General features: G+C 42.8%; 2 protein-coding genes across 4 annotated transcripts; one reads left to right on the top strand and one right to left on the bottom strand.

Moving 5' to 3' along the window:
• Positions 1 to 13,917: 13,917 nt before the first annotated feature.
• EXOC5 (exocyst complex component 5) lies at positions 13,918 to 40,189 on the bottom strand (the record flags this gene model as incomplete). 3 transcript variants are annotated; one of them, XM_082283158.1, is made up of 19 exons in its annotated part: positions 13,918 to 16,149; positions 16,297 to 16,512; positions 17,494 to 17,602; positions 19,840 to 19,926; positions 20,341 to 20,461; positions 21,276 to 21,384; positions 23,476 to 23,623; positions 24,514 to 24,549; positions 24,798 to 25,007; positions 25,450 to 25,532; positions 26,625 to 26,765; positions 26,874 to 26,918; positions 27,401 to 27,510; positions 27,657 to 27,685; positions 28,128 to 28,192; positions 32,354 to 32,548; positions 32,936 to 33,083; positions 35,377 to 35,468; positions 40,043 to 40,189. In XM_082283158.1, the coding sequence occupies 19 exons, from the start codon at positions 40,067 to 40,069 to the stop codon at positions 15,961 to 15,963; spliced, it is 2,160 nt and encodes a 719-aa protein (XP_082139284.1). In that variant the 3' UTR covers positions 13,918 to 15,960. The 3 variants fall into 3 exon arrangements, with proteins under 3 accessions (XP_082139284.1, XP_082139285.1, XP_082139283.1); XM_082283159.1 differs by lacking the exon at positions 24,514 to 24,549; XM_082283157.1 differs by lacking the exon at positions 40,043 to 40,189 and having other exon boundaries at positions 35,377 to 35,540.
• An 80-nt stretch (positions 40,190 to 40,269) lies between these two features.
• On the top strand, positions 40,270 to 49,499 carry AP5M1 (adaptor related protein complex 5 subunit mu 1). The gene is made up of 8 exons (XM_082283944.1): positions 40,270 to 40,380; positions 44,127 to 44,772; positions 46,113 to 46,340; positions 46,785 to 46,924; positions 47,661 to 47,746; positions 47,847 to 47,962; positions 48,207 to 48,303; positions 49,329 to 49,499. The coding sequence occupies exons 1-8, from the start codon at positions 40,313 to 40,315 to the stop codon at positions 49,409 to 49,411; spliced, it is 1,464 nt and encodes a 487-aa protein (XP_082140070.1). The 5' UTR covers positions 40,270 to 40,312; the 3' UTR covers positions 49,412 to 49,499.
• The last annotated feature ends 22,301 nt before the right edge of the window (positions 49,500 to 71,800 follow it).

Here is a 71,800-nt window from a genome sequence, read left to right as displayed (position 1 = left end):
CTGCAAAGCTTTACATGCTTAAGTTACATCCAGGTTTTTTTTCCCCCCAGATGCTTCTTCTCTTTGCCATTTCCAACGTATCATGATCTATTACTACTTTTCTTTAAGCAAAATTGATTTAAAAGCTGCTGATCGCACGAGATAAGAAGTGTCAGCTCACCTTTACAAAAAACAAACCCTGGGCAAATACTCATGAACTGTTTTGTCCTCTTCATTTTACATTCTCTTGCTGCAAACTTCAGCAAGAGGAGAAGCATTTCTGCTGGAGCTAAGATCAAGCGCATATGTTATAATAAAAACACAAAGCCAATAAACGATAGCTTTTCTATCACTATTAAATACACACATGTATTCTTATTTTACTATAGTTATCAAACTAGGATTAATATAATCTTGTATATTGCTTCCCTTCACAGTGAATTAAATTATGTAAAAAGTCTCCCACTAGTATTCTTACCCAGCAAGAAACATTTTAATTGTAAATTTGCCTTTTGGAGTCTTTAAATGACACACACACATGCATTAAAAAAGGCCACTACCATGGAAGCTGTGTATCCACTAATCTGTAAATAGACTCCCAGTCCAGGACTCATCTCTGAAATGTGGCATCAATTGCACAGGCTACCATTTAGTTTTAGTTGAATAAAGCCACACTAGATACGCAAATAACATCAAACTTGCCGGATTAGAAAGGGGCACCTCATACTCTAAATCATGATTGTCAATCATCACCCAGGATTAAGGGATATAGTTTAAAAACCTAAAAGCAAGCACTTCCTTTTAACTTCTGCCTACTGTGCATTTTGGATTATCGCCCAGAAGCAGCATTACTTGAAACAAGGCTGCCTCCTTTCTACCACATCCTGGAAGTGCATCTTTGCCATCTCCTCACCTCTGCTTGGGGAAAAAAACCTCTCAGCAAAGCATGCAATTTAGATTTGAGATCTACTGCTGACTGTGATTATATTTATAACTTGCTTTTCACAGAAAAATGGGGGGTTATTTTTGGCTTAATAAGTGCTTTCTGAACACAGTCCCCATTCTTACCACGAAGATGTAAGGCAGTTAAAAACCAGAGCAGCTGCTCTGTTCTTCCACAGACCTGGCAGCCTCCCTGAACCATCGACACCCTTGTGAAGGGTTTTGAGGGAATTTCCTGGAATGCATTTCATTGTGCTCCTAAAAGCAGAGCAGCATCCCTTGGATAACTCACCTGTTCTCCTGCACACTGGACAGTCAACATTCAGCCTTCTAGCTCTGTCCCCCACCTCTCCCTCTGTCACTTTTCCCACCTTCCCCTGGTTGAGCTACAAGATGGGCAAAGTAAGAGTTGCCACTTGGAAAGTCTCTCCTCTGCTGTCAGAGGAGACCATGGATAGGGAGATCTGGTCAGCATTAACATTGAATATGTCAGCTCATTGAGCTGAGCTCAGGATTAGGACATAAGCCAGGAATAATTTATGGGAATAGTTAAGAGAAGTGGCTGCTGTTTGGGTCCCAACTCATAATTAAGCACATGATTTTCCATGTTTGTGGTTTTCCTTCTCTGATGTAAAATTCAGGTCATTCTTGGGCTTTTGGTTGTTTCTGTCCAACTGTGGTGCCAGCTGATGTACCTGGACATGCAGATTCTGTGGAGAGCTGGACATGGATGAGAGCTGTGGGACTGGACCCAGATAGAAGAGAAAGCACACAAGGAATGGGGCAGAGAGGGGACCTGTCCACACAAACAAGGACCTGTTTGCTCCATTTGAAGGCATTTCCAGCTGGTGTTCTGTGTTTCCATTCCTTTGGCTGCTACCACAGACAACACGCATCCCATCCTGTTCCATAAAGATGGGATTAAGTCATCTTCCACAGCTAATCAAAGCCTTTTCCAAAATCAGTATTTTTGGAACACCTTTATAACTGAGATGGTCACCAGAACCTGGGGACAAGGGTCATACCCTCACTGATGTAAATTCACAGCTGCACTGACTCCAGCTTCACTTCCCAAATCTAAAGGAGACGAAGATCTTGCCCCTAAGGGACAGTTTATGGCTGCAAACTGATTAAAGAAAATATACACTGGTTCTTTAAGCAAGAAGGGAAAAAAACTCAGCTAAGGCTAATCTTATCAACATATAACCTTTTAATCAGATTATTGAAACAACATGTTAATTTATGAAAAGTTCAGCATTCTATTAAATTGCAAACAACGTAGTGAATTGCAACCCAACCGGCTGCCTCATTGAATTCATGCAGCCACTCCTGGCAAAGGCATTCCAAATTTGAACTTAATTAATATTCCTACTCCTGGTTTCCATAGTTTCTTTTTAAACATGAGTACCAGCTGAAACTGGCAGTAACTTTACCCATATTCTCAATAATAACCCCCCTCTGGCTGTCAATATGTATGAAAGGAAAAATTTTTTGCATACCCCAAACAGCCTGTCATTTTCCTGTCTTTTCTCAAAAATACGTTGGCAACTTTTTCCCCCTCTGTTTTTTTGCTTACACAGCTTAAGATGCTTAACTGTTTCTCTGCTTGGGTTGTGAATAAGGCACCTTCCCTCCTTTGAGTATTGACCTCAAATGACAACCACATTGCAAAAAAAAAAAAATCCAAATTTCACAGAGGTATGGGGAGGAAAAGCGCTTTCCTTGGAGAATCAAGAACATAAATGCTTAAAATGCTTGGGGAAGAATTTAATATTTTGCATCCTTGCTTAGAACTTCAAAAATTACTTGTGTCCATCTTGGACCAAGGACTTATTGTTCTAAATGTGATTTAAAGCTATTTTTCTATTCCTATATGAACTTGCATGTCAGAAACACAGAAAAAGAAAGCCTCACTCGCCATGTGGACAGAAAGCAGGAGAGAAGCACAGCACTGAACCCCACTTGGGCATGGAAAAGGAGGAAAGAGACATTCCCACCATTACCCTTCTTCTACAGGAATCTTTCCAGAGGGCACAGCTTCTCTGCAGCTCCACAACACCTCCCTTTCTGCATGATGTGGTCCTCCAAACTGTCTTTCACTGTTCACCAAATGAACCCCTCATTCATGGTATCCTCTGATTTTAGGGAGTATTTGTATTTTGTGCTGGTAGAAGAGGAACATAAAGATCATTTGGGAGGGTACCCAGAGAGCAGAGGGCTCCCAGGAAGAATTTCAGGCAAAAATCTGCATAGCAAATCCACCCTGAGCCCTGTGCTGCTACAGGACACTGTAATAAAGATTAATCCCTCAAGCCTGGGGACCAGTGACTTCAGATTTATGCCTTTGGATTTCTGCACAGGAATAACCCTGGATTACTTTCCATGGGGAGCTCAGTGTCTCTGTCTCATCTGGCCAAAAAAATCCCAAGTATCTCAGACAGTGTCTGAGTGAACCTCTCTTAGAAGCAGAGTTGACCAGCTGAGCCTTAAACCAGGTTAGATGTCAGTGATGACAGGTAGAAAGTGACTTCATAATTCCCTAAACTAGGGACTAAACAGCTTTTTCCTAAACTGAAACCAGCAGGTAAACTCAGGGTCTTTCCATGGATATATCCAAACAGATTCTTCTCTCTGAATTTACTGGGAGGGTGGTGAGACACTGGAATAGGTTGCTCAGGGAGGTTGTGGCTGCCCCAAACCTGGCAGTGTTCCAGGCCAGGTTGGATGGGGCTTGGAGCAACCTGGGATAGTGGAAGGTGTCCCTGCCTATGGCAGGAGATTGGAATGAGATGGTCTTGAAGGTCCCTTCCAACTCAAACTATTTTAGGTTTCTATTAATTTCTCAGGACAGCACATAAGTTTAGTTTCAATCAAAAGCAACCAAGGCATAGATTAAAAAAAAAATTCCTATCATTTTTATGCCAAGAGTTCAATGCTAAGATCAGAAATACAAATCAGTGCATCACCAAACCGCAGAGTGAGCTCAGCAGCAGTTTGTTGTTTATCCCATCTGTTGACCAGTTGAAATGTGTGAACTGGTGTCCAGTTAGAACATATGTTAATATACAGGAGATGTGCCAGATGCTGCGTGTCTCACAAGGATCCACAGCACACACAGCCACTCATCCACCTGTGGGACAAGACACAGCACAAAGGGTGCTCCAGATGGATTTAAAGGAGTTCAGAATCACAGAATCATTTAGGGTGGCAAAGACCTCTCAGATCACTGAGCAGAGGGAGGAACCTGTTGGGCATCGTTCCCCAGGAAACCAGGCACGGTTTATTTCAGTGTTCAACACAAAAAAATTAACACCCTCCCTGACAAAATGGGGTTTAGATACACACAGTCAGTAAATCAGCTTCTGCACCTCTTTTAGGGCTGTTAAGTGCAGTGTTCTTTATGACCTGAATTTACTGCTGAACCTGCTTTAAAAGTGTGTGGGGGGGAGGATCAGGTGACTTCCTGAGGTGCCTTTCTGTCTGAATTATCCCATGTCTATCCCACATCTGGGAACACAAGCACTAAAGTACAGCCACAGGTGAATTTTCCACCTGCAAAGGCTGTACTAAAGAAAAATCGAAGTGAGTAAAGATTAAACTCACAGATTATAAACTGGCACAGTGAGTCTACATCACACCCTCAACAGGTACAGGAGCAGACAGTGATGCCAAAACCCAACTAATCAAACACTAAACACAACAAGGCAGCCTTGGGCTTGACATGACACCTATTTCATTCCATCAGGGCTGATGTCAACCACAATTTCCAGGATTTTGCAGGATAAGAAGCCTGCCTGCAGGGAACCACAGTGCAAAAAGGTGATGTCTCATCCTGTCATTCCAAATTCTGCTGTTACATTGAGTTCAATCATCGAGGCTCTGTTAGCTGTTGCCTCCTGTGTTGCCAGACAGGGAAGCTCAAAGCCACCTGCGAATCAGGAGGGGACAAGATGACGAGCAACTGTTTGACTGGTGAAGATCCTATTCTTGGAATAGTTCCTGCCTATCCTGCCAAAAATGCCTTGGCTGAGGAGTGTGTGGTGGCTTGGGAAGAGGGATGAAGAGAGGGGAGGGAGTGCTGAGGATCAGAACTGCCTCCAGGTAAGGTAGACCCAAGGCAGAGTTGAAAGAGAATGGCAGGTCAGATGGAAGCATCCTGGGAGAGACGGGCATCCAGGAGGATGTCCAGCCAAACACAGGATTTTCTTCAGAAGGAGATAAATAATTCCTCCTTGATGTTGGTGCTGGCCTTCAGCTTTAGAGATTCTCAAACTCAGGGAACTGGTTTAAAAAAAATAAACTGATCGGGAAGCCCAAGTGACCCTTTGATGGGGCAAAAAGATGTTTTGTGGTTCACGGTTCATAACACAGAGAAGGGCAAATAGGATGGCTGGAAATAACCTTCATTGCTGCACAGGGGAAAAAAAAATCTCTTAATTCTTCAGCTGCTCTGGGAAGGGCAACAGGCATTATTTCTGTTATGGCCTGATAAGCCTTAGCTAGAAATGGATCCTGGAAAACAAGAGGGTGAAAGCAGGGAGGGCATATGAGGGCAGGTCATAACCAGAGCCCTGCAGGAAGCAGGCAGACATGAGGTGCACCCCAACACACTGCCTGAGTAGCTCTGAAATACCAAAAAAAAGCCTGAGAAGCCACTCAGACCAGGCCCAGCACCGCAAAACGAAGGGAAGTTCTCTGTGGAAAAAGAATCAGGATAGAGACTTCCAAGGAGAAGAGAAGAAAGCCCATTCCTCCCAGAAGCTGGTGATGGAACAGATGGATGGCATCTGTAGATTGTCTAACTTGCAGCACAGCTCCTTGTGCAGCGTTAGACGAGTGCCCAGCCACGGGCAGAGCGAACGGTCAGACAGCAGCTGCCACTCAGGCGGGCAGAGCTGGGATCCAGGGCGAGCACAGGGAGAGGGGGCCTGTTCTGCTCTGCCAAGGACCAGCAGGTGTGCAAGGAGAGAGATGCCAAGCAGAAGGGAACCAAGCTAGAAGAAAACTCATTTTGTTTGAAGTTAGCCAGTGTCAGATTAAAGAAATCAAAGACTTGTTTAGAGTAAAGCAAAGAGAAATAAAGGAAGTGTTTTTCAGATTTCAGTCCAAGCCTTTTGTCCAGTTTAACCTCTTCTCTCTTGCTCCTCCATTTGCTTGTTTTCTTTATCAGTCACAACTGAATGGCTCCTCCAGAAGAGGCTCATCCCTAGGCTTTCTGATCACCAAAGAGACCAAGATCAAAGCAATTCAGGAAGCAGTTTCATGCCTGCATCACCCTAATGTGTTCCTTCACACAGCACTGCCACGGGAGATAAACCCCTGAGCAGCACTGTGCCACGGCAGCCAGAGGGGCTGTGCAGCCGTCATAAAGACAAATCCTGCACACAGAAAGGAAGCATTTGCCTGCTATCAAATTCTCTGCTCTCCAGTCTACCACCAGACATAGCAGGGAAGCCAAATCATCTCTAGGTTCTTCCTGTTGACAGGAAAGATGAAGCCCAATGAGCCGTGCAAGCTGAATTCATTACAGTTTTCAGGGGTCAAAATAACAAGTAGCCATGGCTTTCTTGGCCTCTACAAGTAGATGAGGTTATGTAACTCATTAGGCATCTCATTTTAGCTGGTATAAACAAGTGGCTTGCATCCCTTGAGAAGTGATGAAGCAGCTGAGACTCTTCTAGGAAGCAAATCATCTGTCCCACTTTAGTTCCACACCAGGATGAATCAGACTTTGGAATAGATCCCTTCTCTCTTATTCCATGATACAGAGAGCCTGCACAATGAGCACAGTGCCCATTTAAACTCACAGAATGGGAATTGGGTGATCAGTCCCCCATGATGTTACCATGCCTGGGGAACTGCTCCACTTTTGCTTCTTTTGGCTCCAATTCTGTCTTGTGTGGCAGTGCAGAGTAGCTGTGTTGTCTTCTGCAATCTTGTTCCACCACAGAGCTGGCTCTGTTCCATTTCCCCTTGGAATCCACAAAGTCCAGCATCCAAAAAATAACTACCCACTGAATTAAAACAAAAACTTTCAAAATGTTATGTTTCTCTCCCATAGCTTCCTCAGCACATCTAGTTCTTTCTGGATCTATTTTATACAGGGAATGCTCAAGAAGGAGAGCTGTTCCTTGTCTTTTTTGGCATGAAGCAATTTTCTGGCACTGACAATTAGAAGCAAGTACACTCCAACTCAAAGCTGGAGACAAGTGTAAGAGTGTGTCTGACAGCACAGTTGACACTCATACCTTTTTTTTTTTTTTTAAACCAAGTTGACAGACTCTTAGGAGTTTCTAAGAGCAGTCATTTCCTGAGCCTGATTAGGACCTTACTGAGTCCTAGAAATAAAGCCCCAGGATGAACTCTCTTTTTTAGCTGACACTGATGTTGATTTCTGCCCTTGCCACCTGACTGAACAGTCGGGCACTCAGCGCTACCATTGAATCATAATTTCCTGCCTTCTCTTTTTCAGCTCAGCCTCTCACGTTGCTAAATGTACCATTTTTCCATGAAACAAAACAGAAAACTGCCCACCTTCCTGTTCCTTACCTCACACAGTGGGTCTGAATGGAAAACACCAACACAGAGGGAATTACACGTTGCACAAAGAACGGCTCCAGCTCTCTCGACAGAAACAAACCACGTTTTGGATCATATCAGTGCTGCACAAGGCATTGTCCCTCCAGTGGCCTGATCTGAGGGTACCTTCTGCAATAATGTCCTAGAGGGAAGCTGACAGCTCTTTCTTACCCTCCCCCTCCTCCCTTCACACAACCAGCAGCATTATTCTTACAGGACTGTTGTTTGTAAAGACCAAATAAAGCCATTTCCTTTAAAGCAAAGCACCTTCTTAGTGCAAAGGCTTCAAAGAAATCTTTGTCCATCTTTGCAGGGACGACTACAACCTCGAACCTATGTGGTTTTGTTTCCCTAAAGTCACTTTAACCTATTTTTCAATTTGCAGAAAAGAGGAGTCTTTTCTTGCTAACAGAAGCACCACCTTAGCACCCCTCTCATCAACAAATTAAGTGCTATCAGCTAAAGACGCTCCACTGTCTGCTCTGAGTTATACACCAGTCATGGTAGGTTTTAATTTGATTAGTGATTGGGCTAAAAGCAGCTAAATAAAAATTATAATGCCCAAGAGCCACTTAGACTTGTTCAGACACTTTAAATACCAAATCCCTTCAGCAATATAACATTATCTTTATAGACAAAACTGAGTTTAAAAGTACAAATCTAATTGATCTCAAGTGCATTGGAATTACTATATTTAGGCATTGGATTATGTACTACAGAAAGCCTCATGCTATGCAGGCAACAAAACTAATTGTGGGAAGACAAAGGTATGTGTCTAACGTGCTTATGGACTTCTAAAAATTCGTATTTCCATTGAAGCTGGCAAAGTTACAGCTGCTCACACCAGCAGTGAATTTGGCACTGCGCCCTATATGTTGAGCAGACATAAGCCAGCTATTTCTGGTCTCCTTCAGAAGACCTGGACTTCAAGCTCTGCCTCAAAATTACTATTTAAGGCTCTCACTGTTGCAGGAAGAAAAAAAGTAAATTAAAAAGCAGAAAGTTGACTGTCAATAGCTAAGCAAGACTTTCTTTTCTTTAGTCTCGACTGGGGGCTCAGTTCATGCAGACATTTATGGCAGATGCTCTCACACTGAAGAAAGATGTCTTTCCACAGTTAAAGAAGCTTTTCAAATGTAAGATGCTATTTCAGAATAAAGGAGTTGCCTAGACAAGAGGAAGGAGCACTCCATCCCCACAGCCACTTCTGAAATTAATATATATCAGCATATATACCAAAAAACCCCCATATATACAAAAAAAAAAAGGGTACACGAATGGAGAGATTCTCTAGCCCTGTTGAACTTGTGTCTGGCTGGTCAGAAACATTCTTTTAAAGTCTTCAGATGGATGCAGGGATTCTGGCTGCTTTGAACTGCTGCTGCTCACAATTTAGTTGCCTCCCTGCAGACAGATTTCCCCAGGAGGAAAAAAGCAGCAAAATCCATTTTTTTTCCCCAAATACAACCCCAGATCTGCATGTCAGAACAAAACAATTGTCAAGAAATACTGGCAGACAACATGATCCAACATTACAGAACTATTTTAGTTGGAAGGGACTTTAAAGCCTCTCTTATTCCACTCCCTGCCACAGGCAGGGACACTTTCCACTGTCCCAGGTTGCTCCAAGCCCTGTCCAACCTGGCCTGAACACTGCCAGGGATGGGGCAGCCACAGCTTCTGTGGGCACCCTGTGCCAGGGCCTCCCCACCCTCACAGTGAAGAATTTCTTCCTAGTATTGAACCTAACTCTGCCCTCTGAAAGTTTAAGATATTCCTCTAAAATTTAGTGGCTCATCCTGTGTAGCATTTCCTGCTTATCCCAGAATGTCTCCTCTTGATCTTTCTTTATAAAAGGAGATACATTCACTGGTTAAACAGACTGACTTTACCCACAGGGGCTTAAAAAATGCATTAAGAAGGGAAAACAACACAAACATAGCAGAAGACAAAATAGGTCTTAAAAAAAAAAAAACCTAAACACCTGATCTCCATATAACTCAGGAAAATCCACAGGAGGAATCCACCTATTACAAGGGACTGGGATGGGTCTTGGAGATCTTATCTCAAGCTTTTCCCTAACAGGCTGGAGGGAGGAGGAAAGGACTTGGATAAGAAATTCCATGGAAGAGAAAGGATCTTCCTAGGTCAAAAGGTGTAATATTTTTTTCTTAATGAGAAATTAAAAACACACATGCTGGGGAACAAAGTTAAGCTAAATCTAGCCCAGCTTTACACATTTTAACAATTCACTCTGCTGTCTGTAGAACACAGCAATATAAATATTGCTATCTCTGTTAAAATGAATTATTGACAATTTTAATACATGTTGCACAGTACATATTAATATAGAAAAATACATGTTATCAGCAGCACAATGTTGACCATGTACTAATCCATTCCACCTGCTCAAATATTAGTGCAAATAATTATATATTTGTAATGCATCATTGCTGTCTAGTTTGAATCTCTGCCTCCAGAATAAATGTCTCTTCTCTGAAGTTGTTTGCTATTATGAGTAAAATGTTATATATTCATACTCAAATTGACTTTGGGTGGATAAGTAAAATGAACAACCTTCAAAAATCCACTTGCCTAAGACTTAGCAAGTCATTTTAATGAATTGTTTACAGTAAAATGGATGTTATAAAAATGTTTCAAATGCAAGCTGGTGTTCACTGGCTTCTCCACAATGCTCAAACATCAGTGAAAGCAGTGGAGGGTTCACAACGACCATCTGCAACCCAGGTGAAGCTGAACCGTGCCTCCCAGCAGGAGCTGTTTATCCTGACACCTGGAGCTTGGAATTGGTTCTGGACACATCTTCTCTTCACAGTCTCTTTCTCTTGAAGCAAAGAGAGGCCCTTGATGAGGCTGAACTCCTGACAGCACAACAGCTCCTGTCCCCAAGAGATTGATGGCCACCATGGAAAAGCAGCTGTACATCCAAGACACTGCCAGGGCTCCTTTGTGCCAGGATATACCCTTGGGATGGGGCTGAGAAGGGCAAGGGCAGCCCTGGGAACAGATCAGGTGGGATTAAGGTGAAAACATTTCAAGGGAAGAGTGTGGTGCAAGCAGCCTCCTTTGGGGAGGAGAAACAGCCCCAAAACTTACAGAGCTCCACTGTGCATACAAAGGGGACAAATGAAAAGGGCCAGCACCTCTTAATCTGGTCTCTCCTCTATCCTTGCTAAATCCAGGTCTGAGAACAACAAAACACAGCGTGAGGAGCTTTCACTGCTGCTGCAATGCTGGCATCCCAAACCAGCACTTCTTCCTTCACTCTCCAGGTTCTGTAGCCTTGCAGATGATTTTGGGTTTCAGAGAAAGGAGAGGAGGTTTAACAGTTCAAGAAGAAAAATTTTAAAATATCAACTTTCAATGAATGTTGCACATTGGAAGATCAGCTGAACAAGCCAGCACTGACAGCTGTGGCTCTCTTGAGATGGTCACACATGCTCTAAAATTATGTTACTGGGGTGGAACAACTCTGACCCCACAAGGAGACTGGATATTAGGAACAGGTTTTCCACTGAAGGGGTGGTTGGTCAGGGCACGCAGAGAGTATGGGTGCTGCTCCCTCACAGCAGGGATGAGTTGCTCAGCTGTGACCAGGACAGGCTTTAGCATGGCAAGGGTGGGAATTGCTGCAGCCTGTGGCTCAGCCATGTTCCAAGCCTCAGCTCCAAGGCCTTCTCACTTCACAGAGGAAGAACAGCAGTGCAGATGAGCAGGATTTGGGACTGCTACAAGCAAGCCTGAGATTTTGTTTCATCCCGTATCAGGATGAAGTGAAGTTACAAATAAATAAGTTACTAAGAAAACTTCAATCAAGTATCAAAACAAGTGATTTTGATTTAAGCTGATCTCAAAGATACCCTTTAAAAATGGCTCAACTTTGCATTTCATGTTATTTTCCTGACACATTAACTAAAGGTTGAAGCTATCTGACACTTTTCCCCCCATGGTTGGCCCCTTATATGAAGTTTCAATATAATGTACAGGTCAGGAGAGAGGAGATGGAAACAGAGACCTGCAGAGAAGAGAGAATTTGGGGAAGGGAGAGAGATAAAGGGGAAGGGAGCTACACTTCTCCTGCCAGGCTTCACATGGATGAAGAACCACCAGATAATATGCAAAGGTCTCCCAGAAGCCACACTGCAAAGTTAAAGATTTTTCCCTCTCCGGCAGAGCGGTAACAGAGGGGAAGGGATAGTGCAGTCCTGAGATCTGAAAGGAAAATGGCACATAAAGATAATAGAATGAAAGTAGAAACCAAGGTTTCTACATACACTGAGGGCTGTATTGACACAGAGCAAGCAGTGCCCCACACAAGAGAAAAGACGACAGGCAAACACAGCTGCTTCCCCACTCCAAGATAAGCAGAAGATGTGGTATGGAAATCTCCTACCACCAAAAGAAATGAGAATGGAGGGGGAAAAAGACAAGCAGAGCAGTGAATGTAACTGGGCAGGAGATCTGCCTCCCTCCCCTCCTTAAAACAGGTGTAGAAACATCAGGAAAGAAAAAAAGTGTCTAAAACGTGCCAGCCTTGATGCAGAAGCAAACCAGAAATCTGTCTCCATTTACAGCTACCACAGAGGAGGTGGTGGGGAGGAAATAATGCCCAGAAGCCACTATTCAGTAGAACATGAGGACAGGAAGGGTGCTCCTATCTTTCTGTTGTCCTCTAGTAGAGAGCTGGTGGCTGGCTTGTCCTCCCTGCTGCTCCTGGGACAAGAAGGGCAAAGGATAAGGGCTGCTACCTGCATTTAAAGTTAGACAAGCAGTTGTTTGGATATCTGCAAATCATTGCCTCAAACTGGTTTCCCTGCCCATGAGGGGTTCAACTCAAGTGCTAATCTGAATTAAGACAGTTATTGCCATGAAAACTAAATCCAAAGAGCCACCTCCTGCTCTGGAGTTTGTCATGACATCCAGAAGTGAGAATGGTACGGTTTACTGCCATTGGATTGAGAAACCTGGAAGTATGTGCTTTGAAGGACAGGACAAGGTGAACCCAACCCAGGAAGGGACTCAAGGGGCCTCACCCTCACCAAGACACTTTGCAAGACACAGAATCTCCTACAGCAATGGAGCACTGAATTCAGGCAATGCTCCATCACACCACCATGATTTAAAATGACTTTGTGAAGAGGAAAATAGAACCAAACCCCAAATCCAGGGCAAGCCTTACCAATCCCAAGACAGCCTGACTTGCTCTCTGCCAACACCACACCACCCTCAAATCCAGCAGTCACTTACCATCCTCCAGCTCACTGTGGTCTTCAAAGAGAATCACAAGCTCAGCTCTGGCAAATTCTCCTTCCCTCCACTGAGGCTGCATCTTGCTGATGCATTTTCACTCCTTGCAGACTCACACATCACTACCTGTCCTTCACAGCAGACACACGCTGGAGTTTGGAGCCTCCTCCTGTTGAATCCAAGTCTCAAGATGAATGAACAGCTCCACAGAGAAGTATTTTAGCCAGCCCCCCTCCTCTGGAGGCTGATTTCATTTCAGGGTGGGATGTAGCTGTGGAGATTTAATGCCAATCCTGCTTATTTCCCAAGTTGATGTGGATGTCAGATTTCAATCCCTCCTATTTTAACCTCCTCCTTCATGTGCTTCTTCATTTAAAACCGCTCCTTCTCCATATCCTTTTAGTTCATGTCTTCTTCACTTCTTACCCTCAATATCTATAAATTTCCAAGCACTAGTTTCCCAATTTTTTTGCATTACTTGTGAAGCATTCTTACAGATCTCCTTCCTGCCCTCTGTGCACACGCCAACAGAACAAAATAGCAAATGACCTTAATAAATTACAGGACTTGGAAAAAACACAGCTTCTTTTCCAGACTACAACAGGTTACTGCAAAGCCATTTTCACCAACTGTAGACAACATAATTACACACACACACACACACTCTCCCCCTCCCAGGTTTGGCTGCCAGCCTGATAAATAAATGCCTGTGTTGTAGGAGGGAACATTAGACAGGCAATACTTTAACTCATTATATGAACATTCAAAGGCATATTTGTATTTTAGATACTATTTTATTCCATTCAGAAGCCACTGGAAATATTTTTCTAAATTACATGCTGTAAGAGCTCTAAACTTAAAAATGTGTGAAAATTATAGTTCCCCCACCCCATCCCAATCCAACTTGTATTATAAAATAAACTTACTGACAATGCAGCCTTCTCCAGAAATAGAAACTTTCAGTGTGTGCATGGGGAGATTTTTTAAAGGAAGGGGAAAGCTCACACCAGTGATAAATTTGGTCAGTAAAATCACTTTTATTCTTTTACTTTTTTTTTCTTTCCTTTTTTTTTTTTTTTTTATAGAAGGGCTTATACAATTGAGTATAAATATCTTTGAGGAACATGGAAATGAAATGAAAAAAGTATCTGGAAGGAATTATTTTTATTGAGGAAGAGTTTACATATCTAAGTATTCACCTACTTTTTGCTGCCTCCTGTTAACAGGCATAATGGAAATATTGCACTGAGCATATGCATGGAAAACACAGCTAATAAAGCAAGAAATATGGTAAATACATTTCATACAAACTTAAAAAAATTCAAACAGTCATACAACAAATTCTGAAGCACTTCTGTGATCTGCAATCCCAAGATGATGTTCACTGTTCTGAAGTGTTAGCAAATTGACACTTTTTTTTCTGTAGAAAGATTTTGTATTGGTTCATAAAACCACAGCCTTAAAATTGTTGGCTTTCAGTTACAGAGGTAACAGAGAGGTATCATCTGAATTCACATCAGAGCTTTTGAGACAAAAATGGCAGCACTACAAGCAGGTGCCTCCTCCAGTGTCCAAACCCCTTTGTGGCTTTGCCATGGCCGAGGAATAGAGCAGAGCAGCCCAGCAGAGCAGCCAGACTCCCTGGATACTGTGAGCCAGGCTGGCATCCATTCCCTTGTTTACTGACAGAATGCTCCCCTAAATCCAAAATGAAGCAGGAGAACCCCAGCTAAGCAAGAGAAGTTCCAACAAGTCTTGTCAATATTGACTACACCTGGGAATTCATTAACAGAAGAGGAAAATAAAATTATTTGACCAACCCATAAAGAGAATGGATAGAAATGCTGCTCTGGAGGTGGGAGACAAAGAAGTTTCCGTAATGTGCTGAGCCCAGAGTAAAAGGAACGTGTTAGAAAGGATTTGTTCCACTGCAGCTCCAATCTGGTTTCCACAAGAACCCACTCTGAAAAAAGGTCTATTTACAACAATTTCCGGCTGCTTGTGGAAAAGCCATCCCAGATGTTTCAAACACCAGTGTTGCTTCAGTTCACTGTATGCACCCTATGGGTCCATGTCAGGAGCACCTGCATAAACCCTGGAGCACAACACACACAGAGTAGCCTCTGTCCAATATTAAAGTTATGATCAGTGGAAGAGCAGCTTTCACACACTTCAACATTTTATATTGCTCAGGCACTGAGGATCAATTCTCTTCAGCACAAGGTTTTTGCTGGAGCCATTCCTGCCACATAGGAAAAACTGGGCTACATTTTATCCTTTCACTTCATTAGAATTTGAATTCATTTACATACAAAATGAGACAGGAGAAAAAGTTCTTTTACAGTAACCCAACAATGGGCACCTTCACTTGTAATAAGGATGCCTTAGGCAAGGCAGCTGCATTTACTTCAGGAGCATATATAAAATTCAGTGTGCTGGTATCAAACAGAAACAATAATGTCAGATCATACAATGCCAGTACATTCCAGTGGGCCCTCGACTATTAGGTTACAAAATAAACAAAGCCAAAGAACCAAAATTAAAATTAAAAAATCCAAAACTTTCCACCACTTTAGTTCTGTTTAGAATGCTACACAATGAATAAATTATGTCTTTCTGGGATGGTGTTTTACTCCTACATCTCAAAGAAATTCCAAGCTAATTAATTAGAGCAAGAAATTACATTGAGCAGGATAATGTTTTAAATGAAAGAAATGACTTAGAAACACCAATCAAAGATAATTTGATTATGATTAGCTGTGCTGAAGTCTAAGTCATTAAAATTGATGAAGAATGTTTTTACACTGGTCTATTCTATGTAATCCATTACCTATGCTATGCTCTGCGGTTCAAGTCTAACAAATGGTATCTGATAATTCAATATTGAAGACTAAGATACTTTCAATGCACCATTTGCTTTCCTACACTGACATGTCTCCAATTAAAAAAAAAAAAAATATCAGTAGCAAGTAGATTTGTGAAATTTTTCACTGGGAGAACTTGAGCTAACATGAAACATCATCCAGATTTTTACCTGCTCGCCTTCTACATGGTCAGGTTTAAATATGGCTGCTGCTTTATCCTGAACAGTCATTGTCCCACAAAAGTTACACCCATGGTTGGTAAGAAATAATTCCCTGTGCTTTCTAACAACTGAGGCTGCCCAAAGGTGCGAGGTTTCCTGCCAGGCTCTCAGCTGAAGTGGCGAGCAAGACGAGCAGATCTGTAGTCGACACGCAGCTGGACAAAGGAGTGAAGGATGTTCTTGTCCAGGTTAGCAAGTTGTTCTCCTGAGCAAACCTGCTTCAGATTATCTGGGGCTACAACCAGAAGGTTGCAAAGTGCATGCAGGGTATCAAAGAGCTGTAAGACCAGCGCAATCTGTGGGCAAGAGAAAACAAAGAAAAAAAGCCAGAAATAATTAGAGTTGCTTGAAGTCTTGTAACAGAATGTCCATCTACATCTTGAAAATGCTTCCTCCTGAGAGAGGATTTACAACCATGATTCTCTCCTCATGGACAGGCTCACCTTGAAGTCTTTGGCACACTTCCTATACTCAGCCACGTCACAAATGGCCAGCATTCCTCCCATGCAGCTGTAGGAATATTGCTGTAGGTGTTCATAGATGAGGCGGTGGAAACGAACCCCAAGCTCCATCAAAACTGTGTCCACATTCTTACCATCCATGGAATTCCTGATCTTTTCCACTTGTTTTCTAACATAGCCACAGACTTTAACACAAGCCTAGATTCAAAAATACAAAGAAGTAAATAAGAATTTGGTAATCTACTTTCTAGAACTCTGCTCTTCTCAAAGTGGCTTCTACATCGTAAGCCGAACATCAGTCACTCACTTTAAACTTTCAAAACACATCACTGAACTTAGTCATTCTCCAATTAAGAACTTTCCAAATTTCTTTTTATTTGCCACACAAAGATGCAAAAATGTGAGCAGAAAGACGGCTGCAAGACAAGATTCTATTAAGTTATGGTTCGTATCAGTTCAGAATACAACATTTTAACTTGGACTTTTAATTCAATGATCCAATGGGTGTGTGATTAAAAACCTCTTGTGAGTCACAATATAAATCCAAATTAACAGCTATACAGGGATTTTCACCCTTCCCACAGAGTACCAGACTCTACATCCTACTGCTGCACTTCTCCCATTCCCACCTGGCTGCAGGCATTCAGGGAATGCTCTCGCTTCCTCCCATTGAGTTTGTTCCCTACTCATCCCTGCCTTGTTCCCAAAAAAGAGCCTGATGTGAGCCACCCCAGCACCCCTAGGCTGGAATTCAGACACACTCAATGGGAAGGACAACACTGTGCAGCAAAATGTTTGTGCTGTACCTGTGATGCTCTGCCATGTTCCTGCCATTCAGAGAGGAAAAAGAATCCAGCAACTAGAGAGTACCTGATAATTGATTTTCTGAAACTGATAGCTTAAAGCTAATTTTCAGCTGAAAGCATTGTTCCAAATCTGGGCCTCTTGGGAGGGGGAAGAACGTGCCAGTTCCTCCAGCACCCACTGATTTGTGTCTGACACTAGATAAAAAACTACTCATGTTCCTTTTCAGCTTGAGAAAATAGTCCACAACAGGGTTTGGAGGTGCTTGGTGCCAAATGGAAGTAAATTAAGCAAATGCACATGTTGTCTAATGGGAGTGTGGTAAGGAACATCTTGTACCTGACAACACGCATGAGCTGGGACTTTGTTACTTACATTTGTGTATTGAATCAAAACATTGTTTTCATCTTCTGGTTTGAAATCCGTCTTCTTTTGCTCTGCAGCCAAGATGTGCTTCATCTGTCCAATCATACAATTCAGTGTCCTTTAAAGTTACAAATACAGACTGGGTTTTCAAGGGAACTTTTTTATTTCATTGATTTTCATATTTACATATACTGACATGATCCTGTATAAAACTAAGCAGCATAAGGCAACGAGGGAAAACCCCAGCAACCAACATTTTTCTATAGAGAAGATATACTTGATTTTATGTAAGCAGTTAGGAAAAGGAGCATCAGCCAAAAAAATCTCCCAAAAACTCTTTCCTCCAAGTTAGTGTCTTGAAGCACAGCACACAGCCTGCTGGCCTGCTACTTTTAAAGGGGACACACTAATTGTGAGGTAATCCATTCAAATCCAGCTCTTCAAAGAGACTGGATAGCATCCTTCAATGCAGAGAGAATCTGACAGAAGCATTCCAAGGAGGTCAGCAGAGTCAGATCACATTGCATATTAGTCAGAAGCAAGCATCAGAAAATACTTGGAAAATGAAGGAAGGGTGAGGGGGAAGAAAAAAGCTCTTCCTTTGCCAGAGCTTGGTACTTCTCTTGTTCCTAGAAATCTAATGGAGTTTTACAGCATCAATTATTTCTCCTTTATAGGATTTATCTGTTCAGAACATTATACAAGGTCAAGGCTCTGCTTTCTTTCGAGTCCAAAGCAAGGGTCAAACAAAAGCAGGTGACAGAGGCTGCAAACCTCTCCCAGTACCCACCTTGGCCAGGAACATCCCCCTGGCTCTCTTCTTTTCTACTCCCCTTCCTTCACCCCCCTCACCCCTCCATCCTTCCCAAAGAAAACTGTCAAGGACATTACAGGCATTGAAGGATTCAAGCTGGAGTGGGGCGGAAAAAAATACAGGTATCCAGAGAGGGGAAAAACTCCTTTTCTCCTATGCCCAGAGCTCAGGCTTTCACTTCAGGTGTACTTCATTCCACAATACATATAATTTAAAGAAAGTATATTTTGCATTCTCCTCAATTTCCATTTGGAATAGATACCCCCAGAAGACTGTTTACACAAAATATATATTGAGAGACGGCCAGGTGAACTAATTCTGTTTGGCTAATAAATCACTTTTACTGAGGTAGATAATTGCTGGGAATGGTTTACAAGAAGCTGCACTTGGACTTTTCCAGATTGGATAAAGCTGAATCCATCAACATTTCAAAAATTCACTTTATATTTTAAACTCATTCCTTTAAGCAAGACAATCAATTCTCAACAGCATCCGCAGCACCACAAAGCAGCATAAAACAGCCCCACAAACACATTTTATATGCAATGCTCATCTCAAAACAAATCTCTCTTTTTAATGTGCTGAAAACACAAATTTTTTTGAATTCTTCATCCACAAACCTCTGAATGTACTGTCTTCTGACAAGAACTTGTTCTCCTAAGTCTTTAAGAGATTAATTATTTAACTCAAACAGATACAAACCATTGGAATATGGATGCATGACCTGTATGCATCTAGATCCAAGCTTATGGCCTCGGTGCTTCAAGTATTTCCAACTTTGTGTTTAAACTTCTAAGGTCACTTAGCAGGAGCAGCTAAAATCTCAATTGCCACTTACATCCCCTCTTTCCACCTTTCTCTTTGCACTTGCATAAAAATAATACACCAAATCATAAGTAGGGCATCACACAACAGCTCCATTTCCTAATATTAAGCTCGTTAGTTTATTTTTTTCCTCTGCTGCAAAACAGCTGTGATTTTAATTTGCAATTTTTATAGCTATCCCCTCATTTTTATTCTGAGAAATAAAAAAAAGATTAAATGAGTCACAACCTCAAAGCAAGTCAATGTCAGAATCAAAATTATTCCAGGTCTCCAGACTTCCACGACTCGGTCTAATCCGCAGCACTGCACAGATCCCAGCAAATCATTTAACCTATTTTTGTCAAACCTTGCTCCTAATGGAAATCCTGCAAGTGTTTAACCTATTTCAATCAATGATTTCTCTCTCTTTCAAAGTAGAAAAAAACCAGTTTGAGACAATAAGGTAATACTGAATTATTGCACTCTTTCGACATAACCAAAATCCTTTAACATCCTTCCAGAAGCATATATGGGTCAGAATTCTGCCACAGAAAACATGACCCTCTACTCACACAAAATCTAAATTTCCTATGCACAGTAATGTATGTTTATCTGTTTAAAAAAAAATTAAAATATCCATTTTGAGTTCAGGAATAATTCATGTTTAAAAGGACAGTTAACATGTATCACAAAGGTGTGGTTCAAAAGATTAAGAGAAAGTATAAATTTCTACTTGCCTATCAATGCCCATATCCAGCTTCACTTCCATTTGTTCTATGATGTCCTTTTTCTTCTGAAGGCATTCAGATAATTTAGGAGAGGAACTGTAACAGTATAGAAGATGTGTGACAGTGTTAAAATATCAAAACAAATTTGTCTGCTGGGTTTGCTGCTTCCAAAAGGATCTAGCAAAGATTTCCCACCCCATCAGGAAAAGGGCACAGCCACAAATCCCCTTTAGTCCCACCTGGAATACAGCAGCAAAGTCTCCAAGGAGCAACACGTCTCTCCTTCCTATCAATACTCCTGGAGCTTGCCCTCTGCCATTTGTTTCCAAAGGAACCAATTTGTTTAAACTTCCCTTCTTCCCCCTCCCATGACAGTATTTTATCTTCCACAATATCAAGCCGAACAACTCCAAGCAAAAACTCCTCTTAATAGAGATGAGAAATGAAAAAGAATTGCTTCCTTCACCAAAAAAAACCGACTAGAAGAAATGTTAATCAAAACAAAGGTACCTGATCAATGGCATCAGATGATCATTGAACTGCTTGTCAAATAAATGGAAAATAGTATTGGCCTGGTGGACAACATCCAAGAAATAAAGATTTGCATTCTTTGAATCAGAACAGGGAATGCCTAAAGCAAAGAAAGTTTCATTAGAATTGTAACGATATGCAGTTCTTATAATTAGCATGATGACTTTTTAAATATGCAGAATTTTTCCATGAATGCTTCAATCACAGGCTTAGAGTTTCAAAAATTTACCATGGTGCCATATATAGAACTCTTCTCGTAGCTATATTAGTAACAAGCATAAGAAGCACAGAAATACCTTACTGGTAACATTTCTGAAAGCAAAACAGAGCAGTCAATTTAAAAACTCCTTCAGAACATGAGTTTGATGCTGTCTTGTAAGAAAGATGGGTTCTCACTGTGAGATTTTAACTTCTTTAAACAAGAAGTTTTCTTATTTACTGTCACTCCAAACACATGAATATACAAACAAGCACAGAATTCCTATCAACAAACACTATTAATATTTTTATATAAATATATTTTATATTATAAATTATATATTATTTTTATATATAATATTATATATTAATATTATATTAATATTATAGTAGTGTTATATGTTATATGTAATATTATATTTATATTAATATAAAAATATTCTCCTATTACGACACAGAATACAGAGAGAGGGAATGCTGATGTCCCAATTTCTGTGATAAAAAAGTTTTTGAAGACAGAAGTACATTTCCATCCGTGCATCAATTCTCCAAATGAAAGTTACACTTTAGAAGCCATTAAATGTCGACCCCCAAACACACTAAACAAATTTCATTTAACCAACACATCCTCAATAAGGCCAATCAATAAGGCACAGCAAAGATCACCTGCACAGAAAGGCCAAGGAGATGAAATGCTCAGGAAATACTGTACTCACCAGCAAGGCCTGTTTCTAATGCATAATCGATGTGTTCAGTACATAAGAACTCTACAAGCATAGAAAAAATTCTGAAAGCGTTCTTGGGTAAGTCAGAGGGATCAGAGAGCTTTAAAGAAAAAGAAAAAAAATATCCTAAAGGTCAGTTCTACATAGATTTGAAAGTTTACTGGATATTGCATAGGGGATAAGCTTAAAATGTAACAAGTATTCCAGCTAAATTGGAATTTTATTCTAAATGAAAAATATCCATACAGAGAATTATTCAGGAACGGCCTATAATATCAATAAATCCTTCAGCATTTACAGGTAAACTGAAGCTGCTACAGGATGCTACAATAAGCAAAAGCATAAACAGTGTCTAATAATAAGAGTAATAATAAAAGAGGATATAAATTAATAGTCCTTACAGCAGTTTTCCAGATGCAGTCTCAGGAATTACCTAACCTGTATGCCACTAGATGCTGGGAAAATGCATACAGAAGAGATTACTCTATCCATACCTTGCATTTTTATTCTTTTAATACTCTCCTGGCACTGCCCACAGTGAGAAGCAGGACCCTGGGTTAGCTGGACCTCCAGTTTGTGTTCTTTTATCACTGGAGCAAAAATAATGCAGCTGAACCTCAGCTACGTTTAGCACAGTTCAGCTGGAGTCAATGGAGCATGAACACTTTTATTAAGTGCAGCAATGCCCACATTTACACTCAGCATCTGGACTTTGATGAGCTGTAAGCAACGTGGGATTTCGGACAGCAACCTGTCAGTAAATCCTTTTTCTAAAGAAAAACGTGACAGGGCTTTTGTACCTAGGGAATACAGCTTTGGTTCTTAAGGAATTAGGTGAAGAACTTTTATGAAGCTTCAAGGAAGAAAGATTACTACTGCAACTCGAGGTAATTTACACAACACTCTCAAATATTTCTGCTGTATTTCCCCCAAAAAAACTCAAAAACCCAACACCAGAGACTCCCAAACAGCAAAACATTTAAATATATGGCTACAGCAGAATTACCAACTTACTCTTCCTAAAGCAATCCCAGATGGCAGAGCCAGGGTATCTGCACAGCTCTGCTATGTGACATAAATACCACAATTAGTTAGCCAGGGACTAACTCATCTTTTGCACAGTGAGTTGCCTTGACCACACACCCCTAAATTCTAAAACCTTAATTCTGGAAATCTCCTTACATGCCAAGATCCACTGGGGTTTCCACCCTATGACAATTATTTTAAAATAATTTATATTGAATCTGATCCCAACAGGAAGGCAGAAAAAAAAAAAAGGGGCTATGCATATTTGGAAAAGGTTAGTTTATATCATGAATTTAACAATTGCTTCTAGCAACTATGATATTGAGAAAAATAATGATGTACCTGCTTGCCTTACAGTCACTGATTCTCACCCTGAGGAAGGTGGTGATCCCAAGGGTATGCAGGTAACAGTCCCGTGCCTGTACCCTGTTCTATCTTTGGCCCCACTAAGTTTATAAAATATTAAAACATCTAAATATGTGATGTGAAGTTTTTCTGTGCTAAGCTCTTTGAGAATGTTAAAGGAATGAAAATTTCCTAGAAATCAGTGTGTTCAGCTAATAAACAAATCTAACACTTAAGTCTGCAATTAAATTTCAAGGGTTTTCATTTACACCAAGTACCAGACAAATATGATTGACAGGCAGGAAAACCAGCAATTTAATCAGAAGTAAAATACCTTTTTCATGTTAGTCTAAAGCATTTAAAGAACTGCAGAGGGTTACTAATGTAAACAACGTTTAAGACTACTCCTCTCAGCATTCTATTGGTGATCATTCACTAGTGTAATAAGAAATTACATTTGAGACAGGAAAACAACTGTTGAACTATTCAGTGTATTTTTAAAGCAGGAAAAGAAAACCACATTAAAGGTTTCTCAGATGTGGGGTCTAATTTAGTAAGAAAAGCAATGTAGCCAGTAGGTTTAACCATCCCCACTTCTTCCAAAAATAGGCAGCATTAATACTCACAAAACACAACTAGATCCACATGGAAATGCAAACCCTCAGCTTCCACTGTGGCCCCATTTCCATAAAAAACACAAAGGAGAATTTGAGAGTGTCCTTTCTTCTTCCTATCACACCTCAACCAAAAACTTAAGCTCAAAGCTTGACTTCACACACAAAATTATACCACTAAGGGAGATCACAGGAAGCAAACTTACCCTGTGACATCTTTCAAAAGCTTGTTTGGTTTCTTGCAAAAGGTTAACCACCACTTCTTGTGACAGGAAAGTTTCCCCATGTGTGTCAATGCTTGGCCCCAGGGGTAGGTTTGTTCGTTGCCTTAGTCTCTCTTTGAGGTCTTGAATACTGGAACAAAGATTGACCCCAAGAACATTTCACTGGGTAGAAATTTTGGTCCTCAAACTCAACAACAATTTAGGATCTTTTAGTTGTTAACTCAAAAAACAGGACCCAAGACACAGTTTAGGATGTGCAAGCATTAAGACAAATCTTGCAAGCTTTAAAAACAAAAATTGCCAGTAAATGCAAAACTACCACCTCTGATTCCATGGTCAACTGTTTTTCTAGCATGGCATGTTCACACATGGGAGCAGCTACTCCCCTTTGTGGGATAAGGGTGATTTCACTGCAATCCTACAGCACTTACGCTCTGTGGACAAATTTAGCCTCCATCCACTCTGTCACACTGCACTTTCCAAACACTAATGAGAGCTTCCTATCTCATCCACACCCACAAATCCTCTCATCCTCATCCATTATCTCAGCAGTCCTTGATTTAGTCAAGCATGCTCCGACACATTTCCATGCATAAAACAACCCATACAGTTACACACTACAATAAATTTAATTTTCCCCAAGAAAATTAAATTGTCATCTTTGCTTTTTTTTTCATGACTTCACTGATGCTTTTTCCATATCATTCCTCATTCCTGACACGCTGAACCCAGCAGCTCTTTGAAAGGTGCAGTAGCCTTAGCACCTCTGCCTCATACAGGTTTTAATATGTCCTATCCCACTTCTCACTACTCCTTCATTAGTTTTTCTACCCTGAGGATAATGAAGTCTTGTTTTACCTTTCTCTAAGTCCATTGCATCTTCTGGGCTCACTAAGAGCTTTCTCACTGACATTGCTATGGTCTTTTCCCCTTCCTAGGTCTTGGGAGGGGACCACAAGACCTGGGCAGGTGAAAAAAAATGTATGCTTTTAGATAAACACATATACATGCTTTAGGTACCTTAGTTTTGCTTCAGTCCTTTTGTGGATCTGGATCCTAAGTTGAAACATAGGTTTAACTGGTATTTTTCATTTCCAGCATGTACAAATACCATACACTGAGTACATTTCACATGTACTGAGAGCAACACACTTTTGAGCAGAATATAAAGTAAAAGCAAATTATAAAAAGCTGTAGGTCTTTGGCAGTTCATCACTGTGCATCTGACATGGCAAATACAGCTTTTCACCCCTCACCACCTCCCTTCCACTTTAAAATTATGAAACTTCCCAGAAGGAACTTACCCTCCAGTGCCAATGGACCTCTTCTGGTGGTTTTTGGAATCATAATAGCGTTGCAGAATCATAGCACTCCTACTTTTCAAATAGCCAATTTCCACCTCAATGTAATTCTCCAAGTAGGAAATGAAAATGGCCTTGATAAGCTTAGACAAGAAAGTCTGCTTATCAGTACCCAAGTTAAATTCCATCAATTTGCTTGACAGATTAGTGGTTCTTTATGCAAAAGAAACAAAGAAGGGAAGGGGAGGAAAAGGTTGATTGTGGATGAATTACAGCATTACATGCTTGTAAAGTACACAGCACAACAGAACCCTGATGGTGATTAAGACTTGGAGCAGTTTTACATTTAAGTAAAGGATTTCACATAATTCATGTTTAATTACACACAGCACCACTGCAATCAAGTTGCCAGTGAGATGGGGAGGACTGGCTTTTGCACAGTTTTAAAATTACTCTTGAAGAATCACAATAATTCCCATTGAAAATAAGAATGGCCATTTTAAACTTTCCTTAGGAAACCCTTCACTGTAAAGGTTAATAGACATAACAATTTTTCAGCTTTTATGAGTAGTTTTTTGCTTCTTTTTCTTGACAATAAATCCACTTATTTTCCAGTAATTTCAATCCAATAATTTCATCATTGATATATAAATACCTTGTATATAGATCATAGAGATTCTTAAGATACTGTTCTGCATCTGATTTCCTGTGTTCTTCCAGCTGGTCCTTCACATAACTCTGTAAAATTTGGTACACCTGTTAGAAGATCAACTGGAAACCACAGGTCATGCTCACTACTTCCTAATTACATGGAATTTCCTGCAAAGTATAGATCTTACTAAATGCAATTCACCTCTCCTTTGTTTTTTAAATCTCTAATTCACACTTCCTGCATTATCCACAGAGAGAGTTAAACACACTTGTAGAAGAAAATGATTTAATACTACAAAACAGTAATGTGTGAAGCAAAGACAAAAGAAAGATGGCTTTGAAAATATGTCTGACCAACTAAAACAAAATCCCCTCATTTTAAGAATCAAAAGCACCAGAGGCCTCAGGGCATTTCTGCAGTTGAGAGTGGGGAAAGGAGATGGTTACGTATTTGCTTATCATAATACATACATAAAGCAGATGAAAGCTTAGAGCCCTCTTATCGTCAAATATTTGGACAAAAATCTTATTTATCATAAAATACTAGTTCAAAACTGATACACAAAATTGGGGTTGTAACACAAGCTCAATCTCTATACTATAAGAGCAGCATCTCCAGGGAAATTGCTTTTTGCAAGGAAAGTCATGCTGCTGACTTTAAGCACTTAAGTGAGTGTATTTGCAGGATGAAAAATTTAGTATTTTCAATTACTCTAGATTTTCATATAAATATTACATTAGCTGCAAGACAGTATTCACAACATAAACTATTTTCATTTATTCAATGCAAACCTCACACATGACACCCAAATCCAAGAAGAAGCAAATTAAAGATGTGAAATGTGGAAGTTCTTTTCCTGACATATTCTTGGTAGGGGGCATAGAGAAGAAATCAAACTCGTGTATGACATCTCATGAATTACCCAATGAACACAGTAATTCCCTAATAATTTTACATATTGAGTTTGAGTATTTGCAGTCACCCTGTATGCAGAGCACAAGCAGATTTATTTGATATGGGCTTATCTGTCTGAATTGTTACAGAGCAATGAGTTATGATTCTACACCCTTATACAAAGATTACAAATACTGCAAATTCTCATTAATTGCTATTACTGGATAAATTTTTGTTATTAAGAGGTTTCTAAATGAACTTCAACATGTTAAAATTTGAAATACCTGAAGTTTAACTTCAAAGATATTTTGAATGAGTTTGGCTAGCACAGTCTCTGGATTGCTAAAGATTTCTCCAACTTGCTTGTTCACTCTCTGGCAGAGAACAGCTGCATCTTCAAAGACATCATTCCTCAGGAATGCACCCTAGGGTTTGAGAAGCACATCTTAGAATATATTTACAACAACCTATAGGACTAAATAAATCAACAATGTCATGTAAATAAAGGAATGATGTAAAACAAACTGCATTACCTCTTGACACTGTTTTATGTACACATCAACACAGTGGGAATATCCCTGTGGAAAGAGCAAAACAACTCAGTGTTAGAGCAGGTTGTTCATGCTTTCAGTAGAAAATGAAATCAAGGAAATACAACGCTTGTGAAAAAGTTACTGTAAAAAAATACAGACTCCTCCAGTGTGTAGACTTTTCCAAACCCATTTTTGTTACAGATCTAACATAACTCCACTTGCCACCACTCTACATGGATCTACACCTCAAGTTTCAACATTCTTGCTCAAGCATAAAAGTCAGTTCACACCCGTGTAAAAAGAGATTATCTTAGAAAGTTCTCCACTGATGCTGCCCCCAATCCTCTTCATCTGCCTCCTTTATTCCCCTGCATTTGATTTCAGATTGAACAGCCCAGTCCTTCTGAAGTTACACATTATCTGACATGGAGGTTGTGCCCACGCAAATACATTCACTCAAAACAGGCACTTATTGTATCGTGGGTTGGTTTTATCCACATATTTAAATTAAACCCCTCAGTTTTTACCTTAAAGTGAAGTAGAACTGCTGCTACTTCTCTCATTCTGGAGATTTCTCCTCTCCGCTGAGCACTGGTAAACTCTTGAATTAACTGGCACTCTAAATCGTGGTACTTACCTGGAGAGGAAAGGGGATAACAACAAAAACCCATCAGGCTACGTAATACAGGCAAAAACTGTAATACTGACAGTATTGCTTACTTCTTTAATCATCTTTAACAATTCAAATACAGCATTATGGATTGAACTGGATAGATAACTTACTTGCTATCTTTGATTTTACTTCAGAAAACCTGTTAACAACAACAAAAAAACAGCATGATTAAATTCAAATCCACATCACATGAGAAATCACAGGCATCCCGGATCACGAATAGCAGGCACTCTGCTTAAAAATGAAAACATGTAGCACAAAGACGACAGAAAAGTTACCCGCTTTATATCCCTAAAAACCTACAAGCATCTAATTCAAATCTAGCATTAAGTCAGCAAAGCAAAATTATCCCATTAAAACTCTGTTAAGCAGTTTAGGATGTGTATGTAAAGATGATCCTACAACATGAGTGCGTGAACACAAATTTGAGAATAGAGGAGAGAGAAATAAGCACACAATCCAGCTCAAAAGCTCCATGAATCACTAAGCACAGCACCAAAAAGGGAGACAAGAGAAGCATCAGAAAATCACAGCTATGCGAAGATTTACTTTCTTAAAAAGATGTTCAGATAGGTTTTTACCTGTCAAAAGGCAGTTCCTGTGCAATCAAATGCAGTTTCTGAATAATATCAGCTGCCTCTTTAATCTGGTGAGAGGAAAACATGACAGAATCATTAAAAAAGGCCTGATTTTGGGCTGTTCCTTTCCTCCCCCTGCGCTGTCCAATTTTCATACACAAAGTTCCTATTTCTAAAGCTGCTTGACATACCCATGGAAGAGATCAACCCCTTCAAGTTCCCATATGTACTTCTAAGATGCTTAAGGTATTTTTATTTAACATAAAGTTATATAGGTCAAAATATGGTGAAAAGTCTTGTTATATGTTCCCACTGGGGATGCTGGTGGAGGTGTGTGAGCTGCCTGGACAAACAGCTCAAAAAAACCCATGACCATGCTTGACATGGAGAGGGGAGAAAGGGGCAAAAGGGGATCAAAGCAAAGAATTCTCCCAAAGAAGGAGAAATGGAAGATGTATTAGAAATTATAAACTCTGAGGTCCAAAGCAAAAATCAAGATGGAAGTCAGGTAATTACAAAGCTACAAAATAAGAATAGATGTATGAATACAAAAGTTAATAAATAGATAACACAGCATGCAAATCTGTGCTCTGTTCTGGGCAGCAAAACCTTTTATCAATTATTCTTCTTCCATCAATCAGCACAGGAAGGGGATCTAAGTGGCGCTTAGTGACTGCTTCGACGGAAAACACAAATTTCAAAGTGTGGGGAAGGCAGCTGGTTGCAACTGAACTTCAGTGGATTTAAGCAGTGCTGACTGGGCCAAACCTGACACAGCTGCAGCACACATCTGATGAGGAGCAGCTGAGGGAGCTGGGGGGCTCAGCCTGGAGAAAAGGAGGCTCAGGGGGAACCCTCTCACTCTCCACAACTCCCTGACAGGAGCGTGCAGCCAGGTGGGGGTCAGGCTCTGCTCCCAGGGAACAAAGGACAGGACAAGAGGAAACAGCCTCAAGTTGTCCCTCCACGGGAGGTTTAGATTCATGTTAGGAAAAAATTCTTCAAGGAAAGGGTTGTCACTGGCACAGGATGCCCAGGGCAGCGGTGGAGTCCCCATCCCTGGAGGGATTTAAAAGCCATGTGGATGTGGCACTTGGGGACATGGGTTAGTGGTGGCCTTGGCAGTGCTGAGGGAATGGCTGGACTTGAAGGTCTCAGAAACCTCTTGCAACCGAATTATTTGATGATTAAAAGCTTTATAAGCTGACACAATGGAGAACATGGAGAATATGCAGTTTATCTTGTTCTTCCAATTAGTGATGATCCAGGGAACTGAAGTGAGAGGGAAGGAAGTAATGAAATCCTATTCTCCCACCACTTAGAGCAGGCTGGATTAAAACTTCTCAAAAATAGAAGCAGACACACAGGTAAGAATAGAGAGCACAGGCATCACACCAGGCTGGTTGTTCAGCAAAAATAGGGGCACTCAAAGTGCATCCATTCTGACTATTAAGAGCAGCTTATGTTTTGAACTGTCAAGTTACAATAGCCTCTTAAGGCAGAAGCTGCTACACTCCTCAAATAAATCCAATGAAAGAGCAGTTATTTCTATTAGCTTGTAGCATCCTTAATGCCTAACAACTGTGATCAACAGAATTGTCTATATATTAGCAGTTATTCACCAATGCTACAAAATCAAAACAAACAAACAAAAAAAACCCAACAAAAAATACCACAAACACAACATTTTCTTTGTTTCCTCTTCACACAATAGCTGTTAACTAACCTAGATTTTATTGAATTCAGGACCTTTTCTTATGCACAAGAGAAGCCACGACAAATCAATTCTCCACGGTTTCTGCTTAAACCTGGACATATTTAATTTTTTAATTAAATGAGGCTTCTGTAAACCACTAAAATCAAAATAAATATTGATTTTGTAAAATACAACTTAAAGGCTATAATGTATCTGGGAAAAAAACAACTGAAAAATCATGGAGGAATAATGGCAAGAGAGAATTTTAACACACAACACGCACAAGTGAAAAGGCATAATGAAATGATATTAAGTACAGACCATAAACAGAGAAATGGACATAAGAATAATAGTAAACATATTAAGCAGGACAATGTTATTGCATGATAAACAAGTGAGCTGCTGGTCATTTTGATAGTTTAATTGTGTTAACTGGAGTGATTTGCTCACATCAAGAATCTTCAGTACAGGAGAAAGACTGGTTAGCTGGCAGCACAAGGGAAATTATAAGGATTCAGAGGATGAAGACACAATACACAGAAAGGGACAAGACAGCAAGAAAAACCTTCACAGAGATAAGTCAGAAATTGCTCAGTATGGCTGGGAGAAAGTAAAGTGAGAAGCAACAAATGGAGTGTAGGGAAAGAAAGGAATCCAACAGATTTTAAGAACAGACACTATTGAGAAAGTATCAATTGGAACATAACTGTATTACATTCTTTTTTGTGCCTCTCCTTTCACAGTATCCCCTCAATGTCTCAAAGAAAAGTCCACACTTGTGAGGGCTGGCAGAGCACAAAAAAAAAAATCATAACATCGTCCATAACATTATCTAAAACCCCTATCAGTTTGAAGATCAGAAGACACTGACAAAGCACTAAGGTTTCACATTTAAGAATATTTGTTACCATCTCATACTTCAGAGGTATTTTTAGTTCAAAGATGCATTAAGATGTAACAGCTCCTGTCTGGGCAGGCTCTTTTACAAACACTTCTTCAAGTTAATGTTTAAACTAGGAGGAAAAACTTAAAGAATTCACCTGGCTGAAATTGGCCTCTATAAGATAACTTGTATCCTGAAATTCTTGTTTGTGTTCCCACACCCTTCCCCTGGCACAAGACTTAAGGCCTTTACATTTGCCTTCCTCCAGATTTGATGAGGATCTTATTATTCTTTGGGGTGTACAGAAATTCATTTGTTTACTGATTTCCAGGTTTACCTTGTTTATCTACCAAATTTTTCTGGTCCTCCAACAGGATGTATCATGAAAGTTTAATTTACAAATAAAGTGAAAGTTGAATTCTATGAGCCTCTTGAGCAGACAACACATCATTCTCTAACTTATGTTTTGCTATTCACCATGCTGCCATTAAATATTTGTAAAATGCATGTTTTATTACTCCTTAGGAAAAAAGAAAAAAATTATGCAGCTCTGGAAAAGGCTGTCCATAGAAGAACTTTCAGTATGCTGAAACCTTTGTTTCCCTTGGAAATCAGGGAAGTTTTTCTCTGCTCCCTTTTGAATTAGGACAAACTATCAACTGCTAATTACCATATATGCACAGACCACGAGTCAAAAGTCACTGTGCACTGACTTCTTGGGAATACAACTATATAAAATGGTTAGCTTTTCATTTCCCTGAGAGATACCTCCAGCTCAGACGGGAGGGGGTGACTATTAACCTGCTCTCAGGTCTTCTGTGAGCTGCATTTCAAGAACATCTTTTTTTGCCGAATGTGCAAATCAAGGTTTTGCTGTTTCCACATATTATAATTTTTTTCCTGACTACAACCATACCACTGCAGAGAATTTAAGGAGAGGGGGAAGATTCTTCAGAATATACCACACAAAAAAACCACCAACAAACCCAAATCAACAACTTTACTTAAAGTGCAGTGGGAAATCCAATGTGCCCTTTTGCTTAGGGCTGGACTCTTTTCCTTCAGTTTATTTCTGTTTGTCACACCACTCAGATTGTATTTGCTTCATGAACATACTATTGAAGCACAAGAAAAACAAAATGCTTGAACATTTCTTTGAAGTTTTCCTGCCTGGTTCCTCTAAATTCCAAGGGTGGAGACATAACCACAGGACTATACAAAGCCCAAAGGCATGCTGTGACAAAAAGGTATCCAAGGCCAGTGGACTGACCCAACAGAGCAAAGTTTCACAAAGAAGTTGCATTCAGAAACAGTCTGCTTTACAGGATGGATCTGAGGCAAGGGGTTCAAAGGAAAGAGGCAGATATTGTATTGCACTCCAAAGTTGCCCTCCCAGCGCTTCCCAAATCTCTGATAATTTCATAAAATGAAAAATGCCAACATTGCCACATTAAGCATCACTGAATACAAATGCTTTATCAGCAATCTGCAGCCCAGTGTTGTTAATTTACATTTCAGAACAATGAAACTTTAACAAGTCAGTCACTCAGTGGTTTGAAGTCTGACCATGGTAAGTCATGGTAGCAGCTTGTAATTAGGGCAGTCCTGCTTATTGCTTTGAACTGCTTTCATCCCGCTGACAGCTCTTACCTTTTCAGAGTTTGTAAAAACATCAGACTTCAGCTCTCCATCCAGAAACTCATTAAAGTATTTCATCAGCTTCTGAGCCTCCACAGCCCGTTGCCGTGGCGTGTTTACCCCCTCCAGCTGGTCACCAAGGTGACAGACCTTAGTTGCTACATAGCTGATGTGCTCATCCAGTTCTTGGAAATGTTGGAAGGCAACCTGGGAGAACACAGAGAGGGACACTAAACTCATGATTTCCATTTCATGTACTTCAGGAAACACAAGATTTCCTTCAGGAAGAAGCACAGTGAATGCAGATGCTGCATCTCAGAACCACAGAGCTACTCAGAACTGCTAATTAATTACAAACAACCCATTAAAGTTTAGTGTCTTCCTTTAAATTATTGTGAAAACTCCCCACTTCCAGCATTGCTAACACTCATTAATGAAACATGCAGATAATCCCCCTTTGACAGGAGAAACTGTCACCAAACCCTCTTTATTCTTATCTGAAACAGCAACACCCTGTATCAAGAAATGTTAAAGGAGCACAGGATGCTTTGAAAACTTGCACAGCTTCCCACTGACTCTACCCTTTGGATTTACCTGGTTGCTTTTCTGCAGCTCTTGTACTTTCTTGGCAAATTCCTTTGCTTCCTTCTGGCACTGTTGTTCAAGTTTCTCCACCTTCCTCTGAATCCTTTCATCCATTACTTGTAATTCTTGGATATGATTTACAAATTCTTCCAATAATCTGATTTAGAATAAAATATGGGAAAACAGGCTTTAGTTTGAAAGACACTGTCTTCTGCAGAGCTTAAAACCCCTCAGAAAAAGCAATTTGCCTACAAGGCTGATCTAACCATGTCCAACTTAGAAATGTTTCTAAATTGTAAATTTAAATAAATAAAATTTTTAAAAATAAATTTTGAATTTATTTAAAGTTTAGAAATTTTCTGTTTCTAAAATCTTGTTTTAAGCTACATCTCCCTGGTTGTGTAGCTCTCTATGCCAACATTAAAACTCTGTGTATGGTGGGCCAAAGGAGAGAGGAACAGCAAAATATCAATCACTCAACAATGCAGCTCTGCCACAGATAAAAAACCCCTACATCCCCATCTTCCCTAAGTAAGTCTCATATGGAAAAATAAAGCTTAGACCACTACATGCCTTCAGTGTAAGGGATACAACAGAAAAATATTTTCTACTGCACATGTTACTGTAAAGTTGTAAATCAGCATTACAATAAGTGATTATTAATAAGTAACTAATACAGTCATAATTTCACGTTGTTCTGGCTGACTTCACTTCTTCCTATATCCATTTTAGAGGGCTTTTCTGCCCTTTCCCATCATTGACTTTTCTTTCAGACACACATTTTACTCCTCCCAATCAAAGTACATCTGAATGCATTCTTGAATTTCCTCTGCTGTCTTCATTCTAGTCTCAACATCTCTCTCTTTCTCGTTCCTGTTTTTGTCCATTCTGTCCCATTTCAGTCATATTTTCAGCTCTTACTTTTCTAAATATCCCAGTCACTGGACAAGAAATGGATTATTCCCAGATCCTCCACAGCCATAAAACTCATGCTAATAACTGAAAACATCTGAAACATTTCAGAACTCCGCTGTCCAGGTTTAATGTCAGAAGAGGCTTTTAGCCCAGTCAGTTGCATGAAGACACAACTTCTTAGAGAAAACTGGATTGAGGCAGATGTTGGTGACTCCTCTCCTTCACTCCCTGCTTGCCAGAAGCCCAAGAGCAAGCACATTGCAGTAGATTCCACAGAAAACCACAAGGAACACATCTAAGTTTACAGAAGTATATTGAAAATCAAATTTAATCAACAGTGACACAAAGCATTCTTTCAAACAAAAGCCTAGAGAAATGCAGGCAGCCGCTATTAATTTTAACAAACTGATTCAGGCTGGGGTTTGTTTTTTAAACAGATCTTGTGTCAACTCAGCACTTATTCAACAACAGTGCTGAATATGTTGAGAAAGGAAAAAAAGCAGAAGAGGCAGCTGCTGGTCAGGTTTTCAGAAAAGAAATAAAAGACTCCAACACTCTTTCTAGCAAACAAAAGCAGCATCTTCTAAAAATGAAAAAAATAGACACCAAAAGATCTGTTTGTTTTTTAATATTAATTTTGGCTCCCAGCTCAATACTAGAAGATGCCACAAGAAAAATATTTACTGATGCAGGTTTCTCCTGATTGTCCTGAAAAATATGAAAGTGCCTCACAGAAGTTCACACAAGCAAACCAGCAGAAATGCAGAAGATCTGTTAAACTGAATTGGTACTGGTGCAAATCATGAACTACCCTAAAGTATATACTGGGCAAAAGCACAGAGAAAGAGCTCCAGGGAACAATGCTGTGTATTTCCAGGCTTCTTCCCACTTAAACCACATGCAAAGCTCTGCATAGGATACAGGCCCCAGACTGAATGTCAAGGGTCCAGCATCTTGCTAGAAATTCAACAATATCCTTTCTCTTCTCACACGCCTCCAAAGAGCCAGAGTGCTTCAAAAGAAATGTCCTTTGACTGTGTCAGGTTAATTTTCTGATATTTTAGTAAATCAGATTAGCTTATCATGAGATCTCATCCCCAGAGCTGCCTCTCTTGCCATTCTACTTTTCTGTGCCTTTTATTTGCAAACTATTGTGTCTTAAAACAAGGCAGCTCAGGAAACTAAAGTAAGAAACTCATTAAATTGGCTTAACTCTCATAGCAGTGAAGCCTCGTATTATGCTTGAATCCAGCAACTCCAGTACTTAGGAACATTCATGTCTGACAAGCACAAACAACATCAATTCTCCTTCATTCAAAAGGTCTCAATCAGAAAGTGACTTTCCCAACTCTTGTTACTGAGTAATTAGTTCTGAATAATTGGCTCATGGTCACAAATTTTAGCAATTCTCCCAAATGAAAACCTCCTTGGACACACAGCACCACTGCACACAGGCTTGTTGTTATATGTGGAATAAAACAGTACAATCAATTAGAGATACATCCCCTGTGACCATTGTGCATTTTGATTTTTACCTTTTCGGATCGAAAGCTTCTCCACCTCTGGAACCTCCCCCAGGTGTTCTCCATGCCAGGCGTTCAATGTATTCATCTGCCACAAAAGGCTCCTGGTCACAGAAGAAAAACTCTTTACAATGTGTCACAGCAGGTTGTTGCTTCAGCAGGTGCTCACACATCATTTTGGAAGTGTTTAGAAGCTTTACTATAATCAAAAGTACAGTGTTGACAATTATTCCATCACCTCTTGGGTTTACGTATTTATTGTTGAGAACAATGCTTTTAATATGGTGAGTTGGAACATCAAGTCTAGATATTATCAGACTACTTGCAAAGAATTTGCTGCAGGTCTGTGAAGAGTTGGCTCTAAATGACCTTATTTGCAGCTGAGCTTGTGGCTTGTCATTACAAAGTGCCTGAACCCTGCAGATGATTTGAGAGGTTACATCACCAGAGCCAACCATCAGCTGCACAGCAAAACACATCAGAGAATTCATCTGCCTACAAAAATTACGTGGCAAAATAAGGGGTTTTTACAGTTGTTCAACTCTCTGTCACACCATGGCATCACAGACAGAACTGATCAAGGCACTGCCCAAAAAACCCAGCACAAGATGATGCTGGACGGAACCCAACATCAAACTGCAGCTGCAGAAACAGAACAGATAAAAAGGAGGAAAAAAGGCATAAAAATAGGGGATGAATTTGATTTCCACAGGTAGAAAAAACAAGGCATGAGTGATACTAAAACTCAAGGTTACACAAGTTTCTTCCATAATGTTTGCTGGTTCTTCCATAAAAACACCGCTCAAGGGTAAAGAGGTACAATTACTTTTCCGCCCAACAAGGTTTTCTGAAGGCAGAGGCCTCACTTACAAACCCAAGACCTCCTAATACTTACACCAGCTCAAATGCTTCATCATGTAGTTAATACAAAATTACTCTAAACACAATCCAAGTTCTATCATTAAAAATAATGGTATTTATCACTTCAGCAGCATTGATTAGGTGCCAACATCAGCACATCTAAGACCAGTAAGAAAAGTGTTCTCATAACCAGCAGGACTTTATAGAAGGCTTTTAAATTACAAGCAGCAACAGTTCTAAAAGTGTGAAACAACCCAAAATAGAGCTGGGAGTGGCTCTGGCTAACAACGGTATTTAATGAAACAAGTGAACATGCCACCACTGCTTTTGATACAATTTAGTTGAAAAAAAATGAAAGTAGTAAAAAAACCCCAAACTAGACCTACACAGGCGTTACATTGATTACTGTATCAATGTGTCTGAAACTTTGTCACGAGTAATAAGGAGTGGAAAAACAGCATTACAGAGTTAGTTTCATAACTAAAACCAAGGGTTGAAAAGCAAATATTGCCCGTTCAAGGTCTCTTTCCTCAGAAACAAATGATGCCCTATCCAGTCAGGCCCAGCCACTAACCAGGAAGATAAAAGGTTTTTAAACATACTTTGTTACATGCTGAATCCTGATAGACAGGGCAGAAATTTTATCACTCAGTAACTCCTCATCCACAGGCTGACTCAAGTACTGTGTTGTGCTCAGCCTCCTTGGCTAAACTTCAAAAATAACTGGTTGATACCATATAAAAACAATTTCCCTACAAGTCACTCATCTCTTTAACTAAATCCTTCCTGATATACAATGTGAAGTTTCCTTCACATGAATCCTTTTCATCAAAAGTCACAATGTCACGTTTTCATGCCAAGTGTAAATTCTCTCTTTATGCCATCTTGATATCTAAAAGTTTGGGAACATTCTTTCAATTTTAATTATAGATTAAATGAGTCATTCAGTGCAGTAACATTCCCTTCAGGGGAGGCCTCCAGCTTCCCAATTACCTTAGGGCTCTTTGCAGGACTCCTCCTTTGTATGAAAATCCCCAATCTTTCCTCTGAAGATCCTGTAATTCAGCTGGAGCACTGCTGTGGTTACAAGGATACTAATGCCAAGTATGGAAGAACCCTGTATAAAGGGTTTACTGGTACTCTGTGTGTGCAGATAATGTTTTCTACCTTTCTCCCTTCCCCAGACGTTCACACTAAAAGATAATTCACCTATACACACATAATGACTTTGAATATTTTTTCCTTTTTGTAAAACAATATTTACAGAGTTTTTCTGCAAGCCTCTTCTCCTAAGGAAATCTGATGTAGATGCCCCAGAACCCCAAAAAAATATTACAATGCCAACCTTTCTCCACCCATCATGCCTCTATACCCCTCTAAATATTCCTTGAGTGCATGTGTACACAAACAACCTGCAGCTCTCTTCCTGGAAAATACCTGTTTATTCAAGAATACTTGCACAGGAGACCTGTCCTTCAGTTTTTTTTAACCATATAAATCCTGTTCTGTATTATTTAAGAAATATTAACTGCAGTGGATATTATGTGCACAATATTGATCAACAGAGAAATAAAATGAGCTTTTTCTTCCAAATTTCCACAGAGGATACCTAAAAATAATCTACCTGATTTATAAGGAATAAATGAAATTCAACAGTGTCTTTTTAAGACATGATTTCCCAGGTTCCACCGCAGATCCAAAAGTTTTTACTTTAGCCTGTATCTTCCATACACATTTGCTTTTTTAAATGCTATCTTGATAACAGGGTTACTCATAGCTGACAGCCTTATTCCTATTTTAAGTCTCCTATCCTGCTCTGCAGAAATTGCTGAAAATCAGCTATTACAAATGTCATTTGCAAGTCCTTTGCCTGTTATCAGATGAGCCCCAACAGTCAATTTCTTGAGCTTTGAACTTCCCTCTGGCTCCAGATGAATTGACGTGATCCCATCCATTCAGCCAATACTCCTGATTTAATAAGAGATATGCCTGAAGTGCATGATAACCTGGTTTGATCTGGTGTTTACAAATGAAACTAGGCCGGACCCAGCCAAATTAAAAACCAGTTTAGAAGTATCCATTGTTAAATTATGCTTTAAGTTATGTGAGGGAGAACTGAGTTCATGTTGTGTCAATTTTCGGCACAGATCCTACTATACAATTTCACATATCTCTACTGAAATTTACTTTAGAACACATGCTCATGAAAACATGGCAATCAAATTCCACCCTCAGAAGACAGCTAAGGGTTACTCCCATAACAAACTCATCTTTATGCTCTTATGTAAGGCAACAATTTCAAACTAACTGACTAGGCAACATTAAATCAGTGGACATCAACAAAAACTCTCTTGCCTTCAGAATGAAAGGGAAGTGAAAGCAGGAGAAACAAGCTGGATTCCACGGTGGGAAACACAAATTCCAGCCCCAATCTCCAGGCAAAAATCTCACCTAATTTGCAATTTCATCTTTTTTGCTATTGCAAAATGGAAAAAAGTTGTTGCATGACCGAAAGCAGCCAAAACAAACAGTTTTCTTTCCATATTCAAGTTACCTGACACTCAGCATCCCACAAAGAACAGAACTGCACTGTCATCGTGTTGAGAAATCAAGGGGGTCCTAGAGGGTGGAGGGAGGCTACCATACCTGGCATCCAGCTATGGGAACACAGTATTTTAGTCCTGCTATTTTTTAAAGCTGTGCAAACCAAAAGATGTGAGTCATAACACTCGTGTGCCATCACAGTGATTCATAATTTCAAGTGCACACAATGCATTTACACAAACCCCAGATATAGGATCTTCCAGAGAAACAGGAAGACCCTTTCCTGAAGGCTGGGCAGGCAAAGTGAGTCCCAGTGATAACCCACGAGATGAACAACCAGCTTTTGAGAGACTTGGAGAGCAAATACAGGACACCTGGTGATGACACCATGTCCCTGTGAAGAGGAAGTAGAGACAAACTGTCCATTTATCACAGGTTTATCATAAGAGCTCATGGTCCAGGCCAGGAACTGGAGTCACAGAATGGTTTGGGTTGGAAAAGACCTCAAAGATCATCTTGTTCCAACCCCCTGCCATGGGCAGGGACACCTTTCACTATCCCACGTTGCTCCAAGCCCTGTCCAACCTGGCCTGGGACACTTCCAGAGATGGGGCAGCCACAGCTTCTCTGGGCAACCTGTGCCAGGGCCTCAGCACCCTCACAGTCGAGTGGGTGATATTATTCTTCCTAATATATAACCCAAACCTACTCTCTTTCAGTTTGAAGCCATTCCCCCTGTCCTGTCACTACACACTCTTGTAAAAAGTCCCCCCTCCATCTTTCCTGCAGGCTCCCTTCAGAAGGGAGATGATCCTCATGCGTCTCTTCCAACTACGGGCATTCTGTGATTCCACGGGAAGAATCTGACAGATTCCTGCTATTCCTGCCCTGCTCCTGCGTGGCCTTGCCTGAGCTATTCTCCTTCCGTGCCTCGCTTCCACCGCGGGTAAAGGGAGGGCAAAGCCATTTATTTCCTTATTTCACGCCAGCCCCACTGACACCTCAGCGCCGGGGTCAGGCGAAGGGGTGCCTTCGGCAGAAGGAGCGCGGGGCCGGGCCTGGCGTGGCCTGTCACCCGTCCGCTGCCAGCACCCAGGAGCCGGCCGGGAGGGAGGCCCTGCAGCGGGGCAGGGTGGGCACCGCACCCCCCGGGGCGGCGCCGGGGCTCCCCCGCTTCCCCAGCCCCACACACCGCCCGCCAGGGAGAGGCCGCCGCATCCCCTCAGCGAGCCGGCCCGGCCAGCGCCGCCCGGCCCGCGGGGCCCGCACCCACCTCGAAGAGCTCGGCCGTGGTGGCCATGGCCGCAGGGAGGGAGGGAAGGAGGGCGGCGGCTCCTCAGCGCCCCTTCGCCGCCGCCGCCGCCCCGCCGCTGCCGCCCATTGTGTCCCCCGCCCCGGCAGCAGCAGCGGCGGCCGCGGCGCCGCCTCCGCCCGCCGGAAATGGGGCTGCGCCGGGCGGTCACGGCGCGGCCGCGGCTCCTCCCCGGCCGCCATCGGCACCGGCGGCGTCCCCGCCAGCATCGCCGGCAGCGGGCACATCGACATGGCCTTGCGGGCGCTGTGGCTCCTCAGGCACGACCCCGCGGCCGGCGGCGCCGTGCTCTTCTCCAGGTAGGGGCAGCACCGGGGAGGGGGCGCAGGCACGGCGGGCTGGGCAGGTCCGAGGGTCGGGCTGGGTGCATTGGGGGGTCCGGGTGATCTGGAAGGGATCCGGGTGCTCTGTGGCATCCGGGTGCCCTGGGGTGACCGGGTGTTCCTGTGGGGAGCGGATGCTCTTCGGGGTCTGGGTGCTCTGGAAGGAACCGGGCGCCCTGGGGAGAGCGGATGCCCTCAGGAAGCGCGGGTGTTCCTGAGGGGGCCTGGATGCCCTGGAGGAAATCCTGGTGCCCTGGAGGGATCGGGTGCTCTGGGGGGCCTGGGTGTTCTGGGGGGCCCTGATGCTCTGTGGGGCCGGGGTTCGGCCTCCAAAACAGATGCAAAACCATCAAAGCCATCTGATAGTGAATAAATCCCTCGGCTCGTCCCAGCGCCGCTGGATGCTGTGCGTTTCTGATCCCGATTTCAAAAAGTTCAGAGTCAGGTTCACATAGTGTTCTTTTAACTAAATATGGGGTTTTTTCACAACTTCTGCATCTCGCACATGAGTTTCCTTGCTCTGTTCCTCTTTCTTGTTTGTCTCTGTAAAGATTTTGCCCAGCTCTTTTCCATCCTAACATGGAAAAGGACAAGGCAGTGATTTTGAAATAGTGTCAGAATAACAAAATGGACAAAGGAGGAAGTATATATTTTTGTTTATACTTTACTTATATTATCTTTGTGTTGTTCTGTATCTGTACAAAAATTAAACTATTTTCAGGCAGAAAATCAGCTTTCCATCTGATGTTAATTTTTGCTTTCAAATACATTTTTTTGAAGTTATTGGAGGAGTCTTAAGTTATTGGACACTAAAGAGTCCTCCAAAGGAAGAGTTTTTATTCAGAATTCTTGCAGAGTTTTAAGTAAGACTTTGGGCTAGGCAGGCTACTTTTGTTCAGCTGGCAAGATTTGTTACCATTCTTTTTTCCTTTGTGACTTCAGAGAAATCCAAACAATGAGAGGAAAAATAACTGGAGCTGGGGAAAGTTTGTGGAAAAAAAAAAAAAAAGACCTGGGTAAAGTGACCTACAGTCATAGTCTGAATTCAGTAAAACCAGAGAGAACCTAGGAGTAAAAAAACAACCAAAAAAAAGAGTAAGTAGACTATCTTCCATCTTCAGGTGCAGACAGATCTCTCCATTGGACACTCCTCTGATTGTTTTAGGATTAGTATTATGGTCCTTGTATTACCTACAGGACTAGAGATGAGGCCTCCCCTCTACAAACACAGATAAAGAGAAAGCCTTGTCCCCAAAACCTCGGAGAGTGTAATCACCACGGGGCAAGGGGGGCTGGTGACAGGGATGTCTGAAGTGACTTGTCACACAGTGAGTGGCAGAGACAAGGAGTAGCACTCCTTTGAAAAGGGCAAACTATCCTTGATGCTTCAAGTGATTTCCAGACTTAGATCTTTCAAGTTCCCAGAGGAAATAATAGGGCTGTGGAAGCCCCAAGTTTATCCCCCTAACTGACCTTAAATTCAACAAAGCGTGCAGACAATATAAAGAATGCCCGGATCACATGGAAGCTGTTGGTTTCAGGACTTAGGCACTCAGCTGGAGATACGTGAGCTCTGATCTTTAACCTCAGGGAAGACATTGGGGACATCAAAGCATTCCCTATTTTTTTTTTAGCTGATCATAACTTAATTCAGGCAACAAGGATGGTCTCTCTCTTGAGTCACCAAAGTTCATTCATCCCTGGAAACTTTCATCTTTTTTTTTTTAAGTTTGCATCACTTTCTAGAAGGGAATACTGAAAAACTGGGATCTGAAGGGATAGCTAATGATCTAATGACTTGGCTGGTAAAATTCAGTGGGAGGAGGAGAAGGCTGCTTGTGGTGTGGGGACAGCTTCTGCTTCTGGGGAGCAGAGAGACTGGGACTTGACAAAGACAAAACTAGACTGAAATATCTCCTCTTCCCTTGTTTTGGAAACGTTGGCCAAAAATAAGAGCTGCTCACCAAGGTTACACATAGCCTCTTATCAGCACCCTGGCTCTGCAAAGCCTCATAAATTTTAGAGCTGTAAACCCACTTTGTTTCTTTGCCCTTCAGAATAGATGTGAGACCACAGGGAGGTGTTTTGCTGTCATCTGTATCCTGTTTATGGATTTTGTAGCTCTGGCTTTGCTCTGTCTATGTTTGCTTTTCCCTTACGGGGAAAAAAAACAAAACAAAAGCCCTGGATGCCTGATTTAAGAATCAAAGAGAAAAAAGCACAGTTACTGAAAATAAGCCTGAGGAAGTGTAGCTGCCTCCAGCTACTCCGTTAAGAAAAGATGGTGTAGGTGGGGCTTAGAGGCAACAGGATAAGATCCATGGAAGTGTTCAGAAGCAGGAGGGAAGTCCTACAGATGGAGGTCATAGGTATAACAAAGTCCCACATTGCTGGGACTGCAAGTTCCGTGGCACTTTAAGTAGCAGAGTGTCAATGTGTCCTTAAAAAGATGGTGTAAACAGGAGAGCAAATGAAGGCATTTATATATCTGGGCAGTTTTATTCTCCCATGTTGGTGTGCAAGCATGGCCTTGAGTGCAAACAAACATCTGAGAACGTCCACCACAAGATGATCCATAAAGTATTTAACTTTGTGTGTGTGACCTGTGATGGGCACTTTGAGAATCTGTGGATCCTCAAAACTAACAGCATCCACAAAACAGAATGTAGGAAATCCAGGCTGTCAGCAAACTTCATGTAAGAGACCCTCAGGGGAGTCTGCACTTCCAAAACAGGGCAAAACCAGTACATTAGGAAGTAATAATTTTTCTTTTCTCAGCTATTTATTAAAAGACAACTCTTCAGTTCCTCTTGGTGGATTTAGGTTAGCTTGAGAAGAAATTAATCTCACTCCCCTTTAAAAAACAATACTCCTGCAGGACAAAAAAATTCCAGATATAGTTTTAAACAGTTCATATGATATTTCTCAAATATTATTTCTAGAAAATTTGAAATGAAATATGTGTATTGGTACAACATAGCACTTCTCAATTGTACAAACCCTCTGTCCATGACATTATCATTGCATCTTAAATACTTGATAAATTGAAATTATGAAAATTCATAAAAGCTTTAAGTCATATATTGCATGTGCAGTGTGGAATTGTTATTATTGTTGTTATTATTATTATTATTGTTATTATAGCAGCAAAGCTGTAGCACTAGTATACTCTGTCTAGGTAAAAAGCTGTTGTAGTTGCATTTTATTGCATGGAACATCTGTTTTCTTAAATATCTGAGAAATTGTCTTCAGTGTGATCTCACCACTTAGAAATACTTTGAAGTTCTGCACTGGTGGCAGTCATTCCTCAGTGTCGTGCAAGCATCCTGTACCTTTGTGTGACAGCCAGCATAGATGGCGAGATTCACATTTTGTTTAAAAAAATAGGTAATTACTCATGAGAATGTATTTACTCAAAGTTTAGACTTTCTAGGAAGAATCCTAACTACTCATGGAATGGTTTTTCTTGACAGTGATTTAGGTTCTGATCCCACCACTCTTTTTATCATTTTGCTGCTGGCTTCCACATACACAAGGTTATTTTTAGGACCAGTGGGTTTGGGAGATTTATTTGAATAATGAAGAGAAACCCAATATCAATAATCCAAAGATTTTCATAATGCTTTTGCAGCCAGAAGAGGGCTGGGATGGCTCTGCCCCTGGAAGCTCTGTTAGGATGATATTTTTGGTGGCACTGAGCTGCTCTGATTCCCTACCCACAGACGTTACCCCACGGTTGAGCTGCGCGCCGAGACCTTCAACGGCTCCACGCACGTCCCTGTCCCCTCAGACAGCGCCTTCCTCAAAGCCCTGCTCTTTGAGCTGAGGCTGGTGGACGACCACGTTTTCGTGGAGCAGCGGGACACCTGCACCCGGATCAGTCACTCCTCCGTGTATTCCGTGTCCACCGCCGCGGGGGAGCTCTGGCCCGTGCTGGCTTTCCACAAGAGCGGCCTCATCTACGCCTGTGTCCCGCTGGTGGAGGGGACCTTGGAGCCAAGGCCACCGCTCCTCACCATCAGTGGGCTCTCCCAGGGACTGGCTCTGTTGTTAGGAATTATGGACTACATCTCTCCCAGCCGGAAAAACGAGGCTGAGATGAACGCAAAGATAGGGCAGCTCCGAAATCTGCTGATCCAGGCCTGTCCCCTGGGCACCCCCCTGAACACCAACATCCGCAGCCTGAACAGCTCCTTCGAGGACATCCAGGAGATGCCTGCGGATAAGGATCAGCCAGCTTGGAGATCCAGTACCTACAAGGGCAAACCTCAGGTTAATGTCTGCATCACTGAGAAGGTCAAGTGTATGCAGTATGACCAGAGGGATGTGGTGGACACATGGCAAGTTTATGGAGCTGTGAACTGCAAGGTGAGAACCTTTGATGTGCAAAGTAGTTTTCGTGCAAAGTAAATACTCATTTGATGTAAAATGACATATTGAGTTAGAAATTTTCCCCGTTTTGTTGTCTGAGTCACATTGGGGAGTTACTGGCACATTTGACTGCTTGGCCACGCTGCTCTTGTTTGAAATGAACCACTGAAATGCCTGAATTAGACAAAATATATCCAGGTTGAGATGTCTAAATGTCTTCTACAAGTGTCTTTACATGAGCATTTTAAATTCTTTTTCCTGCCAAATTAAAGTTTAATCTTCTATCCTTCCTTGTTCTACTACAACAACATTTTGATCCCACACATGTTGGTGTTTCATGACATAAGAACAGTTGATAAAGAATCTGGTGGAAGAAACTGGTTGTGTAATTATTTTGGATGGTTTCTATGTGACAATGGTTTTCATTGTAGAATCACAGAATGGTTTGGGTTGGAAGGGACCTTAAAGATCATCTCATTCCAACCCCCTGCCCTGGGCAGGGACACTTTCCACTAGACCAGGTTGCTCCCAGCCCTGTCCAACAAGGCCTTGAACACTTCCAGGGATGAGGCATCCACAGCTTCTCTGAGCATTGTTTAGTATTAAAATCTCATTGTTTAATCTTAAAAATTGGGGACTATTGACTAAATACATCCATGAAAATTATGAAATATATTAAAATTTGTAACTCTAATTTATACTATAATTTATTCTTTTTTCTGAATTATGCTTAGGAAGCACACAATATTTTCTTGGTACACTGTATTTGTAACTGCCAGTGTTTCAAGAGAGGCCTGCTAATATAGTGGTAATTTAATTATTTGCATGAAGTGGGATACTCATCTCTGAAGGAGGCCGACCTAAATGCTGCACTTCCAAAGCCTGGGTTATTTCCCACCTGCCGTGCTGGTAGGGATTGTGTGGGTGAGCAGCTTCCTGCTCGCAGAGGGACAATTCCCAGGTCATCCTGCAGGGTTGGTGGACAGCCTTATGCAAGAAGAAACCCCCCAAGTGATTGTGGCCTGCTAAGCTGGCACAGGGAGGGATGAGACAAGGGACACACTGCCCAAGGCTGCTGTGACAGAGCTGGCATGGGACCACAGAGGCCATCCAGAGCATGCTGGAATCCATTAAGTGGATGTTGTAAAAGCAACCTAATTAATTAAACTGTCAGCAAGTGTGTGAGACTGATGTCTTAGTACTGGTGGTTAGTACTAATGATTGAAGCCAGCTGAAAATTTTTATTTTTAATGCTAAAAATGTGTTTTATTTTTGAAAATCTCATTCTGCCTTGATTCAGATATTTTAGAATAATGTCTTGACTTCCTTTTCCCAAGTGTGACATAGAGGGATCTGCACCAAATGTCACCCTCAGCCTGAACCTCCCAACAAACGCACCCCCGCTCCAAGACATCGTGGTCCATCACTGCGTGACTTCCGTGGACCCTGCCATGCTGATGTCCACCAGTGCTGAGCCTCTGCATGATGCTGTGTACAATGGACCTTACAAATTCCCTTTCATTCCTCCTTCAGATTCCTTCAACCTGTGTTACTACACTTCCCAGGTAACAACACCCCTGACCCTCGCTGGTTTTGAGTGTTCAAATGGGAATAAAACCACCTGTGTTGTTGGGCATGCTGGAATGAGTTTGAGTCCAACTGAAGTAATAAAACATTATATAAAGTGGTTTTTATGTAATAAACTGCTTGGAAGGCACTTAAGGACTTGAGTTGTCTGAGTCATGTTCAGGAGTTAACTGGTACCTTTGCTTGGCAATGCTGCTCTTACTTTAAGTGAGCCACTTCAATGCCTGAATTAGACAAAATATATCCAGGCTGAGATGTACCCCCAAATCTCTGTATCACAAGCAGCCTGAAGAGTTTGGCACAGTCAGTAATTAATATGTGTTTGGGCTTTTTTAAAAGTACTTTAGCAATGAAAACAGTATATAACTGATCTTGTGATGATGGTGTTAATATATCTTGAGAATGAATATAGTTTTTTCCAGGTTCCTGTTCCACCAATTTTGGGATGTTACCAACTTGTTGAAGAGGGATCACAGATAAAAATAACGGTTAATTTAAAGCTCCATGAAAGCATAAAGAATTCTTTTGAGTACTGTGAAGCTCGTATACCTTTCTTCAACAGGTAAGAATAAAGAAAGCCTAAATGAATTTCTTCCATTTCTCTGTTATCTTCCCAAAATGAACCTGTCAGGACTCAATATAACAGATTATGCTCCATCAGGGTGCTACCAGTGGACACCAACTTTGCCAGTGTTGGGATGCTCCCTTGGAATTCCTTTAATTTCCAGAATACAGAATTATACCAGAATATTTGGTAATATTCCAAACACTTGTGTTGCTCATCCTGTTTCCCTGTGGTATTTTCTCACGTGAAACACTGCCACAATCCCCCAGGTGGATTAAGCTGGAGATCACTTCCAGCACAGGGTTACCTGTTCCTTAAGACTGCTAATCCTAGCTACAGATCAGCTTATCAAAAATATAGTGATTTCAAATTAAAACGATAGTTTTCATCTAAGCCTCTCTGACAGCTGCCACGACCGCGCTGCCACGCAATTATCATGAAAATTCAAAGATGCAATGATACAAAGTTGCTGATCATAGTGTTAGTAAAACACTATCAGTGAACTAAAACATCAACAGCTCCTTTGTGATTACTGGGTTGAGAGCATAGTGATTTCCTCCTGCTCTGTAATTTCTTCTCATAAATTAGCAGTGTGCTCAGATGGGTGTGATTTATCTGTATGCGCATGAATAACGTCTGTCAGCATTTCCTCTCTCTCTGTAACAAAACAGGCATTAACAAATGCTGAATGATAGTAATTCCAGGGGTTGTATTTCTCCTCTCTCACATGCAGGGGCCCAATTGCTCAGTTAGAGTACAAAGTTAGTTATGGCCAACTGGATTTGTCCCGGGAGAAGAGCCTCCTGGTTTGGGTCATTGGTAAGGAACTCACCCCTGTGACTGCCCTTCCTCCCCAGCCCCTTCTCTGCAGCATGGGCACAGCTGTGTGACTTCTAATAGATGCTGTCTCTGCCTTTAGGACAGAAGTTCCCCAAATCTTTGGAAGTTTCCCTGACTGGAACTGTGTCTTTTGGCACCGCAGGCAAAGAGCACCCGACTGATTATGTGTGCACTGGGAACACTGCTTATGTAAAAGTAAGTCACAGCCTCTGGGGAAAGAGGCCTTAGTAGTCAATTTTTTTATTGTCTTAATTTGAAGATACATTGATTTAAAATCTCTTATTCTCATCATGGATTTTTGTTTTCCTACCTAGATGATTTGACATCCTGTCACTTTGAAGTACCCTTGCACACCCAGAGTATGTGACACAGATTGCCAGGATTTGCACAGCCAGGGTGACAATGTGCATCTAATCATGCTTTCCCTCTCTTTCTGTAGCTGTATTTTAGGATCCCAGACTTTACACTTACTGGATGTTATGTAGACCAGCATTCTGTTCAGATCTTTGTCCCAGGGAAGCCCAAAATTACTGCATGTGAGTTGCTAAAAATGTCATTTATTTTATGAAAACTGCATCTTGAAGTTACAACTGGGTGTCCATGACTAAAATTACATAACTAAAGTTGGACTTTTGTTCTCTGCTTTTTAGTTGGGTTTTTTTTGTGATGCTTAAAGCATCCCTGGAGTAGGGTCTGGCCTCTCCCTTTGAGACAAGAGCTCTTACACTCAGTTACAAAGTCAGCCTCTCTCTGGGGCTCTCTGCCCTGTGTTGGTTCCTATGCTCTCCATAATGGCAGAACCTCCATAACATGATCCCTTGTTTAGGACACCTTTGTCAGAGACATTTCGGGTGGGTTGGCAGTACCCAGGTACAGAACTCGGCTCCTGCATGCAGGGTGACACTGCTGCTGTCAGTGTCACCACACCAGCACCCCTTGGTGGATGTGGCTCTACACTGAACGTGTGAAGCAGACCCCAAATCTGCTTTTTGTTGAGTTAACACATGAGCACTGCCAAGGCTGCACCAAAAACACCCCAAATGGCACACAGAGAGCACTCATTAAACCTGAGCAGCTCTGCCTAATGGAAGCATTTTTATTTGTAGCTGTCTCTCTGTTGCGTCTTCTGCCAGTCATGGTAGCAGAACTCTGTAAATGCCTTTTGAAAAGCATGGTCTATACTGTTAATTTTGTGACAGGTCACACTCAGCCCTAAATTGTAACACAGAAAAAGCAGCATTTTCACGTTTTATATCGAGCATGCAATTTATATTCATTGAACAAAATCCAAGCCATCCACCTGCTTTTGACTTAACCTCTGTTTGAATTTTAAGCTCATGACTGATACATTAGTAAAGGTAATTGAAGCTGAGACTTTAAATGTCTCATTATCAGAAACGATTTTCAAATAATAGTAAGAGTCTTACAGTTTAAAGAGGCCATTATACCTTTTCTGTAAACTGGTAAGGATGGATTAGTAGTCACTTAACTTGGATGAAGGAATGTCTGATTGTAAGGCACCCTGTAATGCTTATTTTTCTTGCCTGTTTTCTTCCTTTAGCCCGGGAACTGATTTCTTCCGATTACTACATCTGGAATTCCAAAGCACCAGCACCTATGGTGTACAAACCCTTCCTTGACTAATGTACTTGGGAATAGTTTCTATATTTAAACAAAGCACAGCGTTAATGAGATTTATGTCATGATACAGTAAAATAAATATTCTTCAGCACTTTTGCTTTCTATGTGTTCTTAAAAATTTCTGTTGGTGGCAAACAAGAGGTCACTTGTCTTAAAAACATGAGTTGGTTTTAAACTGTTGAGTCCTGGCTGACAGCCAAGAGAAGACAATTTGCAATGTGCTTGCTGTGGCTGGTTTTACTTTCCCTTCTAACATTAACTGGTACAAAATATGTCCCTGGTGTTACAGCTGCAGACATTGAGATTCCCAATTGCTCCCAGTTACTTCACTGGTTTCCCATTGCAGGATGGGAAAGGTTTCAGCATTTTATTCCTGTCCTGAAGTCACAAGAATCAAACTCCAGATTCAGAGAACAGTTCAAAGCAGGAGTTCTGTTATTTTCACAAGATGTGTACAGAATATGCACCAGTCAATAATTTACACGAATTTTCAAGAGGAGAAGTATGGCATGAGCAGCACTTCTGAAAGTTGAGGCAATTTTTATTATGGAATCTTTATTGCCTCTGCCAGCAGAAGTGGTGAGTTCCCTTTCACACATGCTTGTGAACTGCTTGCTCTTAAAGCAGAGGTGTGAACTGGGTTTTTCAGCTCACAAGACTGGTTCTGAGGAGGCAAAATCAGCTATGTTTGCTGGAGGTTCCAAAAACCATCACTGAGCTGTTTTTCCTGGAAAAGTAGGTGGAAAAAGACTCTGTTTACAGAGGCAAACCTCTGATTTTGAGATCTGCAGGAACACAGGAAATGGACTTTAAGAGAGTTACCAGGAAATGTGCAGATTCTGAAGGGCTGGTGAGGAGCTGCCAGAACCTGGAGAGCAGCACAAAAGGAGAGAACGCTGAGTCCTAGCGGAGCTGCTCCTGCCCTGCCTCGTGTTTTACTGTGCTCTGTGGGGCAACTGAAATCAGGGACTGCGCAAGGAGGGAAATTTCAGTATATAATTTGAAAAACACACTGAGAGAGTAATCTATTGGGTTGCTTAAATGTTCTAGAGGGTGGATTCATTCTTGTGAAACGCTGTTGAGCTGAAACTGCTGTGTAAACTTAGAAAACAGAGCTATGCTCTGTGATCTGTTTCACACAGGTGATGTGTCTGTTTTGTTTAGCAGCAAAAGGTGAATTAGTGATTTTGCCCAGGACCCAGCCCCTCCCTGATGGAGTTGTCCCTGTGCCTGGACATCGTGGTGGGAGTGGGGAGAGGAGCTCTCTCTGCTGGAAGGGTTTAGAGCCTGTTCTGGACAGCAGGTCACAGTATTTGGCTTCCACCTACCCATGAGAAAAGTGGGAGCTCGGCTCCGCACAGCAGCACTGTGCAGGAATGGTTTTTCTTACTCAAATACTGCCCAGTAAATGCTGGGAAGCAGTGGCACTGCCCAAATTCATGGTATGTTAGAAAAGGAGACCCTTTGCTCTTACTAGAAGGGGATTCTTCTAAATCCTGTTCGTTTATGTTTCCCTCTTGCCTGTGTCTTTGACTCTCTCATGGTTAAAGGAGTTGTGGTGCTCAGAAATGGAGGGCTCTGGCTTTGGGTTGCTTTGCACACACCCAGTAGGGCAGGTTTGGAGGGAGGGGGCAGGTAATGTTTCCCTTGTAGCCCTGAGCAGTTTTTCACAACCTCACATCAGCCATCACCTGTTTTGATTTGTTATCAGGGTTTGCTCCATAAACCTCTGGATTGTAACTCTGGCACAATTGCTGCAGTGCTCTGCCTCTGCTCAGGAACAGCTCTGTAGTGAGAGAAGTGGGGAAAGGACCCCTGTCTGCCTTTTTTAAGAGTGGCTGAGGTCTCTGTGAATGTGCAGCACACCCTGTTCTTTGGAAAGCACCAGGAATGGGGCAGGCAGCAAAACACACTGGGTTAAAGGCACACAGCTTCACCCAGCATTGTGCAACCCCTGTGGGACACCCATGCTGGGGGAGAAGCCAGAGGGAGAGCTTCTCCTGGTCTTTGGGAAGGGCCCATTCTCATGGATACTTCATAAATATTAATAAGGTAGGAAAGTAGTAAACTTAAGCTTAGTAGTAAACTCACTAAATTAAGTGGCTCACAACTTTGTGTCACAACTCAGGTACAGGTGGGGACACTGGGTACGTAACACTGGAAGTGTTCAAGGAGTTATAAATTACTAAACCTTCCAGTGTATCTCTCTCCATTCCCTCTGTAGTTGTCCAGACAATTTCACTGCTTATGTGCTTTTACCACTTGTCCTGTTTTAAGAAAGGAAAAAAACCCTTCAAAACTTCAATCAGGAAGATCTGATGGAGACTTCACATGAGCCTGAGGACTCCCAGGGCTGAGCTGGTACGTAACAGATGTTCTGGTGGGCTCTAAAGGTGATCAAGTTCAGTGGCAATCATTTAGGTCTTTAATAAAATAAGTTTTTAATGCAACAGTTTCTTTAAAAACGTGTTAAAGGGAAAAAATAAAAATTTTCTTTTGGTAGGGAGTGCTGTTTCTTCTACCAGAGTGTTTGCTGCTTGAAGTGCTTGTGTTTATAATTTTGGCATAGGTATAGAATGTATCAGATCTTTGTGCAGGTAACTGCACAAAGACTTTCCGAAAGAAGTGGCCAAAGAGTTCTCCAGACTTTGTCTTGTATTTCAGAGGGCTAGAAGAAAACTAAGATGCAAAGAATTGAAAACAATTAATGACTTAAATAGTGGGTTGAAAACCTGATATTTCCCCCCCAAAAAATACTGGGTATAAATATTAAGGAGTTAATATGGAACTCATTTCATTAGTGAAATTAATCTGTTTAATTTCATTAAAATTTGGGAGTAATGTAAGAAACAGCAATTAAAATTAATTTAAAGCAAACACACACTAAAAAAGCTTTTCAGGTGAGACTGAAAATTTAGTTGGCAATGAGAATTGATGTAACAGACCTCTAAGAAATTAAAATAATGCAAAATCTATGTATAACCCATTAAGTACAGTAAAAATGTCTGAGATTTCCAAATCCAACGGTGTTGGGGAGCCCTCATCAAACATGTTTTAGAGCCCAACTGTTTTGCTTAAGACTTGTGGAAGGTGTGGAAGGAAATGGGGAATTTGCACAGAAGTTCCCAGAGGCTGAGAAGCTGCAATTCCTGTTCCTCTCACCACAGAAAGGAATGAGTCCCCCTAACACGGATCCACGTTGTCAAATCTGTCACTGATCACTACTCAGTAATTTGATGGTTGTCCAATTTTCTGGAAGCCCTTTCCTCCCACCAGAGTCCCAAGGTATTTGGTGACAGTTCCTCAAGAACTTTGGGGTAAATCCTGTTTTTTCAGATGATTTGGAAGTAGTCACTTTTTTCACATAATTCAGCCCCTGCCACCTCGGCTTTTTTTCGCCGTTTTTACCAGCATTAACTGCTGTGGCCATTTGTTACCAGTAAACACTGAAACAACGAGGCATTCAACATTCCATGGCAGTTGTCCCCTGTTTATTCACACTGTCCTAGGAATTGGCCACACTTTGTCCTATTTGCACAAGCCCTGCTGAGATTTAAGCCCAAAGAGAGTTTGTGAGTCCATGTTTGTCCCTCGCTACTTTTGCTGACTCCCTCACCACCACCTCCTTGTTCTCTCATCCTTAGGGGGACAGGCAAAACAAAAGGTGCTACCAACATCTTTTACAGTGGGGAAAACCAAGCCCCCCCAAAGCTGAGTCCATCCTGAGAGTGCCATGGCAGGAAATCCCTGCAGCCCTCGATCCTGAAAGAGACATTAGGTGAGAGTTTTGTGGATCCAAATTTGGGAAGTGCAAGTTTCCCTGGAAGAGCTGCTATAGCTCTCTGTGGCTGTCAGTGGGAATCCCACAGGGACACTTTGGGATTGTTTCTAAATTTCATTCCCATGCCTGTATTCCCCACTTGCTACCACACTCTTACCACACAAACCCAATGCACCAATTCAGGTGCAGGGAACAGAGTTTTAATTCTGAGTGTGACTCCCACTGGCACAAGTAGGACACTGTATGGGCCCACCATGGAAACAGGTGCCACTCACTGACCATTTAAAATTCCTTATTTCTACAAATCTCATGTTGCCCTAAAATGCACCAATCTGCTGATTTTTGCAGGAATGAGGTGGTAACTCAATAAGGTGGTAGTTCCCCCTCCAGGGGAACAGGATCTGAGAGAAAAAAGGCTCTTTTCCCCTAAAAATGGGAATTCTCTCTCTTGTGAGCAGGCTGGCATTAAAGCACTGCTCTCTCCACCCACACCCAGATCCAAAGGACCACGGGGCTGTTGCTTACTGCAGCCCTGCAGGAAACAGGACACCCAGCAAGTATTCCCAAGTGGCTTTCCAAGGAAACCAGCATCCTTGGAGCTGGAGTGCTGCATGTGAGGGAGGACAGCAGTGCCACCAGCCTATCCTAAGCCAAGGGGGCCAGGGACAAGCTGGAAAACAAAAGAGCTGTGCTTCTCCCAGGGACTGGGATGGCCCATTGTCCCCCCAGCCAAACCTCACTGTCCTCAAAGGGGCCAGAGGGCTCTCCCAAAGGCTTCCCATGAAAGATGCACCTGTCCCCCAGGATGCCACACCCTCCCCAAATCAAGTCTGATACTACAGGGAGCTCTCAACCCTCAGGGATGCTTTATTCCAAGGACTCCTGACCCACAGTGCAACAGAAAATCAGCTATTTTAAGCCACAGGCCTGCCCCCTCTTCTCCTCCTTGCTTTCACGAGGCCTCCATGAAACCTGGTGGAGCTCTAGATAATTTTTTGGAAGCCTGATGCCATGTGTAGAGACACATAACAGCAAAGAACTCAACCCAACCCATTTTCTCCCCAATGAGATCAGCTGGTCGCTTTTGATTTTCTCTAGAAACCTATCTCTTCAGGACCTTTCTTTTTCCTTTTTCTTTAATTTTTTGAAGTCAAAGTCTGTTTCCCATTTGGTAGGTGACCTGTTTAATGTTTTCCCTGTGTCTGGGAACTCCTTAGTGTAATTAGCGACCTTTGAACTCCACAACTAATCCTGAGCTATTTTGTATTCCTTACTCATCTTTAAGGCTGGACCTTTCTTTTCTTTTGAGTCCGCTGCCACAATTAAAGAAGAAACAGCTGCATTTCAAAGGGATTCCAATTCCAGAAGCTTAATCATGATTGACATGTTCTTATTCTAAGCTATAAGAAACTCTAAGAGTCCTTTCTTGGGTTAAAACTTCAATCATTTTCTAAAAAATTATCTCAATATGGATTTTATTCATTTTCTTTGATAACCATTCTTTGTGATTTTTTTAACTTGAAAGATGCTTTGAGTTTGTGATGAATATGAACGGCGCCCACCGAAAGAATGAATGGTGTTGGGCTCAGGCTGGATGCAGAAGTGCCTAAATTCCATTTATTGTCAAAATCTGATTATGAAACCTGACGTCCTCCATGTAGCTTGACATCATTTCACATGCCCCAAAGGTAGGAGAGGTGGAAGTATTTGCAAATGAACCCCAGGAAGGCTGGGGAGGGAGATGGCATAAAGCATTCTCCAGAAATATATGTATTTTTTGACAGTTTCTCCCAATTTTTATAGCACAGATTATAAAGGTGTTGCCTTCCAGCCCTGGAAGGGGCCCTCTTCACTCTTAGAGGAATGCATTCCCCATGAAGAGTCACAGCCAAAAGCAACTGCCATAAAACAGGGATAATTTGTGAGGTTTAAAATTATTGCCACAACCCCACAACAAACCCTGAGCGAGGCTGTGGTGCTTAAATCCCCTCCAAGGGCTGATCCTAGAAAATGATGGGAGCCTATTGGGTCCTGTTATTTAATTATCTCCCTCTCACTCACACTCGAATTCAGTGTGACCTCTGAAAGATGGGCTCAAAAAGGAAAAGAAAAAAAAAAGCAAGAAGCCTGAAAATCTGTTTGTGTGTTTGCCCCCATCCACCTGATCTTTGGCACATGGATCCGTGGGCATCACTGATGGTCTAAACCTGCCCAAAATGATCCCAAAGAGCCCTGGGAATGGCAGCAGGCGAGACCTGGTGTTCCTAAGACAAAGGTCAAATAAAAAAAGGATGGTAATAAACAGCCCTCCAGTTTAAAGGGACTTTTTTTCTTCTTTTTTTCTTTTTTTTTTTTAAGGATTACATCTTAAATTCCAACAAATCAGATTTAGGAGTTACTGAAAGTGAAATTGATCCATCCCTCAGCCAAACTTTGCAATACTTTCCTGTTCTGACATCATTTAGATAGTTAGCTGCATTATCAGATTAAAAACCATTGTACAGGGCCGCTGAAAGGAAAAGGAGCCAAAAAGCTAAACACTGCCTGAATTCTGAACCTTTTAACCTGGCTGAAGTACGGTGGGGTCCCTGTTATGCAAATACCTTCAATCCTCTGCTAAGTTCAGTGGAAATAATTTTCTTGAATGACAGGTTTATTCAGCAAGGATTCAGTTGGCGATTAATCCCCCTTTGATCTAAGGTATTTCACTTAACTACCAGTTACCTCGCCCTGACAAAGTGCAACCGAGATTAGGGAGATCACTCGAACACGGCCAGGGTGTGCGTTTATTCTCCCCAGCCGTTCAAAGGGAAGGGCCAGGAATGCAATCTATTCCCAGTATTTGAAGATGGAAAGTCCTGTCTCCCGAGTTAGAAAGTCAATTGAATACCAAGTGGAGCTTGGTCCTGACCGAACCACAGCTCCCAACCTGAGATGTTCCCACTCCTTGGGATATTTTTGTTCTGACCCTGCTTTCAGCCAGGTTTTCACCTTTCAGCCGGGTTTTCACTCTTCCAAAGCTGCCTCTTTATTTCAGATCAGCCCGTGGCACTGTGTAAAAGACCTTTGCTTTTGGGAAAAGCCGACAAGGGAGGGTATTTCCCAGTTTTGAGCTGTTATTTCTTGCTTTTTGCTAAAAATCCCTTTTGCACTTCTCCAGCAAGTAAATATATTTATTCATTACAATATATATAATATATAAATAAATATTATATATATTATAAATGCATATATTTTAAAATCTAGTAATACAGCTAACCACCCAAAGGATGTCACAACAAAAAAGTATCCCAAAGTTGGGCTGAGGGATGGATCAATCTCACTTTCAGCAACTCTTAAAACTGATTTGTTGGAATTTAAGATGTAATCCTTAAAAAAACCCAAAAAACCTCCAATTTAACTGGAGGGCTGTTTATTAGCATCCCTTTTTTTATTTGATCTTTGTCTTAGGAACACCAGGTCTCGCCTGCTGGCATTCCCGGGGCTCTTTGGGATCATTTTGGGACAGGTTTATATGGCTGGATACATATTTATACCTCCAGCAGGCACGGTGTAAAATTTTTGTGCCAAAACCTATTCATGAAGGAAAATACATCACTACAGATGACACAATCATCCCCTAAAATAAAAAATTCAGGCAGCTGCTCCGTGGCTGACATTTGAATTAAAGCATTTTTTACTCTGCTTATTCATCTGCCGATATGTTTTCCTTTTTTGCTGAATTATGACATCATTTTGTAGCAGCACCAACTCCAAAAATGCTGCAGCGACCACAGGAGCACGGCCCTGATCTGGGGCTTAGCTGGGTCAGCCCGTGAGAAGCTGATTAGGGGATTGGGCACAAAGCTGCAGTTCCCTATAGCGAGGGGAAAGGCGGAACAATATCATTTGCGGGATTCTCCCCGTGGTGAAAGTGGCTGCCGGGATTTCCACTCAGAACACGCTGATTTTAGGGGGGTTGTTTGTATGTAAATAGGGCTGAGAGAGGGGAGGAAAATGATCTCATTCCACTTTCAGGACTTTACCCATCCTGAGATATCAGGCAGTTGCTTGAACAAATTCCTTGTCTGTAGAATCTGTTGAAATCAACCTCCCGAAGTGTAACTGCGCTCGTAAGTCCTTGCAGAATCGGGGATATATTTGGGTATTTCTACATTCCACAGGCAAACTGTAAGCCATCCTTCATCTCTGTTGTTATTTTTTTTACTCCCTTATGTTAAATAATCAGAATTTTTAAAATGCTGCTCTGCAGGGTGAGCATTTTTACGTGAAGGGGGCTGGAGCCTGCCCTGGGGTCCCCCCATCCTGTCAGCATCCCCTCCTCATTTGCTCACATTTTATAGAATCATAAAATCTTTGAATGGTTTGGGTTGGAAGATCACCCAGTTCCAACCCCCACCGGCCACGGGCAGGGAAATTTTAATTTCCAATGAAAATTTCCTTGTGGGATTCCACAGGCACAAAATGCCCCCGAAGGCTCATCGAAGGCCCCCATCACACTTGATCAGGTCAATAATACACAAACTAAGAAGGATTTGCACTCGAGACAGTAACAGCTTCTCAAGAGCCATTACAGTGTAGTGGCTTTAAGAAAGAAATCCCTTCTAAGAAATGCCAGACTCTGGAGTAACGTGATAGTCCGTAAGGCTTCAGGGTCTTTCTAGCAAATATAATGTTACATGTGCTTTCCAAGGGAAGTTTACCCACTTACAAGTCAGGCAAAAATAAGATGGGAGGGTTTTATAATATTTTCTGTATTTGCTTTATTGACTATATGAACTCTGCAACGAGCCAGTGAGGGAGAGAAATTTCTATTTGAAAGTGAGCCCAAGTTGTTGTCTGCATAATAAATACAGGGGGACTGAGAGCAGTCAAAGCAAAGATCCACAAACCCCACGCTGGTCTCTGTAGTGCCTCATCAGTGATAGATAATTGATGACTTGGTTTAGTTAAATTAAATTACTTTAAAAATAATTTTGGAAAATTTAATTTACATTTAATTATTTCGAAAATTGGGTTGTATCTGTGAGAGATACAGAAAATGCCTCGACTGCATCACTCCTGTTTTGGGCAAAAAGGAAAGTGAGGAGGGGATGTTGCTGCTTTGTGATATTTGTGGGAGTCTGTTTTCGTGTATGTATAATAAATACATATGTAAGTACATAAATAAGGTGGGAAATACCTCAAGGCAAAACAGCTGAATGGCATTTATCAGTTTTGTTGACTGTTTTTCCCCAATTTGAGCAATAACAAAATTTTCATGAATAGGATGATATTCTATGCTGGTTACATTATAAACTATATACTAATTAATTATAGTAATCTGATGCTGAATTGCTTAATAAATAGGGGTTTGTTCAAAACCAGGAGGCATCTCCAATATCTCTAAAATGTGGATAATTTCTATTTTTCAGCCCTAGCAGCATTTCTAGAGGACAAATACCCCAAACCACCGCACAGAGTTCTGCTTTAAATGCAGCGTGCAGTAGGTCAGCCTCCCAATTTCAATGAAGAGCAGGGATATATTAATAAAGGAAGAAGTTTCCGCACTCAGTTTTCCTGGGAAGGGCTGGTGTTCTCCAAAGGCCGCTTCTGCCGCCCTGTGGTGGCACCAAACCAGCGCTGCAGCCCCAAACCGGCCCGGCTGGAAGGGATGGAGCGGGATCTGACATTTATTGCTGTGGTGTCTGCGCTCTCTGAGGGTCACAGGGTCACTTATTTTGAAAGAGGGGGAATTTTCACAAAGGGCCTGGAGCGAAAGGATAAGAGGGAATGGATTCAAACTGCCAGAGGGCAGGGTTGGATGGGATATTGGGAAGAAATTCTTCCTTGTGAGGGTGGTGAGGCCCTGGCACAGGGTGCCCAGAGAAGCTGTGGCTGCCCCTGGATCCCTGGCAGTGTTCCAGGCCAGGCTGGACGGGGCTTGGAGCAACCTGGGATACTGGAAGGTGTCCCTGCCCCTGGCAGGGAATTGGAATGAGATGAGCTTTAAGGTCCCTCCCAAACCAAACCATTCTGTGATTCACTGGTCTGACTGGTTTGCTGCAGCCTTCTGTGGTGTGAGCACTGCAAACACCTTCACTCTGCTCCTTCAACTCGGCCACCCTCGTCCTCACCCGTTTTTATTTTATTCTGTCATGTATTTCTCATCCAGGCAGACACTTCCTCAGAATCTGGCTTAGTTTTGGGGATGGGAGAGGGTTGAGAATGACTTTGCTAACATAGCTTGGCCTTTGCAAACATTTAGGCTCATTCTCAGTTTTGTGCCACACCAGCTCCTGTCCCCTCCGAGCATGGAGCAGATCCAGCCTCATCCCAAGCCACGGCAGCTCCCTGGGATGCTCCAGGTGGACAGAGGTGCCTCACTCTGGGAAAACCTCTGGTGGCTACAACAGTCTGAACAAGGCTTAGAAATAAACTCAGGATTACATTCACAAACTTCTGTGGAATCACTTTGCCACTGGCAGGACTTCTCCAGGGTTTCTTCCAGTTTTCAGAAGAATTTTCCCAATTTCAAGGCTCAGGAGTGCAATATTACACACCTTTCACTCCTAAACCTCACTAAAAGTGCAACAGCAATCATGAACTGATTTTTGCTTCCATTTTTCTACTTCGTGGTAGAAAAAGTGTGTCCACACTTATCCCTGAGTTTCACTGAGTGCCAGTAGAATCATTGTCAGGCTGGTTGTATTTATTGATACCAGAGGGTGAGCTGGGCCTGCAGACTAGGCAACTAGGAAAAATAACACTTTTGCATTGCTAAAACAGACACATTTGGCTTCGAGCCACAGAGAGAACAAGCAGAACGAAGCGACATCAACCCCTTCCTACAAAATCACCGCGCTCCCAATCCTCGCTCTAACTCATCGATCCTGCTCCGCAGCCTCCTCTGTGCTTGTCCAGGGATCTGGCTGGAGAATGAGTGATGCCAGATGAAGGGTGTTGTATTGTCTGACCAGCCCGAGAGGAGAACTGGGGTTATTGCCATGGGAATAAGTCATCTCCAGACATTTCTTCACCTCTTCAACAGGTGCCCGTATCTGTTTCTGCGGCCGGCGGGAGCCGCTTTTCCTACATGAAACCGTAGATCCGCCGGCCAGCGCCTGGTGGCACTTCCAATTCAATTAACTTACTCACTGGAACTCCCAGAGAAACTGAATATGACGAGAACAAGAGGGGAAGCTGGGCCAAATTAATAGGACGAGATCCTTTTACAGCCCCAGCCAGCAATCCTGAGCAGCAGCCCTGAAAAGCAAATTGGAACAAGCAAATTGCTGTTGAAAAATTCTTTCAGCACTCGGCTGTTGCTACTCAGCCGGTCACTGCCGGGAGTCAGAGGTTGAAAAATCCTGGGATGGTGCTGACAATGGAGGCATTCTTAGGACAAACATTTACATTTTATTTATTGGAGTGTTGGAGGTAGATTAGTCTCATCTTCGGCCGCTCGGGATGGGCTGCACCGTTTGGAGAGGAGAGTAGTGGGAACAAGTATTTTATTGTGGAGGAAAAAAACCAGTAAAATCATATTTCCCACTCCAGCCTAATGAAAGGAAAGTCAGATTTTGAAGATTACCCTCAGGAGAAAGCTTTTGTTCCCAAGCACTCCTTTAAGGAAAAAGAACATTATGAGGGATTTTTTCTGATTCCAAGAAGTTCTCTTCAAAAATAATGTCATTTTATGTATATGCCTGACTTGCTATGTGCTTTATGCAAAAGTCCTGCTGCTTTCCATCATGAAGACCATGGCACACAAAATAATTCGTTCAAGGTGTCCAATCAATGCTTTGTACAGATGCAGATTTGTGTGTGGGTATTGTTTAATCGTGTGTAGCTGTGTAACCCCATATTGATGGGAAAGTCATTAGTTTGTAAAAAGAATAATTCCATGTTCCCAGCTGCAATTTCCATGGAACCTTTTTGGCTTTCTGTGGAGCTGTGGAGAAGGAGAGGGAGAGGAATCTGTGCTGGGGGAATGGACACAAGTAGGCAATGATAAGCACATCATGAGACATCCTTCTTCTGACTTATGCCCCAGACTTTATTTTATAGATAATAAAGCACCCAGGTACCTGTAGGATAAAATGCTGGGGAAAAGAAATGGGAAAATGCCCAGTTGCCACTCAAGTGAATGGTTTGAACATCACAGTGATCAAGTTCCTCTCTCTCATGGCAATGCTGGTCCCCTGGAGGCTCCTGTGTCTAGGGAGACCTCAGATGTCCCAGTGGGATGCACCATCTCCAGGACTCTGCCCTAAAAATCATGGGACAGCTGCTACAAAGGGACAATCCCCTCTGCCACCCTCCTCCCTGGCTCTCGTGTGACAGGCACACAGCAGAGAGCAGGGCTGGTGTTGATGCTTTTTGCAGTAACGACCTCAAATCCAGCTCTGTCCTTGTCAATTATTTGGGAAAGCTAAGCCCACAATCCCTTTACTCTCTCCTGCTGCTTGTGCCTGCTGGCCCACAGACAAGAGCTGAGGGAGGGCTTGTTCACAGAAAGAATTTTTCTATTTTTCTGTGATTTCCTTCTCTTTTCTTTGACATCTGGGGGCAGAGTGGAAGGAAAGACAAGGGACCATCAGTGAGGACAGTGTTGGTCCCAGGGGTGGATTTGGGTGCTGGTGGCTCTTGGCCACCTCTCTCTAGAAAGGCAAGAGCTTTTTGGGGGTGATGTTTTGCTTGTAGGTCCCAAACTGGAGCACTCCATGGGCCACAAACTCTCTCCTGCCCCACACTCCCGAAGCAGCAGGAGAGCAATCCCAAGGCAATGCAGCAAGGTGAGCCCTGCAGCAAACACTGGGTGTTCACTCTGGCTCTTCCCAGGAAACAAAGAATGAGCCACAACAGCTCCAGCCCATGCTGGGGCATTGATGCCACACTCAGCCAGCCCTTGGACAATGACCAAGGTCCATCTGATCTCCAAAGCTGCACCAGATTGAGTTGCAATGAGGCCACTCTGGCCAGCAAAGCTTCTGCTGCAAGACTCGCGTGCCTACGAGGAGATGTTGCTGTTGCTTTGTTTTCCTTCTGAAAGCCCAAAACTTACATAAAACATCCTTTCTGTAATTTCCCTCCCATGTTCCCTCTTCCCCTCCTGTTCTGGGAGATGATGCAGCTCCAAAGCAAGGACTGTCTTTGCTTTGTGTCTGGCACAATGCTGCCATCAAATTCCACAAAACCACCACCTAAACAGCTTGCTCAAGCAAAAATCTATTCCACAAAAATGTCCCTGCCCAGCTATATTGGATTTAGCAGGAGAACTTGGAGCATCATCATGCACTAAGAAAGGATGGAGAGGAAAGGTGCCCCCCGGTTTTCTTTTATTCACCACCATGTATGGAGCAGAATGAGCTCACTGGAGAGGGACTCTTTCCAGGAACTGTAGTGATAGGACAAGGAGAAATGGGTTAAAACTGAAAGAGGGGAAATTTAGGTCAGATATACAGAAGAAATTCTTCCCTGTGAGGGTGGTGAGGCCCTGGCACAGGGTGCCCAGAGAAGCTGTGGCTGCCCCATCCCTGGCAGTGTCCAAGGCCAGGTTGGACAGAGCTTGGAGCAACCTGGGATAGGGGAAGGTGTCCCTGCCCATGGCAGGGGGTGGAACTGGAAGGGTTTTAAGGTGCCTTGCAACCCAAACCATTCTGGGATTCTACAGCTGTTCAGTTCTAGGTGGGATTAGCAATAAATGTTCCTTTATCCCCAGAGAAGAGCTGCAGGATCCTTTTGCACACCCTTGTAAACCTAAAGCAAGCCAGCACTGAGTATTTGGACTGCTGACACCTGATCCAAAGAGCAAGGCCACTGTATTAAATACTTTGCACCTTTTCAATTCCAGTGGCCTTATTTCAAGCATTCAATATTTTCTCTCATTTTTGTTTCAACTTATTTTTAGCTTTTTTTTTTCCACTGTCAAATGTATTGAAGCTGACATAATTAGCTCTGCCTCCCCCAAAGGCATGTATTTACCTACTTGTTAAAAGGCTTTTTCCATGCTGCCATGCTGTTGCTGTGACAAGATGACTTTGAAGGCACAGTAGGTAAAATAATATTGTATATTGCACAGCAACCCCAACAACGAAATGTTAATTTAACCAATAAAGTAACCACATTGTAATTATAATAATCACTGTTCCTTATCTCTTAACAGGGCTAAAAGTGGAATTCAGATTTGCCATGTAGTGCGTGTCAGCTCTGAAATTACTACACAAATCACTCAGAGCACTGAAGTTTTTATCCCCACCACCTCTAACTCATGGAAAGGATTTTCTGGAGAGTCCAATGTGGTCTCAGAGCCATCATCTTCCTCTTCCAGCTCCCTCCTGCCCCAGCATCACTCCGGGAACAAATCATCCGGGGGCTGTGCTGGGACACCCTCTCTGAGCAGGTAATTAAGATTTAGCCATCCTTCTTTTGTGCTTCTAAACCTCTCTGCGGGCTTTGAGACTCCCACCCTGTTTCTCATTCCCAATGTCACACAAATAAATGGATGCCAAGTTCTCTTTGAGACTCAGAAACGAGTTACCAAAAATAAAATAAATCTGGCAGTGATGGACATCTCAGAAGACAGAGAGCTTACAGCAGGAAAGAAAGGGAAGGAGAGGGATGGAGAGCCTTTTTGTGTTTGTAGGCATGGCAAAAGCTGCTTTTTGCCCTTCTGCTGAGCAGCAAGTCAGGAAAAGTGTGGTCCAGTGCAGCTCGAGGGAGGATGATCTGAAGTTGTACAAGGGAATTAGCACGGCTTAATCCATGGCTGCTCCCCAAAATGGCAAGGCAGGAGCCATCTCAGGGCGGGTACCTCAGCCCCAGAGGGGAAGAGGCTGGAGCTGCAGATCCCACTGCCTGGATGGCAGTGAAGGGGCCCCAGCTGGTGCCCAGGGTCCCACAGGGACACTCCAGGGATCCACGACTGCTTGGGAACCATGCCCAGCTCAAGTGCAAAGGGCTCCTTTTCCTGCCTTTACAACCCTTCCCATGGCAGAGATGGGATGGTCCAGCTGACCCTCCCAGCTCAAAAATCTGTGCTGGAAAGGTGCCACAAACCTTCCTGGGATGGTGGGCAAGACCTTTAGTGCACATAGTCCTGCACAGATGGAACAGGGGCAGCTGCAGGCAGAATACCCCACAGGTCTGTCGATACCGTGGGCTAATTCCTGCTCCTGCTCCTGCTCCAGGATGTGGCCTCCAGACCAAAGCTGCCTGGCCAGGAGCTCCTTGGTAAAAGAGTGGGTGTTGTTTCCCTGAGGGAATGGATCTGTAACTGATCCCAAGGAGGTCCTGACACCCTCTACAGAGGGGCTTTTTGAGGATAATTCTGTTACAGGCCGAGCAGCGTTGAGATACTCCAGCACCACGAGTCTGTGTGAGGTCCAAAAACAGATTTTTCCCTTCTCACATTTTATGGGGTGTGGAAATAAAGCCAATTCCCATCCCAGGCCAAATCCCCCAGCCAGATGCCAATCTGGCTCCCGACTGTGATCCTCAAGCTAATATTAACTTGACACAGAGGCAACAGCAGAAATGAGGAATTTGAAGAGCAGGCCTGGGTCCACGTTAGCGTAGGTTTGGAATTTTTGATGTGAAAATTGATCTGTGGCTTTGCAACACACCTCAGGAATCACCTTTAAACATCAGAATACTTAATGCTTGCTCTGGGCAGGTTTTCAAGATAGCAGAGTCTTTCTCTTCCCTTTAAAAGTCCTGGAAACAGCAACATTTCAGGAAACCTCGGTAAATACTGGGCTGCACTGACCAAATCACCCCACAAGAAATGAAACAGCTCTCAGTGTGGCCAGTGGATGTTGCCAGCCAGAGCTCAGGTTGTCCTTTTGCCAATATCAATCCAGCAAGATATTTTCTGTATTTTCCATTGCTACTCTCAAAGTTGATCTTTCTTTTTTCTCCTCTGGGGATATTGCAGGGGCTGGACACCAGAGAATTCCCCACAGTGAGTCCATCCTTTCCTCAGGCTAATGAGGAAATGCAGCAGCAACTCTTTCCTCTGTGTTAAATAGAGGGGGTTTAAGCCATCTCCACATGGCTTTTCCTCACCCCGGCGCTCCCAAGAGCATTTTAACATCAAATCTGCAGCACCCGTGGCACTTCCCAGGCCTCAGGGGTGACAAACCTTCATTGTCACCTGCAAATGCCACTTTGTGCATTCTGGGGACTAACGGTGAGAAAATGTAACCGTGCCTCTTTTTAATTTTCTCATCAGATTAGAGGCATGCACGTGGCAGGGGTTAATTGCCAGCAACTTTAATTGTTACCCTATGACTCCTGCTTCCCTCGTGTGTTAGTGGCACACAGTCAGGGCTAATAGTGAGAAAATTTGACTGTAGCTCCACCACTCTCTCTTCATTAGGCTAATGGAACACTTTCCTCCCATTTTCTCCCCGGGGTAGCTGTAGGAGTGCTACCTTATAATTGTTGCTCTTACTGTAATTGGCAGTAGTAGGAGGATGTATAATCTCATTGTCTTTCCTGTGCAGTGGTAGATTTATTTATGACCTATTGACAATCCCCAGCCAGCAGCTGTAGCACAGTGAGGGCTGCATTAGCCTTTCCCCCCAGCAAAGGGGAGACTGCACAAAGGCTGTGATTAACCAGAAAGAACAGGAACCCAAGATGTCCCACAGGACCAAATGTTAACATCAGGAACGGCAAACAAAGGCACTGCTGACCCTGAAGGGATGTTGGTATCCGATTCCCAGGAGTCAGACCAGCCTTTGTGGGTTCTCATGGCACATTCTCATCTCACTGGTAAAACACAAAGGGTTAAATTCATCTTCAGAGCTGCTTCAGCACACTGACACCAAAAATGGACCAGGCTGGCTTCCACACTACTGTCCACTATAGCTGGGTGAGAAAAGGAAGTCATCAAAGCCTGTAGGTGAGGGGGGATATCCCAGCCCCACTCAGCAAAGCACTTAAAGTTGTGCCTAATTTCCTGCCTTGGGGTTTTGCTGCACAGGGCCCTAAACTAGTTTGGCATGAACAAACCTGATCCTTCCTCCCAAACACAACTGTTGGATCCAGAAGCAGCTTGTAGGTCATGGCTGCTGTTGCCAGGGGCTGAAGAACACAATTTTTCCATGGATGACACCCTGCAAGCAGCTATTCCAATCAGAGGCTGCCTGAGACCTTATTAATGTCTCCATGTGTTTTCTACCTAGAAGCTGCTGCTCCTCTTGTCCCCTGCTCCAGAGGAAAGCTCTTTGCTTTTACTCACAGACCAGTATTTTCACACTAGCAGCCTCAGAAAGTTGGGGTCAGGGCAAGCCATGAAGCTCTCGAAGCTGCAGGAACAGTCTTGTGAACAGGCACTTATCCAGTGGTCTCAACAGAGCCAGGATCAGGCCCTGAGACCCTGACAACACTGAGTTATCCTGCTGCTCCTCAGGTGGAGAAAATAGATAGAGGTAAGTCAGGATCAGAGGTGCAATGAAGCTCATGCAGAACCCTCCCATCATGTTTTTCCAGTGGCTGAAATGATGCTCTTTTTTCCACTTCTCATCCTCAAGGCTGAATCAGTCAAAAAAAGGCTTAGAAAATCCCTGTGTCTCCAAAACAGGGAGCACCTGAAAAGCAAATCTCCATCCTCCATGCTGTTATCTTTATTTATTTATTTATTTATTTATTTTCCCGTCTTCTCACTGCTTTATAAAAAAAAAGGGAAAAAAAAAGAAAAAAGAAAAGAACAAATAAACAAACAAATAAATAAATAAAGAGGGAAGCAAAGATAAAAATACTGACCCAAATCCACTGGCAAAGAGAAAAAAAAAAAAAGAAAGCAGGAGGGTACCACAAGATACATCCTGGTTGTGTGCTCGTGCTCACAACAAGGCTCCTGCTCACCTCCCTGCTGCTCAGCCAGGTCCACTTGTGCTCCCATCTCCTCCCAGCCCAGGAAAAGCCTGTTTAGGGCTGGTCAAGGGCATTCCATAGCAGGCAGGATTTTCTCTCACAAAGGAATTTGCCAGCTATGCCCCAGAACGTGACCCAGGTAATGAGCTTTGTCATTTGCCTTGTCGAGTGTGGGAGCTTTTTTGGGAGCCAAACCAGCTTTTCTGCACTGCTGAAAAGCTTTGAACTCAGAAGGCTTGTCTCAGGGATCTCTGACAATGAGAGCCATAACATCCCCCCTGACGTATCTAGCACAGTTTGTGCGGGAAGCTTTCCCAAGAAAGGCTGGGATTTTCCAAGGGAACATCATATCTTTGGGTAGGATGGGAGATCCAGGCTCTCCAGAGAAGTGGTCCAGGCACCAAGTCAGCCAGAGTTCAAGGAGGATTTGGACAACACTCTCAGGCACAGGGTGGGGTTCTAAGGGCTGTGCAGGGTCAGGAGTTGGATGTGATGATCCTTATGGGGCCCTTCCAAGCTGGAATATTCTGTGATTCTCTGATCCTGCCCATCCAGATGCAGACATGCTGGAGATGGGGCTGCCCGTGCTCAGCGGCAGCCTGGTGGGAAACACAAACATAAAGATGCTGTGCAGGAGCAAGAGCCTGGGTTATCCCATGGGAGCAGAAACTCTGGGAGCCCCCATGGTGGCCCTGGGGACTTGTACCATGAAAACAAAGTTTTCAAAGAGAAACATTCATGGCTCATCCAGGAGGAGATGGACACAAACTCCCTCTTGAGCCCTGTGTATCTCAACATGGGGAAAAACCTTGGAAATTTTTCAATCCCACCCTTGATTCCACTCCTTGGTCTTTGTCCATGCCCAGGCCCTGAAGTTGACTGCTTGTCCTTCCCACCCCTGTAACAGGGTCAAGTCACAGAATCCCAGAATGGTTTGGGTTGGAAAGGGACCTTCAAGACCATCCAGTTCCAACCCCGTGCCGTGGGCAGGGACACCTTCCACTATCCCAGGTTGCTCCAAGCCCTGTTCAACCTGGCCTTGGACACTTCCAGGGATGGGGCAGCCACAGCTGCTCTGGGCACCCTGTGCCAGGGCCTCCCAGTCTGAGCCTCACTGGATGCCAGTGGAAGTTTTGCTTCCATGAGAGGGAAAACCAGCCCTTATCAGCCCAGGATCAGCCCCTGCCAACAGCAGCACACACGTTGGTAGACAGGATGGATTTTTGTGTCAGAAGAGTGGTTTTGCTTATCTTCCACTGCACATAGATGAGCTTATTAAAGCAAAGTAGGTCAGGCACATGATCTAACAGTGTGATCTATGTGAAAGCCACTGGGAGGTGTTCATTGTGCTGAGACACTCCACTCCTGATGGATTTATTCCACTTCATACAAAAAGACTCAGCCAGAGACAAATCCCACCAACAAAGCCAGGAGCAAGCTCCCCACTAACTTCAGTGAGACCAAGATTTCAGCATCAATCACTGGTTTCTGCAGAGAATATTTAAAGGAGTCCACAAAAGGAATTCCTACCTCTGGATGCTATGGGGGAAAAAAAGAAGACTAATAAAATTAAAAATAAATAAAAGAGTACAGTGCTGACTTCAGGAGGATGACTTTACTCCTCCAGGCTGTAACAGTGTGTCATCATTGAACATAATCACAGTAACAGGATGGTTTGGGTTGGAAGGGACCTTAAAGCTCATCCAGTTCCACCCCCTGCCATGGGCAGGGACACCTTCCACTATCCCAGGTTGCTCCAAGCCCCATCCAGCCTGGCCTGGAACACTGCTACAACACTTGTAGCTCTGCAGGGATGTCAGCAGCCACATCTGTGCCTTCATCCAGCTGAAAACTAACCAGGTTTTGCCCTCCTTCATTCCCAGCTTCCTCCTCTCCCTGACCTGGCTGGCCACAGCACAGATGCTGATACAGGCCTGAAGGCTGGACTCAGCCCAGGACTTCATTTCACCTCCTAGACAGAAGATTATTCTCATTTAGGCATTAGCAAGCCCTGACTCCTCACTGGTGGGCAGCTGGAAGTGGCACCCCCTTCAAGAGGTGTCAGATCCAGCAGAAGATGCCTGCCCTGGGCCAGGAGAGATAATCTCTCCCTCCCTGGTGACAGGCACCATCCAACGTTATCAAATCCAGCTCGTGGCTCGTGCTCAATCAGCAGCTTATTTAGAAAAGTCGGTTTGCTAACTGAGAAAAGTTTAATGAATTTTTGGTGTACGGGGAAAAAAAAAGATTACTTTATATTACCGATGTGCTCATTTGAAAAATTCATTACATTTATGTATTGTGTTTTCATGTAAATACCTCAGCCAAAATGTATTAGCAAAGAATACAATATTATGGTTCATGGTTCATGTGGTATCTGAAAGGAATAATTGTATAACTAATCAGTGAAAACAAAGTAAATGTTCCTCTTGAGCTTGTACAATAAAAAACTGAATTAAAACTATTCAGGCTCAAAAATGCAAATATGCCATGTTTCCCATCAACAAGAAAATAAAAAAAATTAATATTTAGAAACCCACCTGGAGTACTGGGTTCAGGTCTGAGGTCCCCAGCTTGAAAAGGATGTGGAGATGCTGGAGTGAGTCCAGAGGAGGCCACAAACATTCTCCAAGGGCTGGAGCCCCTGTGCTCTGGAGCCAGGCTGGGAGAGCTGGGGGTGTTCAGCCTGGAGAGGAGAAGGCTCCAGGGAGAGCTCAGAGCCCCTTCCAGGGCCTAAAGGGGCTCCAGGAGAGCTGGAGAGGGACTGGGGACAAGGGCATGGAATGACAGAACAACAGGGAGTGGCTTCAAATTGACAAAGGACAGGGTTAGATGGGATATTGGGAAGAAATTCTTCGCTAGGAGGGTGCTGAGGCCCTGGCACAGGTTCCCCACAGAAGCTGTGGCTGACCCATCCCTGGCAGTGTTCCAGGCCAGGTTGGATGGGGGTTGGAGCAACCTGGGATAGTGGAAGGTGTCCCTGCTCATGGCAGGGGGTTGAAACTTGATGGACTTCAAGGTCCCTTTCCAACCCAAACCATTCTGGGGTTCTGTAGTCCAGAGTCTCAGGGATTTTCTGACAGTCTCATCACAAGGCACTGGCACGGTGTTCAAACCACTTCCCTGTCCCACAGCCCCAGCAAACAGTTCAGAGCTGGATTTGGGCAGTTTATTTTTTGGGGCTGGTTTTTAAATGCAACTTTCTCAAATGATCCCTCTGGTGTTAGGGCAGAATGGGAACAAGGTGATACAAGGGAACAACCCTTGGGAAGGATTTGAATTCCCTAGAGCACAGCAGAGCCATACCCAGCCCTCAGCAGCCAGTGGCAATGGCCATTCCCTGGGGAAGAGTCAGCACAGCTCCCATCCAAACCCTCAGGGGTTAGCTGGGGTTACTTGCGAAACACAGATAGGAAGCAACCAGCAATTTCAATTAATTAAAGACCCAAAAATCCCAGTTATTTCCCATTCATATATCTCTTCTCATGTACATATGTAGCTCAGACTCACAGCAAGAGACAGCTTTTCCCAGGGATCTCTCAGGGATCCCTGTCCTTACACAGGCTGCTCTGTGAAACCCCACAGAGCTACACCAAGATGATTTTTGGGAAGAAAAGGGTCTGGATGAGCAGCACAGCCCATGGAGTTGGTACAGCAGGGCCACAGCCTCAGTGACTTCCAGAGGGCAGGGAGATGCTGCAAGCAGGTGAGAAGGAGGGAAAAAACCAAGGGGAATCCTCCTGAGTCTGGGCACTCCCAAAAACAGGGGAAAAGGAGGTTTTGCTCAGACTACAAAGAACTCAGTGGGGCCACTGATGCTGTGTCTCTGATGGACACCAGGACCTCAGACAATGCACAGTGTGGAGCCTCCTGGATGGGATCTGCATGTCCTGACAGCAAAGGAAAAAAAAAAAAAAGGAAAAGGAAACAGAAAAAAATCCACTTTCAGCACCACTTTGTGACTTTCTGATTTTCACAGCCAAGTGCCAACAGCTTTTTCCTCACTCAGGTATGAGCGGGGCTGATGGGCTTCACTCAGGCTGCCAGCAAGGAAGGTTTTGCTGCTCCTTCAGCAAAACCCCAAAGAGCAGAGGCAGAGGAGATCCAGCACCCCAAACTTCCTGCAGGGTGTGAGATGGAGAGCATCCAAAGCTGCTCACCTGGGCAGGATGAGGAGGCAGCTCCCAGGACAAATAAAAGCCTGTTTCCAGGATGAATAAAGTCATACAAGATGCCCTGTGTGGGGTGACATGAATCCCATGACTCTTAATGGATTGGGTACCCCAAACCCCCACCCCCAGCCCAGCAGCTGGGGTGTCCCTTTTCCCAGAACCATGCTCATTCCCGCAGCAGAGTGTTAATATCCGCAATGTTGAATTATTCACTGCCTCAGGGCACACGCTCTGCTCTTAGCTGGATAAAAGCACTCAGGCAGGCTCCTACAGCATCCTGGGGGCTGCCACAATATCCTGGATCATTGTGGATGCAGTGGCTGGAATGTAGGAGCTGGTGCCTTCCCGGAGGGGGCAGGAGGAGCCGCAAAGCCCCTGGGCTGCTGCTGGCGGCTGGGTGCAGAGCTGGCCTCGGGCAGTGTGCACTGGCTCTGCGCAACCACAAGAGTGTGCCTGCACCACAGCTTTGGGAAATGGGAGCGTTTTGCTGCGACGATGTTAAAATCTCTCCTCCTCTGCAAGAGAAAGGTCCCGGCTCTGCCCTCCTACCCACACGGGATCCCCCTCTCTTTAAGG

The sequence above is a fragment of the Coloeus monedula genome (genome assembly GCF_965178545.1).
Source record: "Coloeus monedula genome assembly, chromosome: 6".
Taxonomy (NCBI): Eukaryota; Metazoa; Chordata; class Aves; order Passeriformes; family Corvidae; genus Coloeus; species Coloeus monedula.
The sequence above is the reverse complement of the archived record's forward strand: the minus strand, read 5'-3'. Positions and strand labels throughout refer to the sequence as shown.

What these genes read in the sequence shown, in the direction of transcription:
- AP5M1 (XM_082283944.1), top strand. Translation starts at nt 40,313, where the DNA reads ATGGCCTTGCGGGCGCTGTGGCTCCTCAGGCACGACCCCGCGGCCGGC. An exon ending in CGTATACCTTTCTTCAACAG is followed by an intron (nt 46,925 to 47,660) that starts GTAAGAATAAAG and finishes TCTCACATGCAG; the next exon opens with GGGCCCAATTGCTCAGTTAG. An exon ending in CCTCCTGGTTTGGGTCATTG is followed by an intron (nt 47,747 to 47,846) that starts GTAAGGAACTCA and finishes CTCTGCCTTTAG; the next exon opens with GACAGAAGTTCCCCAAATCT.